The sequence below is a fragment of the Somniosus microcephalus genome, chromosome 9, assembly GCF_052327205.1.
Source record: "Somniosus microcephalus isolate GS21.2 chromosome 9, FLI_Smic_1.0, whole genome shotgun sequence".
Taxonomy (NCBI): Eukaryota; Metazoa; Chordata; class Chondrichthyes; order Squaliformes; family Somniosidae; genus Somniosus; species Somniosus microcephalus.
Window position 1 is genome coordinate 199,120,947 of NC_140995.1, and position 71,652 is coordinate 199,192,598.

A 71,652-nucleotide genomic window follows, 5' to 3' on the forward strand; every position below is an offset into this window, starting at 1 on the left:
TCGCCACTTAGCCTCGCAGATAAAGGATAGCCAGTTGGGCGAGGTACCCACAAATAAGGGCAGGCACCTGTGAAGCTACCTTACTATGAAGCACCAGTTTAGCCTCTCTCGTCGTTGTGGAATAAAAGGACGAGTCTGTCGGCACTTCCCTGAAGTACTAAGGGAACGCCTTGGGTACTTCAATGTTAAGAAGTGTGGAGCTGAGCATTTTTTTTCTAACTGAAACTTATATCTTTGACGCATATGAAAGATTTCTAATGAAGTCTCATCACAAGTCTTTTGAAAGAAGTGGCTTTTTTTTTAGAATTGAAGCGCAGGAAGGACTAGCCCTTACCCCTCCCTTTATTTTATATATATACTAGCTGGGGGAGCCCGGCGATATATATATAATATATCAAACTATTGTGATCGATATTGTGCGTGGTTTGTTTTTTTTAAAGTTTTTCTCTCTCTCTAAACCCAGATTTCTGAGCGGTTGTACTCGCGAGAGAATTTTTCTCGCTGTTTGATGGCTTCAAAAAACACATCACAGCCGCGTTGAAACCGCGTGTGGTTTTTAAGCAGAATCTTGTTCTATTACGGCCGGGCTGCCAGCAACAACAACACACACAAAAACAGCAAATTGTTGGCAATGTTAAGTCATCATTTACTGTAGAGCCGACCCGATTTCCAGGAAGTGACTAGCGGAGATATTGTGAATGATGTTACAGGGCTATGTGTGTGTACACATGTGTAAGAAATGCAAGTATAGAAAGGGAGTCCCTCCCCCCCCCCCCCCCCCTTGTCTTTTTAAATACTCTTTCCTGCACACACATGAGCTCTCTTGGAGAGAGCTGAAAGCTAGCGTGTGCTTCGGCAGCTGAAGCTTGGGTGACATCTGTCAGTCGGTGAACGGCACTGTTAGCCAGCAAAGGACCGACTGGGGAATTGCTCCAGCTAACTGTGGCCATGCAGCGATTCCTAAAGCGCTGCAGACTCGGTATAACTGAAATAATAATCGTGTCCTTGAGAACTGCGGATTGGTGAAGCTCATTGAGGTTTTTATTCGAAATGTGGAGGGGCTAGGGAGAGAGAGAGAGAGAGAGAGAGCCTGTTTCAACACTGGCTGACGCGCTGGTCTTTCTGGCCACAGTGTGTTATCAGTGCTGCTGTTGGGGAGGACAGGGGTGGTGAAGGAAGTGAAGTGTCTGGTTTGTTTTGTAAGGAGAAGCAGGAATGCAGGTCCACATTCCCAATAGTAAACAAATGGGGCATTGTGTCCCTTCATCACAGGATGTCCTTCCTACAGCCCAATGACAGAGGCAGATAGGAGGACGAGATTGGCATGGGGCTCAAGCGCAGTGAGTAAAATCACTTCCAACTCGCCACATCCCTCGGGGGCATCTCTGCCGCCAACTGTTTATCCAACCAGGTTAGCACTCTTTACCATTTCTTCTCCAACACCCTCCCTTCCCTTTTTGTTTTCCCTTCTTAGGTAACAAGTACTTTATAATTACATCTCCTTAAATAGTATGTATTCTGGAGGGTTTTTTTTGTGTTGCAATAGCTTCTTGTTAACCCTTTTTAGTCAGGAGGCCAGCCTGAGCCAGGGTTCCGTCTGTGCTGTAATGTATAGGTGACCCAGGACTGTTTACAAGGCGTGTGTGTGTGGGACGATTTCAAAAGCTCGTAATTTTCTTCCTATTTCCAAATCATTTCTGGTAATTCTAAGAAGACACATCTGTTAAGTATGTGCTGGCACCGGCAGGGTTAAGACCAGGAAATTGATCAGAAGGGAAAGGAGTTGCGGGAGTTTAGTTTGGCTGTTTTGTATGTCCCTCGGTCAGGATTGAAATCGTCCAATTGCAGGAACTTATCTGGTTGGTGTGGCGATGTATTTGTGTTTCAAGGGGCAAAGCAGCCTGCTCAGTTTGAATTGCCCGACTGGTCTTTTCAAACACACCTCCAAGTGTTGAGGAAAGGTGCCTTTTAGGTTAGCTTGCTATTTATTGGCTGCTGTTGCTGTGTGTCCAGGTACAGATCCCGCCCCACAGCCGGCAGGCCCGGGCACTGAGCTTTTGGCGAGTGAATCATCAGATTAAGTTATTAATAGGAAACTTGAAAGAGGGAGGAGAAAGGAAGAGTCTGTTTGGTTTGTACTTACTGAAAGTTTCACTGCAACCAACAATCAGACGTTCAGTATTCGCAAGAGGCATGAGCCGGGCACCTGTTGGAGGAGCAGTGCAGTTTGATACCTGCCAGTGTCTCCTAGCACAAAGCTGACAGTACCAGTGAGTACTAATGGTAAACAACTGCCAACATTGTCTGTGTTTAACTCCAGAATGTTCTTTATGTTCTTTCTCCTTTTTAACCTTTTTTTCCTTTTTCTCTCAGTCTCTTATCTGTCTCTCTCTCTCTCTTTCTGTGTCTGTCTATCTGTGTGAGTATGTGTGTATATATTTATACACCTGTGTCTCTTTCTGTCCTTTTCCCCCTCTCTGCCTCTTATCTATTTGAAATACCTATTTTACCACTTTCCTCAAATGTCCATAATTTGATTTCCCCTCGGAGGTACATTAGTAACTTTGTGGAATTTTACCCCAGGCTGTGTGGAGTTTGCACATTCTCCCCGTGTTTGCGTGGGTTTCCTCCGGGTGCTCCGGTTTCCTCCCACAGTCCAAAGATGTGCGGGTTAGGTTGATTGGCTATGATAAATTGACCCTTAGTGTTAGGGGGATTAAATACGTGGGGTTACGGGGATAGGGTGGGATATGTGTCGGTGCAGGCTCGATGGGCCGAAATGGCCTCTATCTGCACTGTGGGGTTTCTGTGATTTCTGTGATATGTAGTAAACACGGTCTGAAATATTTTAAATTTAGCTCAGCTAAAGGAAAGGCTTTTAAAATCTGATCATTTGCATGCATCGTTTACTCCTTGACATTGTGGAGCAGGAGCCTTATTTCCCTTTTTTTTTAAAATAATCATAAATTGGTGTGCTCTACTTTTGTTTAAAATCTGGGACATCGGCGTTGCCCGACGTTTGGTTGTTGCGGCGATTGGGACTAGTGCTGTGCTGAGGCTGCCAAGACCCGGCACTCCTGCCTAACCCAGAGGATGAGGAGACGTCACAGCCAGTTGTTTTTGGGATATTGTTTGCTCCTCTGGATTGTGCTGGGAAAAGTTTGAGCTTCCCCATTTGGAAAGAGCAGCAGGTTCCGCTCCTGCCGTGCACTGATCCATATTTAACTCGCCGACGCAGACGACAGCTCCTTCCTCTTCCTCTGCTTGTTTGTGACACTTTCTGAAGCAGCTTTTCCACAGCACCCCCGCCCCCCCCCCCCCCCGGGTGCTTGGCCATGAACTAAAGTGTACTTGGAATCGCGGAGAAAGACTTCCTGTGATACAGACTGCAAATTTGTTTTTTAAAAGTGTGTGGGGGGTGGGGGGAGAGAGGAGATGAGGTGCTGGAGGCAGGGAGCTACTTGTGTACACATTTTATATTTGAAGTCTTCCCACCCTCTCAACTTTGCCATCAATATCGCTTTAGTGGCTTTGTTCCAGACTAGATTGTAGTATGTGAGACTACCAAACATGTTAGTTATAGACTGCTTTGATGATTACTCAAGTACTTTCAACAACTAGACCTATGGCAAAAGTCTGCTCTATTAGTCACACACTGTCTCAGAGGAAACCACAGAATGTGGACAATCGAAATTAAAACAAAGTTCTTTTTTTCTCTTTCCCAACACCCCCCCCCCCAACCACTGCGCCATCTAGGCTTCCATAGAAAGTAGTTTGGATCGTCGCATCTGAAGCTTGAGAAAAGAAGAGAGAGAGAGAGAGAGAGTGTGTGCGTGTGTGTGGGGAGGATGAAAATGGACGTGGAGAATGGGGACATGACCCAATGGACGGAGGATGAGTTTCAAGAGAACTGTACATACATTGTAAATGACCAGTCCTGGGACCCCACCACCGACAGTGGCCTAACGCACGCTCAAACATCCCTGCCTCGAAACCTGAAGTTCAAGTACGCACGTGACTCAAATGAGGTAAGAGTGATGTTTTTTTTCTTCAAATGCTTCAAACCTTCTCCTCACAGCGGCTGCAGGTAATTGTTAGATGGTGCTGTGTTTCTAATCCCTGCTCTGACGTAAAGTGCTTGTTGATTTTCAGACTCGATTGCATCCATAACCTTCCAATTCTAATTATTAGCCTGGAATCAAAGAGGAAGAAAATAGTCTTAAGTATTTTAGTGGAAAGCGCTGTCAGAAATTGCAGGAAATTCACACATATTCATAAGTACATCTAGCAAAATGGGTATGTGCTTGGACTTCACTCTAAGATGAGGAAACCAAACCACACTGGAGAGGTTTTCAACTTATTTTTAAAAGGTGCCAGCTCCCATCTGCTAGAATATCTCATTAATTTAAAGCGTCACTGTGTTAATTCATTGATATGTTAACACAATGCATTTTTTAAACAGTGCACTCCAGTAGGTTGTGGGTGGTCAGTAAGTGCTTTGTCTCATTAATCTATGACAGGCAGCTAATGTGTGTTTTTATATATATTATATATATATATATATATGTGTGCATGTATGTATGTATATATGTATGTAATATTAGAAATGTTTCTTGTAGTACACCACATAGAACAAAAAACTTTAGCATGGAAGTATCAAATGCAATAATAGTGTGTGTGTGCGCGTGCATTTGAAAGCAGGTCCCGTGGCTGTAGGTAGGTTATTGTAGATTTTGTTCTAAACTTCAAGCTTTATAAGGTGTAGCATTTTACAGCAGATGAAGTCTGTGTGCGTATGTGTGTATATAATGGCATTCAATGCTGGCTAACAGGAGGCAGTTCTGTGTGTGTTTGTATGTGCAACAGTAGATAGTGCTCCGCAGTTGTAACATTGGATAACGCTGTGTATGTATGTTTAACAGTTGTCTGTGTGTAAAACGGTAAATAAAGCTGTGTGTATTTATATGCGGAACAGTAGGCGATGTGAGTGTGTGTGTGTGAAATCGTAGATAATGCCATATGTATGTTTAACAGTAAGCAAAGTTGTATGAGTAACAGATAATGTATCTGTTTCTATCCATAACAGAACATAAAACTCTGTTTGTAAAAGCAGGGTTGAGACACTAATTATGAGGAGAAAGCGGAGATCCTGGACAATATCCACTGAAACAGGGAGGACTGAGGGGATTTAATAGATTTTTTTTTACATTATAAAGGGCTTTGATAGGGTGAATAGGAAAAGGCTATTTCCTCTGGTTGGGAAGTGAGGGCGACAGGGGACCATCAGTTTAAAATAGTCACTGAGAGTGAGGAGAGGGGAGGGGTTAGGAGAAAGGCAGAGAGTTGTTGGAGCTCAGAATGCTTTGCCTCAGTGACTAGTTGAGGCAAAGACTATTGTACCTTTTAAGGAAAGAGTAGATAACATTTGAAGCAGAGGAACATTCAGGGCCATGGGACAAGAGCAGGGCAGTGAGATTAGTTATAGATTGCTCGAGCAAAGAGCTGGCACAGACACACTGGGCTGAATGGCCTCCTTCTGTTCTGTAAGCTTCTATGGTTCAAGCAGTAAGTAAGGCGTGTGTGTAACAGTAGGTAACATTCTGTGTGTATCTAGAGTCCAGGGAGAAATTATCGCTACTATTAATGGCACGTTTCCCAGTTGGTCATAGAAGGCTGAACAACATCCTCGATTCCCACAGTTTACTTGAAGTGCTGTTCAGCTCTTTCAGCACTTGCAGGAAGCGTAAAGACAGCCGAGACATTTAACTGTAGTGATTTATCAGAGAACGCAACGGGTCAGAGCTGCAGTGTGCTCTCTGACCAGCTTTCTTATCAGGTTCACAAGTTTACACTCAAAACAGCCGGGGATCACTTGCTGAAGTGGGTGTGTGCATGTTGTGGGTTCAGCTCGAACTCATTTGACTATTTTTGATTTTTTTTTGATACTACATGCAAAACGGCTCATTTGAAATGGGATTTAGTTGATCCTCTATTTAATATTTGATTGTTGCTTACAGTTACAGATTTATTTTCTGGCATTTTTTCTGGTTCTGTGAAGGAAACCTCAGTGTTAGTCCTTTTTTTTTTAACCAGAATGATTTATCCAGTTACTGTGCCTTAAAGGACATGGCTGCTTGTAACGGGACTGACCGACTTTTAGTGCATTGCCGCATGCGTTTCGGAAATGGCAAAATGAGAACGGCCCTCTGCTCACTTCAGATAGGCCTTGTGGATTTAGATCGAGCTCCAGCTTTATTCTGTGCCCGTGTTTATATTCGGCAAACATTTTGGCATCTTACCAGTAGGATGTGTACGTCTGGAGAGGAAAGTCCACCCCTTTCAGTGTGAGGGTTTTACGCTCCTGTGTCTTGCTCCGTCCCTCAATCTACACTGCAAATGTGAGAGAGAAAAAGAGACACCCGGATGAAAGTTGAAGTGAATCGAGCCATTTTTGTAAACTTCCTTTCAGGTGTGATTTTTGGAAAGGAAGTGCTTTTTCTTTTCTCTGGCCCTTACATGAGGGCCTAAGGATGTCATCCCGTGTAGAGGATAGTGAGTTCCATGCAGAATACCTGCTGCCTCGAACCAGCACACCGGAAGTAAAATAAGTGCCATGAGGTATACTGTGGAGGGCACAAGGCTTTCTCTCTAACACTTTATGTAGCCACCCAGTAAAATACACTCTACCGTTTTTAACTGTCACAGTCTGGTCTTTTTAGAAGAGATGTGTTAGTGTGGCGTTATCTGGGGCGGAGGGAGGGAAGAAACAATGTGTGGTTTCACTGGGCTAGGGGAGGGTGGGGCGAGGGACAAGGTGGTTACCCTGTTGGTTGGAGTTATCTGGGGTGGGGGGAAGGGAAGAGGCAATGTGCAGTTTCACTGGGCTAGGGGAGGGGAGGGTGAAGGGCAAGGTGGTTACCCTGTTGGTTTAAAGGGGAAGGAAAACCCAGCAAAGGGTTGTTTATCCCAGGCCTGCCCTTTCACACTATCTCACAGTTACAAAAATGGGCATTATAACTGACATTTTCTAGCAAGTCATAGGGAGAACTTCTACTCCCTTCCTTTCTCTTTCCTCCCACCCCTCCTCAGCTCTCAAAAGCGTGGGCGGAGTTGTTGCTCTTAAAAAAAAAAAGAGAATAAAAAAGCATTGAGGTTTCTGATCTCTGAATAACGGCAGTGTAATTTAAAAGAGCCCTTTTAAGCAGTCTGCAATTTTTAAGAAAATGTACCTACACATCACTAACTTGTGCACTGTAATCACCATTTACTTTGCAGACATTTAATTAATAACTTGGAAGTTGTTCCCTATGTAAATAATTAAAGTAAATTGAGTTAATGAAGACTTGGCGGAGCTGTTTTTTGTCTGGGAGACAGACTTAGGCAGGATGTCTTCGCTGACCTACCCCACTGACAGAGATAGATGCCCCGCACTGGTAGAGGGGTCAGGGTTACCATAAACCACCGAGAGAAATGGCTTCTGCAGGGGGCGGGGGGGGGATATGAAGCATGAAAGTGTCGAAGTTTTCTACCTGTTATCCACGGCGTGTTTATACTTGGCAGACACCAGCCCTGCCCCGCCGTGATTCATTGGAACCATGGTCAGCAGCACTGGATTTTTCTGGGACCGCTGTTCGGACAGGTCTAATGTGGAGCTGAAAGCTTTGTGCGGTTGATTTTAAACAGCCACCTTTTAGTGTGGCCCGTCAACCGTTCTTCTGTACTGATGTTTAGAAAATGAGGGAGCGCAAATCTGCAGTCCAAGTTGGTGGGGGGCGGGGGAGAAGAACATGTTCTGGGTTCAATTGGTGTATCTACTGACTGACCAGCTTCAGTGGTCGTCGTCGTCATACGTGTCTTCACACTGTTCCCTTCGGGGAACTGTATGAAGTGGTGGAAGGATTTCTGGCCGCGTTAACGCTCCTTCCGTGACCGTAACCATCTTCATACCAGCCATTAGGGTGGTTAGTCCTATGGCGGGAGGGTTTTACGGGCTCCCACAACCCATACGAGGTGGGGGGCCACCCACACCCACGGACGCAAGTATCCCACTGGATGTCAACCCAGAATTTAGAGCCGGAGCTCCGACTCCACTTGCCGGGACTGTCTGGAGCGGGGTTCGAAACCCTACGCCTTCTGGCCCAGCGGCGGGGATGCTACCGTTACGCCAAAGGCCCACTCCCAGCTTCCAGTGGTTAATGGGGATGAGTTTTGCCAATTTTATATTGGAAAAGGAATTTGAAACTGCCCTGGCTCAACTGCATAATAGGGCAGCCTGGTATGTTACTGAATCATAAGTCAGGAAGATCCCAGGTATCAAAAATAACAACAGAAAATGCTGGAAAAACTCAGCAGGCCAGGCAACATCTGTGGAGAGAAAATAGAGTCAACGTTTCGGGTCAAACCCTTTGTCAAGACTGAAGGCCAGGCTGGGAGAGAACAAAAGAGAAGTGAAGAGACATTAAGAGGTATTCAAAACGATGATCCCAGGTATCATCCTGGTTTATGGTAAGCTAGTTGATTTTAGCTAGGGGGCAATGTGCTGCTACAATTGGCCTCAATATTCCCCCACCCTCCCCAGACAGAGCAGGGAAACATTAAACCGAGGTTCCCCACTTCTAGTGATTGCTGATCAGTGGCGCCTGCTGGAAAGGAGATGGTCACATCCAGCTGTGATGCCCCTCACGTTCAAATAGCCAGCTGACACTCACCATCTAGATTCAGTCATGAAAAACAGACATCGGGGTGATGTGTCAGAGGCCTGCTGGGGCCTGCAGAGAGGCTCAACACGAGGAAGCGCATTCCTCAGAGAGGAAGGGGAAAGTTAGGGATCTTTCCAGGTTCTTTTTCCAAGCCCAGGCACAGCTGCACAGAGAGCGAGAGAGAGGCCTGTGCCTGTTCTGCTGTGAAACAAGTCCTCACTGAGGCAGAGCCGGGCTACGTTTGGCGCTGACGTGACAAGAATGCTTCTTTTTCTTTTTTTTTAATAACCAAAATTACATAAGTGTGTTGCGCAAAAAATGATCGGCTGGTCTAAATTGAGTTTACCTCTACATGACCCGCACCAAGCAGTTGGTTTCAGGCTCTGTTTCTGAAGTGATTTTTAGAATCTGTCTTTCTCACAACTATCTCTTGCATGGACAGGTGTCAACAACCAAAAAAACCCACAAATATGTGGCAAGAAGTAAGACAGGATGATTCGTAAAACTTTTTTAAAAAGTCACTAGTATTTTTCATATTGCCTTTCTAAAGGGAGGCAAATATAAGTTGCTGTTTCATCTGTTTTCGTGACATTCTCAATCTGTGTTTCTGCAAAGAAGGAAGGTTGACTAAGCATTTTGCGTAGAATTTAGGAAAGTGTTTGCGTCAGGATGAGTTGTGACGATGATGATGATGGTGCACAGATGTACAGACGAGAACCCACAATGTGGAAGTAAAACTTCAGCTGGCTGGCTAATTTCAGTAACGCTTAACACTAAGAAATGGGCTGGGATGTGTCACAAGCTTTTTATGTTTGAAACGAAAGTGCACAACAATAATGTAAAAGCTCTCGAGCTGAGTAGAGGCGAGCAGCAGAACTGCAGGTGTGTGTCCTCTGCACATAGGGGGCATGGTGTTACGACCCTGAGCAAGTGCCCTTGTTTACACTGGCAATTGGAGGTCAGAGAAGCCCAGTGTCTGCTTAAATCTAATCAGCAAGTGTAAATGCACAAAAAAAAACCGTGCCTGGAGCAGAGGAGAACCCGTCTCTCCCCGGCTCCTCCAGCCCATCGAGTAGGTGTCACACTTTGTGCAGGTAGCAAAATGTCTTACTTTTTTTTACTAAGTAGCCCCCAGGAGAGGGCAAAGGTCAAGACCAGTTACTTGTGGTAAAACGCACACACTCTGAAAACGGGTGCATGTGTATTCAGCGTAAGAGCGTGCACGTGCATATCCCCTCCCCAGTTTTCCTTCCTACCTCTCCTGAAGGTACTAACTCATGTCGGAGTGCAGTCCCATGGGTTGCTTGACAATCTCCTGGTGCTCACTCAAGTGGCCATTTCTCGCGCGGGAACTTAAGGCGGCGAGCGCCAGCAAGGGAATTTGGATCTTATGTAAATGGGGGCACTAGCACTCCATTTCACATTGGACTCTGAGCTCCACAGAAGAACACGCGTCCACATTGCTGATCTGACCGCTGTGTTTCCACACTGGTCTAGAAACACTGTAGCAGGGTTAGTACTGCAACAACTCGTACTGCAGTCCAGCACACTTTTTGAAATTCATTCTTGGGGATGTGGGTGTCACTGGCAAGGATAACATTTATTGCCCATCCCTAGTTGCCCGGAGGAGGTGGTGGTGAGCCTCCGCCTTCTTGAAACGCTCTGGAAAAAATGAAGGCTACGCCTGTGTGTGTTGCTGGGTTTTTTTTCTGACTGTGGCCATATCGGATCACCTAGGGGCAGCACATGTTTGGAAAACCGGGTGCAGAGGAGCTCATGCCCGTAAGGGAGCCAGCCCGATTTTTGCATACATTTGGCAGGCTTCCTCATGCATGTGCATTCTGTGCACACCGCTTTCCTCCCATGTGCTGGCCCCAATACGCCCAGATGCAGGAACAGGAAAATCTACCCCAGTATCTTCCTTTTACTACAGTACCTCTGCACAGTGTAAGCAAGCACTGCTTGAGGTCATAATACCATCCCTTTAATAGTTTAGATTAGTAACTGCCTTCCTGATGCATGACTCATGATAAAACATGCAGTGAGTAAAAGAAGAAACCAATTTTTTTTAATATCAAATTCTATCTATTCAATGTTTTCTGCTTCGCTGGGTTTGTTTCTCCCTCCCTCTCCCCTTATTTCCTAGTTATTTGAAATCTCTGAGCTGTTTAACACAATATTGTTTAATTTGCCTTAAAAATCTGAGGTAGGCCCAGTGTCGACAGCCGTACAGTTTTAAAGAGTGTGCAGGGACAGCAGGACCTGGGAGTTAATGTGCATAGGTCCCTGAAGGAGGCAGGACATATTGAGAGAGTGGTTAGCAAAGCATATGGGATCTTGGGCTTCATAATTAGATATATTGAGTACAAAAGTAGAGAAGTTATGCTGAACCTTTATAAAATGCTGGTTAGGCCACAACTGGAGGATGTGATGGCCCTTGAGAGGGTGCAGAGGAGATTTACCAGAATGGTTCCAGGATGGGGGATCTTAGCTACAAGGACAGGTTGGAGAAGCTGGATTTGTTTTCATTAGAGCAAAGGAGGTTGAGGGGTGATTTGATAGAGGTGTACAAGATTATGACGGGTTTGGATAGGCTAGACGGGGAAAGGCTGTTCCCACCTGTTGATGGTACAAGGACTAGGGGGCACAGATTTAAGGGTTCGGGCAAGAGATACAGGGGGGACGTGAGAAAAAACTTCTTTACGCAGCGAGTGGTGATGACCTGCCGAATTCGCTGCCGACGGAAGTGGTGGAAGCAGAGACACTCGGGGAAAAATTTGGTTTGTTAGCGCCTCCCATTAGCGCCTCCAGAGGTGCTAACAGGACGCTAGGAACTTAGCACCCGAGCGCGGCGATTTTAGCGCCGCTCGCAAAATTGACCAGTCGTTTTGCAGCGGCGCTAAACACTACCGCCACAATGTCCTGCGCCCGCAGATAGTGACGTCAGTCAAGCGTGCAACACCCCGGTAGCGCCCCAGACCGGATATTGAGTCACGCCCCCTGCTTTAGCACCTGCCGCTAGGAACGACAAGCAAAGGGGAACGTTTTCAAGTCGGGAAGGTGCTGGGGGAGTGCTATTTAAAGACTGGTGCTTCCTGCCTTTTCTTGTCAGCAAAATTTTTGGTTTTAATGCTCTCCTAAGGAGTTTTGGCCCTCAGCACCACTTTTGAGGTTCCTAAGTGCTGAGCTCTTTCCCTGGGCCTATCCATTAGTGCTTCCAACACAATTGCTTTTGAGGTCTCTCCAGGCTGAGATTCAAGGCTGCAATGAGCAGGGAGTGGCTGGCCAGCAAGATGGCCCCTCCCCTTTAAGAACTGGACGGCACCAGTGTGTCTGACTTCCATGGTAATTGGCATCGCCTGAGCTTCACCAGCGCTCTGATGTAGCGCCTCGCTCCCTGATGTTTGCGCCTTAAGAGAGGTGTGTAGCGCCTGATTTAATGCTCAAATCACCTCCAGGGGCGATAGAGGCAAATTTTGCAGTTGAAGGCAATAATTAGTGCCGGGCACTAAACTTTGCGCCCAGCCGATATTAGCTCCCCAAAATGGGCGATAACAAATTTTTCCCCCTCAGTGTTTTCAAGGGGAGACTGGATAGGCACTTGAGGGAAATAAACTTGCAGGGCTACGGGGATAGAGCGGGGGAATGGGACTGACTGGATTGCTCTACAGAAAGCCGGTACGGACTCGATGGGCCGAATGGCCTCCTTCTGTGCCGCTATGACTCTATGACTATGACATCGTACGTTCCCATCTAGATTATCAGCTTTCAAATAACAACAGAAAACACTGGAAAAACTCAGCAGGCCAGGCAGCATCCGTGGAGAGAGCAACAGAGTTAACGGCCCAGAAATTCGGGTCGGAGGCTTCCCGCGGGTGCAAGCCTCCGACCTGCACTTACCTAGCGCGCCGGCCGTTGAGCTGTGGGCCCGCGTGGGATTCCGATCCTGGGCCTCCTCCAACTGCTGGCGCGCAGTACTTGTGTATCCCGGGGCGCAGTTAGTTCGCTGCGTCCCCTGGGATCACGTGGGCCATGGAGAGCCAATGGTAGCAGGGAAATGCCCATTCATAAAATTGACAGGAAGAGCTGTCAAAACTATAAATGCTATAAGCCCCAAAACATCACTAAAACTTCAAATAATTTTTTTTTAAATCACATTTTTAAAATAACTATAAATTGCATAAAATAACTATTTTAAACAATAATTTAAATTTTTGAAAAAATAATTTTATTTTCTAACGGGGCTAAAAATAAACTTACCTTTCTTTAAAGTATTTAAAAATAATAAACCTGTGGAAAAATGTTTTAATTTTAATTAATTCACCACTTACCTTGTTAAAAGCAGGCCTTGCGACTGCTTTTCAGAAGTGTAGCTCCTGGAGACTTACCCTCCCGGAGAAACCTGCAAAAAAAACGTATGTTCCATGCGCACGCACTGCCTCTCCGGCGCACGCATTCGACCTCTGAACCACTTTAAGGGAACGGAAGTTCCAGTTTCCCGCGCATGTGCAGTGCATGCACAAAACCGGCACTTCCGTTGGGCCTGCAGGTGAGTACCCCGTGCGTACTCACCCGTGGAGACCCGAATTTCTGGGCCAACGTTTCAGGTCGAAGACCTTTCGTCTGCTTCGACCTGAAACATTAACACTGTTTCTCTCTCTACGGATGCTGCCTGGCCTGCTGAGCTTTTTGAGCGTATTCTGTTGTTATTTCAGATTTCCAGCATCCGCAGTATTTTGCTATTGTATCAGCTTTTAAATCTCTGGGCTGAGCTGCCACTTTCACTCTGGAGAGGCACGTTTCACCAATCTTGCTGGGTTTGCTCAAGGAAGAATTCAGAGGTTGGAGGCGGGGTGGGGGGTGGTGGGATTGAAATGTTATTGTAATAAGTTTATTTTGACTTAAATTAACACGTTGGTAAGTTATACGGTGACTAGGATTGTGCTGTGCTGGTACTGGGGTGTTGGTTGGTGCAGTGCTGGGGCTGTGAATCGGGCGATACAGTTCCATTGCGTTGGGTTGTGCGCTGGATCGCGACTGTCAGTTGGCGCTCCAATATAAATAGATCCCTCATATCTGATATGAGTCCACGTTTTGATCTGTCTTCGGGGTGCTCATATAGCAACTTGCTGGCTGCACATCATAACAATTAGAAAAGCTTGCGGGGAACAGTAATACTGCAAACACCAGGGCGGCCTGGAGCAGACTGTGCCAATTTGCTCAGAGTAACTGTGATCTCGTATCATTTTTTGCCGGTAACTCCATTTAGAAACCACAATATATTTGCGTGGCGGAACAGGCTCGAGGGGCTGAGTGGCCTACTCCTGTTCTTCACCCTCCCCCGCCATTCTTTTCATTGTAACAACATTAGTATTGGGGAGCTCTTTCACATGAAAGGAAAAAGAATATATAATGGCAAGATTTAGGTAATGTCTTTTTAAAATCAAAATATATGTTGTTGTGGTAAAATATGGAACGCATGTTGGGATAATCTGTGTGTGGGGACCTGATTCCAAAATGGTAGATGTGCTATTATTGGGAGGACGTCAGATATAATCTTTTAAGAAAAAAAAATCAGCACCAAATAAACAAAAGCGTTGTTTATTTTAATTAAGAGGTGAACTATTTGAGCCAGTGTCCTCTCACTCACTGAGTTATGGCACTGTGTCCACAGGTGCTCGGAGTTATGAGCGCAGAATACATCCCCAAAGGGACCCGATTCGGACCACTTGTGGGCGAAATCTACACCAGTGACACTGTCCCAAAGAATGCAAACAGAAAATACTTTTGGAGGGTAAGTCGGAAAAAAAAAAAAATTTGTGTTGATGCAATTGTAAGGTCACTAAATGAATACTGCTGAAAAAGTTTGTCACTTCCTGTTTTACATCTGTGCCTATGTGTCTGTGCGTGTGTGTGCAGCGAAGAAGTTCCTGTGAAACACCATATATGTACCAAGTAGGAGTTAACGCAGTTAATTAGCTAAGTAAGTGTCTAGGTCTCCGAGGTTAGGAATGCTGAGGGTGAAAGCTTGTTAGTAATGAACCGATTTCAACTATTCTTGGCCCCGACTGTTAGAACATAGAGTTTCTTATGGAAAAGGAAACGATTCAGCTCTTGCTTGAAGGCAAATCAAATTTGCATTTTGACCGAGAACTAATTAGAACCAGTTGAGGCAAAAATGCTAGTTTTTTCTTCTTCTACTCACTTCCCTCCCTCCCTCTCAGCTATCAGTAAGGACAGGGTGACTTAAAAAGGTCAACAAGGACGTGAAGTGTGTTCAGCTCCTCCCCAGTCTTGTGTGTGTGTGTGTGTGTGTGCTCCTTTGTATACTGTAGCATCTTTTTCACTGAGAGACTGGAGTGAATATTTCTGGGGGACTGATTTTTGCCATCCTGCCGGCAGCAGTCCCCGCAGCTCCTCTGGGTCCAGAGGCCGTGGGCACCTCCAGAGGCAGCTGCACAGACCACAGGTGCATTCGCTCACCTGTATAGACCCCCCACCCCAACAATGGGGAAAGTACAGTAGCCAGTTATAAAACTGACCCGCAGTATGCATGGGGTAATCTCTACAGCGCCCAAGGCCCAAGCCTGTATTTCAAAATTGTTTGCTAGCATCCTTCTGTAACATAAATGTGCCATCAGAAACGTAGGGGATTTCAGTTACTGTCCTCTTCCACTCTCCTTATCTTGCCTCTCATGGCCCTGTTATGTTCATTAATGCTCTTTTTGTTTGACATCTGTTGTTGTCCATTTTATGTCCGTTGACACTTAGAAATGAGGTTTAACGCAATTTTCTTACATATGTACCAAGTAGTAAAAACCTCAACAAAAACCCCAATAAATGTATGTTCTCTGTGTCATTCGCTGCCCTTATGTAAGCCTAGACTTCAGCTCTCAGGTCACTGGCTGGGATGCCCATCATTGCAGTTGCAAACCCGAGATTAATATAAATACACTCTGCTCCCGACCTCATTACAGCCTGGGTCCAAACATGGACAAAGGAGCTGAATTCCAGAGGTGAGGTGAGAGTGACTGCCCTTGACATCAAGGCAGCATTTGACCAAGTGTGGCATCAAGGAGCCCTAGTAAAACTGAAGTCAATGGGAATCGGGGGGAACGCTCCTCTGGCTGGAATCATACCTAGCACAAAGGAAGATAGCTGTGGTGGTTGGAGGTCAATCATCACAGCCCCAGGACATCGCTGCAGGAGTTCCTCAGGGCAGTGTCCTAGGCCCAACCATCTTTAGCTGCTTCATCAATGACTTTCCCTCCAACATAAGGTCAGAAATGGGGATGTTCACTGATGACTGCACAGTGTTCAGTGCCATTCATAACTCCTCAGATAATGAAGCAGTCCATGCCCGCATGCAACAAGACCTGGACGACGTTCAGGCTTGGGCTAATAAGTGGCAGGTAACATTTGCGTCACACAAGTGCCAGGCAATGATTATCTCCAACAAGCGAGAGTCTAACCACCACCCCTTGACATTCAACGGCATTGCCATCGCCGAATCCCCCACCATCAACATCCTGGGGGGGTCACCATTGACCAGAAACTTAACTGGACCCGCCACATAAATACTGTGGCAACAAGAGCAGGTCAGAGGCTAGGTATTCTGCAGTAAGTGTCTCACCTCCTGACTCCCCAAAGTCTTTCCACCATCTACAAGGCACAAGTCAGGAGTGTGATGGAATACTCTCCACTTGCCTGGATGAGTGCAGCTCCAACAACACTCAAGAAGCTTGACACCATCCAGGACAAAGCAGCCCGCTTGATTGGCACCCCATCCACCACTTTAAACATTCACTCCCTCCACCACCGGCGTACTGTGGCTGCAGTGTGTACCATCTATAAGATGCACTGCAGCAACTCGCCAAGGCTTCCTCAGCAGCACCTCCCAAACCCGCGACTTCTTCCACCTAGAAGGACAAGGGAAGCAGGCGCATGGGAACACCACCACCTCCTGCTTCCCCTCCAAGTCACACACCATCCTGACTTAGAAGTATATCGCTGATCCTTCATTGTCGCTGGGTCAAAATCCTGGCACTCCCTACCTAACAGCACTGTGGGAGTACCCTCACCACACAGACTGCAGCGGTTCAAGAAGGTGGCTCACCACCACCTTCTCAAGGGCAATTAGGGATGGGCAATAAATGCTGGCCTTACCAGCGACGCCCACATCCCACAAACAAATTTAAAAAACTGGTACACCATGAACATTGTTTGCTATTGGTGTGATGTATTGTGACCATCACAGCAGTAATGATTGGTACAACAAACAGAATCCTTTCTCCGTCCTTTTTCAGCTCCATAAGTGTTTTGGAACTTGCTGTGGTTGAAGCCAGTTTATAAGTTTTTCTTGTTGGGATTGTGAGTCACCACTGCTACAGCTCATGTCACTCATTGTTGTGAGAACCACTACTGACTAAAGGAAAAGGCAGATTCCATCCCAAAACCTCCTCCCCACCAGCCCCCCCCCAGTCTGTTATAAAGGCCTTCACATATTCTACAGGATAGCTGAATCTGAAACTTGGCCTGCAGTAAGTACTGTTTAATGGTGGAGCGCCTTTTTACAGGAAACTCTCGTTTAAACGGCACCTAAATATCCAGAAATCTCTATTAACCGGCAAAATTCTCACTCTGAAAACAACACCTCAATAACCAGCAATGTTGCCGAGTCCGAGTCTCCCGTGATGGCCGAGTTAGTCAGTGGGGGTAGTTCTCCAAACTGCCACTACTCAGCTTCTTGGCGCTGTCGGAAGTCGGAATACCTCAATAACAGGAGTCTGACTCTCCCGCCCTGCCAGTAGTCTCTTCCGATCCGCCATTTTACAGGGGTACTGTGTGTCTCCCACGCTGCTGGGAGACACACAGTACCCCTGTAAAATTACCCTCAACTGGCAGTACTGTACTTAATCAAGCATCTTCCACCATCCATTTAACACAACATTCTGTAGGTGAGTACCCAATTACTGTATACTGCACATTTCTTGATTTTTTTATTTTTCTTTGTTAAAAATAGCCTCGGTAGATAACCCTCTCCGTCATCCGGAATTTTTGATCAACTGGCACCATCCCGGTCCCGTCGGTGCCGGATACCAAAGAGTTTCCTGTAATATGTTCAGACACAAGATGGAATGGAATACTAGGTTCTACAGCGAGCGGTCTAGAATATACATGTCGAGATGTAATGGTGAACCTATCTAAAACCTAAAATAAGACTACAGATGGAGTACTCTGAGCAGTTTTGGGCTTCACACTATTGTAAGGATATTTAAGTAATAGATGGTGGGGTGGGGGGGTGGAATACAGCATAGAATCACTAGGATGCTGCCTGCTATGAGTAAATACAAATATGAAGACTTGACAAAGTTGGACTATTTTCGTTAGAGCAGAGGAGATAATGGGCGATTTGATAGAGGTGTTCAAAATTATGAAGGGATGGGACAGGATAGATAGAAACAGACTGTTTCCAGTGCTTGATGGGTCGAGGACAAGGGGACACAGATATGAAATTAAATGCAAGAGATTTAGGACAAGAGAGCAGGAGATGCTTTTTTTAACAACAAGGGTTGTGAGGTTGTGGAATGCATTACCAGAGTTAGTAACTGGGCCAAACAGCCCTGTTTCCCTGTTGTAATTTCTATGTAACTCCATATAAGAAAGTGGGGGCGGTTTAGCACAGTTTGCCAGGTTTTACAAATGAGCTTTCATCTGCAATATGATACCATCTTGTCCCTTTTAAAGGCAGCTTTGGGAGCAAGGCAGAGAACTCCAGGTCAGGCCAAACTCTGCAGGCTCACATTGTACAACAGTAGCTGATGAAAATGGTTGTCACAGAGCTCAGTTGTTCTTTTTGAAGAAATAAACTGCAGTCATTTATGAAGTATTGTAGTACTCTCTAAATGAAACCAATTAAATCTAATTGAACTTCATTCAAGCTGTTTATAGCCCATGTTCAGATATAAATTTTTATATTTAGTCATTTGGGTCTTGGGGTTTGGCCTTAATTCTAAAATTGTGATGTGCATAACTGCAGGTTGGCCAGGATTGCAAAATACATTACTAATTACCAGAAATAGGTTCAGTCAAAAGATGTAAATGTTACTTTATTTTTTTTTCTCTTCTTCCTGTGTCATCACTCTATGGAAATAAGATTTGAAACAGGGCTGCGCTGATGACATCGGAGCCTATGTCTCAGTTATATTTCTGAAAAGTGTACAGTAAATGATACTGTGGAAAAATCAGTCGGAAGTTAATCAAGATTTCAAACACACTCAAAGTGCCTCGTAATGGAAGCAGCAGAGTCATTCATTCCTGGAAGTTTGAAAAAGCTCTTCACACTAAACAAAAACCTGAAAACCTACTCGTTCGCGCAGCACTCCGCACTCCTGCTGCTGTTCCAATTTCTCATAACAAACACGCCACAAGATGTCAAACTTTGAAGGACCCACATGTGGTTCTGCTGCCCCCCGCTACCCCTCCCCTCCCTCCCCATCGATTTTACAGGAAGTATATGTTTATATTTAAACAAGATAAATATGAAAAAAGAAACAACCAGTATTTCAAAAGACGGCAAGCAAAATCTGCAGCAGCAAAGCGCAGGGTAATTGTAGTTGGGGGAAAAGAGCCTGCCGCTGAGGTCAGGGCTTTGATTTGCTTCCAAGCAGCTGCCGATCCTGCGGTGGCAGGTGATGCCTGTGCGGGTCCCCTCCCCAGATCATCTGCAGGAACTCAGCTTTGGAAGCAAATGTCTCGCAGCGAAACCAAAAGAGTTGTGCATAGCCGTAGCACTCGGGGGAGGGGGCGGCAGGAAAAAAATGGAGGCTACAGAATCAGTTTGAGTAGCCTTTGACGTCAGGGCTTCAGGTGACTCAACACAGTGTGTGTACATATAAGCACTGTCAGAGCGGGAGCAGTGATGATAGCGTCCACCTGTCCCTCCAGGTTATTTGCACATGAGAGGTCTGCGCTGGATCAGGCAGCAGCACAGGGCTTGTTGCCAGGTTGACGGCAGAATACACCATTTTAGAAAAATTAAAATAAATTAATTTATAAAAAGATATAAAACAAAACATTGTGCAAACAAATGGAAAAGGTAACAGTATCCCTGTCTACTCTGGAGGCTAGATTGAAATCCATTTGCAATTTTTCTTTATATAGAGCTTGATAGATTATTGATCATTTGTTCCACTTTAACCGGTTAAATGGGTCCAGGGATGGGACAGTTTTGAAGTTGTATATTTAATATTAATTTCTCTCTTTTTTTTCTCAATATCCATTTTAGGTGTATTCAAATGGTGATTTACATCATTTTATTGATGGGTTCGATGAGAGCAAAAGTAACTGGATGCGATACGTGAACCCAACCCGTTCAAAGCAGGAGCAGTGCCTGGCAGCTTGTCAGAATGGGATGGACATCTACTTCTACACCGTGAAGCCCATCCCGGCGAACGAGGAGTTACTGGTCTGGTACAGCAGCGAGTTTGCAGAACGCCTTCACTACCCAGCCTCAGGTGATCTTATGATGATTAAGCTAAGTAAGTGCGTCAAACTGAATGCTGCTTTGATCATCATTTCACCCCCGAGCATGCCCACTTATCAAAACATCATGGATGTATTTGTATGAAACTGCGGAATATTTTGACTGTAGAATTTTATTATAACATCAGCAGCACAAGCCATTGCCAGCACGATTAACGGCAGACTCCGTGGAAGCCAGGTAGTGTGCGTGTGGTAGCACGCGGTCGTCTACTTTATTGCTTCATCCCATCAAGCAGCAGAAAGCGTCGCACAAAGTGACCAGAATTGGAGGAGCGCTGAGATCTCGGAGGATTGTAGGGCTGGAGGAGGTTACAGGGATAGAGAGGGGTGAGATCATGGAGGGAATTGAACACGAGAATGTGAATTTTAAAATCGAGGTGTTGCCGGATCGGGAGGCCAATGTGGGTCAGTGAGCTCAGGGGGTGATGGGTGAATGGGCCTTAGTGCGAGTTAGGACACAGGCAGCAGAGATTTGGATGAGCTGAAGTTTATGGAAGGTGCAAGGTGGGAGGCCTACCAGGAGAGTATTGGAATGGAATGGAGGTAACAAAGGCTTGGATGAGCTCAGAGTAGGGGTCTAATGGTTTTATTACAGTCATGCTACGCTTGGGAGCTTATATAAGGAGGGTAGATTTTTTTTTAAATGTCGGCAGCAAGCTCTTTATTAATTACTTTTTTAAAAGGATATTATGGGGTACATTATCCGGGTCCATGCTGAATGCGAGCAAGCTTGTCCATCGCCAGCACTTATCGAAAAATGTCGGTGGTGTTGTGTTGTAATTATGCAGGAATGGCAGCCTAGATTAAGGTTGTGAGTTCAGAACCCACCAGGGCAAGTTGTGAAATTGTTTTTTTTTTAATCTGGTAAATTTGTGGACGAGCACCAGGGGGGAAAAAAAGGACCACAGAAGCTGCAGATTGTTACTAATGTCCCTCAGGGAAGGGAAACTACATATGATTCCAGCTCCACACTGCATGGCTGACCCTTAATGTCCTCGGGGCCGCTGGGGATGGGTAATAAATGCTGTCTTGCTGATGTCACCAACTTCCATAGAACAAGTTGTTTAAAATGCACCGGCAGTTGGGCTGCCAGCACATATTTGGAAAGTGTAGGATTATGTTCTGTTGTAAAGTGTTAATAGCTGTGCATGCGTGTGGACTCTCTCTCTAGAGAGAGGGAGCTTTAAAAGTGCTGGCATGGCTTGTGGCTGGTGGAATATGCTGTTGCGGTTGGATTTTTTTTTGTTTTTAAAAACTCCCAGGTTTCTCATTTCTCCCTTAAAGTGGTGTCTGTGGCTGGAGTTATGGCCCCACAAACTCTGGCGACCTTCCGACACCTTGCCCTGGTAGCCATTCTTTGTGCGTGAACCTCAACACTGCAAGTGCCGGTTGGCTATCCCGCTGCAGAGGGCATCGCGTCTAAGCCGGCAGCTATCCTAACCAAGGAACCAAAGTTTCCGGCCGTTCAATAGCGATCAGAAATTTTCCCCTCCCCTCTCCCCTCACCCGCCCACCCCAGCTCCCAATTCTGAAAATCCCCCCCCCCCCCCCCCCCCCTGCTGCTCTCACCGAGTGTCGTCTCACTACGCACTGACCAGCAGTCAAAGCCGGGCAAATGCCAGCTGCAAACAAATGCATTTACCCACTGAATCAACAGGGGCACCTCAGCAGATGTTGACCCTCCACCAGCTTTGCCAGCATAAAGCATCCAATCGGATGAAAGAACCCCCATAAGGATAGAGGATTAATGGCGCAATCCTTTTAAATGTAGTAGAAGCAATAGGTGCCCGGGTCAGCTACACACAATACATACAAAGGGCACTTTTTATCTGTTTGCCCAAACTTCATCCAGTCAAATAAGTCACTGTCTATTATGGAGGTTATTTTTAATAATTTAATTCCACTCACTCTTATTTTTTTATTCTGAGGTAAGAAATGATGATTCAACAAATGTGCGAATACAACATAAATGTGATGTAGGAGGGTGTAAGAAGGTTTTTCTGTTATTGCATGAATATGCTCCATCCAGATGGAGGCAGTTTCAAAGTGAAAGTAATCCCTAGGAAGAGGAGTGAAAAAAATAATTAAATACATGGTTTGAACTAAAAAATTCAAGAATGACATTCCTAGAGACCACAATTTTGCACCTTTCATTTTTTTTGCTTTTGTTCTTTAAGGTTTTTTTAAAAAAATTTGCTTGGGTGGGCGGGTGACCTGTTTCCTGGGACCTGTCTGATTCTGCTCTACGACAGACAGGCCTGTGGGAGGTGAGCGAGAGCTTCATGGGGTGGCTTTCGATGGCCCCCACCCCCCAATTCATACTACGCACATCGAAGCAGCTAACCACTAATTGCGATGACACGGCTGGCCAGTAAGTCACTGTGCCACAGAGTGTTGGGGTGTTTGCTAATTGCTTTGGGGGTACTTCACACAGTTTGTTTTATCTCACAGGGGCCTAGCAGAAGAAGCTTGTCTGCTGCTCAGTGTGCTGGATCTGGTTTCCATAGCAACATCTCAACCAGAGGGATCCATGCTGGGTTGGGGTGGGGAATCGGGCTAAATTTATCAATTACTAACGTACGAAGAGGAACTAAGCTTTATCTTTTGTAAGGACTGGAATACATAGGTTGCAGTAAATATTTATTTTTCCGAAGATTTACTTGAAATCTTTTTTTTATTCCAAACCTCCAGAGTGCGTCAGCCTGCCTAGAGGTGAGGAACTGCAGGGAAAATGGCAGCACAGATCAGGAGGCCAGCCTGATGGTAAGGAAAAGTTATATGTGGTTTAGAGGAAGGCAAAAATTACAGGGCAGTTAAAAAAAATATATTAAAAGTACTTCAGGATAAGCATATTGTAGAACCTTCTCTTACAGTATTCCATTAATGCGTACACAATTTTTGGAGGGGATTGAGGGTAATTTTAATGAATACCTAATTTTATTAGTTTGCATGGAGACCTATTCTGTTAAAATGTTTAATCATTTTTTATCTGTTCAATACTTCCATTTTCACTATTGTAATCTGTATCAGCATATACACCATGCCCAGGGCACCTAAAGGAGGTGTAAATTACCCTAATGATGCCAATATATGAAATGGGATTGTTTCCTCGTTTTTTTAATCCGGCAGCACCCTTCGTATCTCTCTAGATCTCTAAGCAATTATAATTTGTGGACATTTAGTTACAGCACTTAACGGCAGTGTAGTGTGTTTGTACTTTTAAGAACATTGCCGGATTCCATTTCTTTGGTTCAATGCGTATTTTAGTTGAAGCTGGCTGGGGGTTACAGATTGATCAGTGAGAGTTGTAAAGCCACCTTTTGGGCGGGAAAAAAAAGTCACAATCATTTTGAACAAACTAAGTTAAGATGGCGATTTTTAAAAGCGTGCAACGTTTTTAAAGTAACATTCAAACTCTAGTATCTAGCCAGGTATTATCACGAAGGTACAGTCTTCATGGTAATCTCCCAATGGCAGAACAGACACATGCCAATGAATTGGAAATATCTTCAGCTACTCAGAATTTATCTTTCAGACCCGTTGCAGGGAGAGTTTCTGTATTTGCATTAACCCCTATCTATGTAGCCATTGCGAAGCAGCTCATTTAATGTGATTCTGGTTTCACTGACTGACTAATCCTTTGAACGACGCAATGCACTGGCAGTGTGCAGCTGACTCGCAGTTTGTCCACCGGGAGTGCGGAATTTATCAGTAGAATTCTTTGGAAAAAACAATTGTTGGGAGATTTTTCAACCAAAAGCCTGCTTAATGATGCGCCGTTTCAAGTTGTGCTTCAGCGATTAGTTTCCGATTTGGCAGATAATGTTTCAGAGGCGTCGGCAATGTTTGATTTCAACCCCCTCCACTTTCTGGCTTTGTATTTACATGACCAGACAATGTAAGGGATTGGTCAAGATTCGTCAGACCAAATCTAGATGGCAAAATAAGATGACTTTGGTTTTTATGTAAATGGAACATTGGAAACTTTTATTTGTTGCCTCTTTTGGGGGTAAAAGTACCAAATGTACAGTAATTGCACTCTGATCGTAGCTTTAAGAGTAGCCTGGTGGGGAGGGGGCATCTAACTGGGGTGTAAATACCCTTGAGAAAGCCAGTGTTTAACTGCAGATAACAGGATTGCATCAGTCCTATTTGCTATTTACTTGTACTTTTATTACTGTTCCATTCAGTGCTTGTTTGTCAAACAAGCTGGAATAATCTGCGAGGCTGGCGTCTAATCTCCTGAGGCTGTTCTAGTTCTGAATATTTGCCTTTTTATTCTGCTCTTCAGAAGTGAGTGTGGGGCCCACCCTGGCATTCCTTAATTTAGTATCAAAAGTGATTCAGCAGAATTAAGAGACATGGTGCGATGTGTGCAGCAGTCATACATCCGTGTCAAGAGGCATTCCCCGCCCACAGACGCTGTGCCTTTTACTAGAATTGTAGTTTTAACCCTTTGCGTACTGCATTTCTCTTGCACTGCAGCCTTTTATTTCCCCTAAAGCACACCAAAAGGCGAATGACCTAATATCCTGGAGAGAGAGAGACTATAAAGTGTGGTGGGGTGGAGGAGTTGGGGGGCGGGCGGCGGGGGGAGGAGAGAAATGAGCTAGTTTTGGTATCGAAGAACAGCAATCATCTAGAACAGATGCTGTGTTTGAAATGAGGAGCACTCTAAAAGGCGACACTGACCACAGGGGGAGGTCTGTTAAGAATATTCCCAACCTCTTCTGTCTGACCTTTTGTATTTAGATGCAGTAGGTTGCTCTGAAAACTGATGGCCCAGGGACTCCAGCATTTATTCTTATTCTCCAATTTGGTCTGGTTTTCTTCCTCTTTAAAGAATGGAAACTGCTGTTTGAAACAGCTGAAGAGATTTAACTTTCACGTCCTTTATTGTGGCTTTTTTTTGATGCCAGATTTCTCAAAGAAGCTGCGCCTTTCAGGACAGTTGCAGAAAGTCTCCATCTTGCTGGCGTGGTATTTTAGGTGAAGGAGCTGACAAAAAAAGCACGCCACGATCCTCTCGATCTCATTGAAGCATACAAAATTATTACAGGGCTTGATAGGGTGGATGCTGGGAGAATGTTTCCCTAGGCTGGGGAGCCTAGAACCTGGGGCCACAGCTTCAGAATAAAGGGTAGGCCATTCAGGACTGAGATGAGAAGAAATTTCTTCACACAGAGGGTGGTGAATCTTTGGAACTCTCTACCCCAGAGAGCTGTGGAGGCTCAGTCATTGGGTATATTCAAAACAGAAGTCGATAGATTTCTGACTAGTAAGGGCATCAAGAGATATGGCGATAGGGCCGGTGAATGGAGTTGAGGCAGTAGATCAGCCATAACCTCCTTGAATGGCGGAGCAGGCTCGAAGGGCTGAATGGCCGACCCCTGCTCCTATTTCTTATGTTCTTACTCCATCTTGCCACAGAGAGCTCATTTTTTCACTGCCCTCTTTCCCCCCCCCGCCCTTCCTTCAACTGCGTCACTATGGGGTTCACTGACAGTTTATTTTCCGGTGCAGTGACTGAGAAAAGTTCACTGACTACTTGAACTTCCTGCCTGCCAAGCCCTATTTGAGAGATAGGTATCTCCCTGATAACCTTCTATTTATTTTTGTCTAGTGGCCCAAGGAAGCCAGATCATGCTATCTGTGCTTACTATCAGCACCTTGCCTATAGTGTCCACTCACTCCTGTTTGTTTAGCACTGCCAGTGCAGAGAGGCATTGATTGCTACAGCGCAGCAGTCGTCCATCAGTATGCCTGAAATTTAAGCACACTCATCCCTGGCTTCCAAAAGCACTTTGTCTGACAGCTCCAGGATGTCAAGTTAAATGGCAGCTGGGACATGCGTCCTTACTTAAACAGGTGATTGTGACAGGTTTGGTATTGATGGAAGTGGACTGCAAGGACTGTAAACACTATACAGAAAGAAAACACCGAGGAAATGAGCTGCTTGTTTTCCATCCCGATGTAGGAATTTATCCAACAAAAAAAAATTGAGTGCGTAAGGCTAATCTAGTCAAACTGGTTAGTGAAGGCACATTAACAGTGTGGTCGCGGGGGCAATAGACCTGTCCAGCAATATTAAGACCTCTTGCATGGAGTGCACATCTTGGCTGCTGCAGTTGCCTACTTAACAGTGACTTCAAAACATTAATCCATTGATTGTAGAGCACTTTGAGATGTCTTGAGGGTGTAGCGAGGTGGTAAATGAATCTTTCTATCTTCCTTTTTCTGAATGGCTGAGTTACTCATTGCATGAATTCGCGGAGTTATCGGGAGAGCTACCCTGCCCCCCCAGGAATGCTGGCTTTATCAGACACTGGAACAGCCCTGCTCGCTTTTTGATCTATGAAAAAGAGGCAGACTTGCTGGTCCTAATGGCCTGTGGTAGCATTCCCCCTCCTCTTGAGCCAGTAGGCCGTAGTTTCCAAAAACCCCACTCAAGGATTTAAGCACATAATCCAGGTTGATCTCTCCAGTGAGGTACCGAGGGAGTGCTGCATTGTTAGAGGTGCCATCTTTTAGATGAGGCCCATCTGTCTCTTCGGGTGGGTCAGCTGGACATTAAAAATCCCACGACCATATTTAAGGAAAGGCAGGGAATTCTCTCCAAACCAACACCACCAAAACCAGATTAAGTCATCATTCACTCCCGTTGTATTTGTATGATCTTGTGCATAAAATGGCTGTTGCTACTGTCAACATTACTGAATGCACTTCAAACAAGTTCATTGCTTAGAGTCACAGAAGAAGGCCATTCAGCTCCTCACGCCTGTGCCAGCCATATTAGTTTTACTCCAATCCTATTTCACCATATCATTTTATATTCATCCTTTTTCATATACTTACCCAAGTCTTTTTTAAATGATCAAAGTCTCTGCCTCAATAGTTACTTATGGTATGTTCTAATAACCCTCTGTGTAAAAAAAAATCTTTTAATTCCCCCCTCATTCTTCTGGTGATAATCGTCACTCTGTATCACCTTCTGGTGATAATCGTCACTCTGTATCACCTTCCGGTGATAATCGTCACTCTGTATCACCTTATTACCAATTTGCTAACTAGTGGAAATAATCATTCACTATTTACCCTGTCAAAACCTTTCATAATTTTAAAAGTCTTGTAGAGCTCCCTTAGCCTTCACTGTTCCAGTGAAAAGACCCAGTTTATCAAACCTTTCTTAATATTTATAATCTCTCAGTCCTGGTATCATTTTAGTGAATCTTTTCTGTGTCTGTTCCATGGTTCTGATCACTTTCCTGAAAAAAAGGTACACAGAATTGCATGCAGTACTCCCAATTGTGGCCTCACCAATGTTTTATACAAATTCAATATTATGTCCTTGCTTTTATATTCCGTGCCACTTTGTATAAAGCCTAGAATGCCACAGGTTTTTCTACCCACACTCCCATCTAGAAAGAACTTTGTATCTGCCTCCCTGGACCTCCTTGTTCCTCCGCTGTGTTAATGAACTTACCATTTAGAGTAGTAGAAATGCTCTGGGTGTTTTTAAGGTATTCTATAAATGCAAGTCCTTTTCTTTTTTCTTGTAAACTCAATTATAGTGTCAGTTCATCAGTGTAGGTCTATACACTGGCTTTACATTTTGCTAGGCAGTTTGCCATATTAGTTAATGTAACAAAAAGAAAAGAAAGACTTGCATTTATATAGCGCCGTTCACAACCACTGGATGTCTCAAAGCGCTTTACAGCCAACAAAGTACGATTTGAAGTGGAGTCACTATTGTAATGTGGGAAACGCGGCAGCCAATTTGCGCACAGCAAGGTCCCACAAACAGCAATGTGATCATGACCAGTTAATCTGTTTTTGTTGTGTTGGTTGAGGGATAAATATTGGCCAGGACACCGGGATAACTCCCCTGCTCTTCTTCAAAATAGTGCCATGGGATCTTTTACGTCCACCTGAGAGAGCAGACGGGGCCTCGGTTTAACGTCTCATCCGAAAGACGGCACCTCCAACAGTGCAGCACTCCCTCAGCACTACACTGGAGTGTCAGCCTAGCTTTATGTGCTCAAGTCCCTGGAGTGGGACTTGAACAAAAAATCTAGTTATTTAAGGGAGGAGGAGTGGGAGAGAATAAAATGTTACATTCTGAGAATGACCTCTGTTATAAATCTTACCTGCTCCCCACTTCAAAATTACTTATTGGAATCTATTGTGTCCAAATTATATTGCAATAATGTTGCAGTAAAGGGGTTGCAATCATCAGTTCTTCACAATGCAAGTCATTGTATATCAACAGGGTAAAGTATTCTGGCTATTGATCTGGTACCAGGCCACACAAAAAACCCCAAAAACTGCACAGTGCTTTTATTAAAAAATACCCTCGGGTAGCGTGACGGCTGCAGTGCAATCTCAGGGCTCAGTGGATGGCTGTAGACGAACTGAGCTCTGCTGCTGCTGCAGCTCGGTGTTATCTGAGCCCGTCGATTTTAGATTACTGCTCAGGATCTGTCCTTCACTTCACGGCGAGGAAGTTTGTACCACTCCCAGTCATCAGTCTTTGGAAAGTGGCTCAGCCTCAAAAAAATGTTCAGCTGACTCTTGTGGTTTGGCACAGGTTGCCCCATCATGCTGCTGCCTTTAAAGTTAGTACATGGTTGAGGGCAGAGCTTTGCATTTGTCTCCGGCATCTAGGAGAGTGAAAGTGCAGCGACGATGATGTTGCACAACATCAGTAAGAAGCACCATCACTTCCTGATAATGCAGTTTGCCAAGTCAGAGTGCTGCTCAAATCCCGATTCCTTTAATAGATTCTTTATAAACTTCCCTTTTATGTAAATGCAGTGAAGCGAACATGATGAGGAAATGCTGCGCAATGATGCTTTTTAACGATTCGTTTCCTGATATATTTTTTTTGTTCTCTTTCCCTCGTCCTTCTACAGAACAAAGACTGAAGGAAAGAAGATACGTGACCGAACTGGACGGCAAAGTGAAGAATGACAACGTGACTCACGCAAATCACGCCGGTGAGGAAAATATGATGAAGGAAAAGAACCAAATACAGACAATCCAATCATTGATGGCTCCAGGAAAAGAAATGGAGGACATCAGCAAAAAGCACAGTCCAGAACGGACCTTCTTCCCTCGTGTGGTGTACCCAGTCAGACCTCAGATTCCAGATTCACGCCTGAAGCCCAGTTCTGTTTACGGGATTGAGAGGCACAGTTACATCAAGCACTCTCCAATCCAGTCTTCGGTCGCCTCCAGCCCGTCATCTAGAAGCAGCCCAGACCAAAGCTTGAAAAGCTCAACGCCTCACAGCAGCCCGGACTCCCATGTTTCCCCTCTGACACCTTCAACTCAGGAACACAAACAAGCTTTTCCTTACTTGAGTGGACCCTACAACCGAGAAGGATTGAGCTCTCTTCCAGCCTACCCGCCTCCTAGCCACCTGCCTCCGGCCTTCTTGCATTCCTACAACCCAGTTAATACCCAGTATTCCAGGTTCTTGTTACCTCATTACTCAGTTGGCTGCAATGGCTTGAATAACTTCACTGGCCTCAGTGGCATAAATGGCATGAGCAACTTCAGCTTTCTTCCCAAAATGTACCCATTATACAGCGGCCTTCTGGGAAACGGCGGCCTCTCCCAGCACATGTTCAACCAGACGGTTCTGCCCAATGCGTTGCCCCCCGAAGGAACCCGAAGGCTTCTGCTCCCCGAGCAGCAGAAAGACTTTCTCATTCCAACGCGGAACAGTGCCTTCTCCATCGCCAGCTCCGCCGCCAGTCTTAAAGACAGGCCTTCAAGCCCCGGCAACGGTTCCCCGACGGCCGGCACAGCTGCCTCCTATTCTGAACTTTTAATGCAACCCAAACCTACCTCGGCTGGCCTGGTCAGCAGCAGTGAAGAAGCCATGAATCTCATCAAACCAAAGCGAAACCTCACCGGTTACAAAACGCTCCCGTATCCGCTAAAGAAGCAGAATGGGAAGATCAAGTATGAGTGCAACGTCTGCTACAAGACCTTTGGACAGTTATCAAACCTTAAGGTATGTTTTTTAAAAAGATTACTCAGCCAACAAAAAGTTTGAGTAAAAAGTATTGAGCCGGTTTCTATCTCAAAAGTAAAAAGTCATACTACGGTGTCCTGGACAATATTTATCCCTCGAGCAATATCACTAAAAACAGATTATTTGGCCATTGTCTCACTGCTGTTTGTGGGAGCTTGCTGTGCACAAATTGACTGCCGTGTTTCCTACCTTACAACAGCGACTTCAAAAGTACTTAATTAGCTGTGAAGCGCTTTAGGATGTCCTGAGGTCGTGAAAACTCTTTTCTTTTTCTCTTTTTATAATTGCCAGCTGTGCCTCAGTGGGTAGCACCCTCGCCTCTGAGTCAGAAGGTTGTGGGTTCATAGTCTCACTCCAGAGACTTGAGCACAGAAACCTAGGCTGACACTCCAGTGCAGTGCTGAGGGAGTGCTGCACAGTCGGAGGGGCCGTCTTTCGGATGAGATGTTAAACCGAGGCCCCATCTGCTTTCTCAGGTGGCTGTGAAAGATCCCATGGCACTATTTCGAAGAAGAGTAGGGGAGGTATCCCTGGTGTCCTGGCCAATACTTCTCCTTCAACCAACATAACAAAAAAACAGAATATCTGGTCATTTTCACATTGCTGTGTGTGGGAGCTTGCTGTGTGCAGATTGGTTCCGCATTTCCCACATTACAAAAGTTGGTGTGAAAAGCGCTATATAAATGCAAGTTTTTCTTTCTTTTTAATAGTTATGTTAAGGCACAATACAATGGTACTACAAATATAGTTTTAATGTTTCCTTGAATAATTTCTACCAGACTACACCTTCTCTAAAGATTTTTTTTTTCAAAATCTGTGATGGCTAAAGTGTTAAATGAGCATTGTGATATAAAATAGTGAAAGGAGCTGTAAACAGAAGACTTGTCCTTTCTTTCCAGGTCCACTTGAGGGTACACAGCGGGGAAAGACCCTTTAAGTGTCAGACCTGCAATAAAGGCTTCACGCAGCTGGCACACCTACAGAAGCACTATCTAGTTCATACTGGGGAAAAGCCACACGAATGTCAGGTAGGAAAAGGGTTTTATTAATGTACTTTTAAAAAACTTTTTAAAAGTCTAAAATATTGATTTTGCTGAAATGTTTAGGATTATTATACAGTAAATTGATGCCCATCTTTCTAGAACTCTACTAATTTGATTCAGTACGCACAGCGCAAAAATGCAATGTTGGGAAGTTGCTGAAGTTTATTTTTAGTTCACACCACTGGTAGGTCATTGATGTGTCAGAAGCGATGGTGTCTTAGTTGCACTTCACACTTTTTGATATTCTGTACTGTTTTAATTTGTTACCTTGCAATTTCAGTCACTTTCATAATGCACTGAGGTTGTTGCGATTCGCACTGTTCTTGACAATAAGATCTGTGACTCTTTAAGGACACTAAAGGGTCATCCCACTCTCTTGGTTGCACTCCTGTTCTTAGTAATAATTAAACTGCAAGTCACCCACAGAAGGTCATTTCATGGGAACAGATACAGGCTTCAGCAGCTAACAGGTGAACAGCGAATAAAACTGAAGGCTTGTAACAGTACAGGATTGAATCATTGTACTCAATGGTTTTTGTTTCTGATCCACTTTGTGTCTCATCTTGCCCCTGACCAAGATGTGATTAAGCAATAATGAACACATAGTAGGTAGCAGTGGGTTGTGCCTGTGAGAAAGCAGCATGATTGAATAAGAACAGTACAGTCTTTCAATTAAGCCAATATCCTGAGGTATAGCGAGGCTGCTGGTCTTTCAGGATTAAGTCTCTCTCTCTCTTAGGCAGTCCCTCGGAACCGAGGATGACTTGCTTCCACATTAAAAATGAGTTCTCAGGTGACTGATGAGTCCAATGCGGGACCTACAGTCTCTGTCACAGCTGCGGCAGACGATGGTTGAAGGGGCGGATGGGTGGGGTGCTTGGGTTGGCATGCGTTCCTTCCACTGTTTGCACTTGGCTTCCGCTTGCTCCTGGCAAAGAGACTCGAGGTGTTCGGCGCCTTCCCGGATGCTTCTCCTCCACTTTGTGCGGTCTTGGGCCAGGGATTCCATGGTGTCGGTGGGGATGTTGCACTTTTTCAAGGAGGCTTTGAGGGTGTCCTTGAAGTGTTTCCTCTGCCCACCTGGGGCTCTCTTGCCATGTCGGAGCTGCGAGTAGAGCGCTTGTTTTGGGAGTCTCGTATCGGGCATGTGGACGATGTGACCCGTCCATCAGAGCTGATTGAGCGTGGTCAACAGGATTAAGTAGCCTTGGGGAGAAATGAGTCTTCTATGTGAACATGAAATTTGTTTTGTTTTAAACAAAAGCTGTTTGTGGGGTACTGTTTCTCAGGAGCGAGCAGCCCTCTGCTATCTCACCCCAATGCCCATTTATAACACGTGAGCCTAGTTAGTCAGCAGGCCGCTTGATCATGGGAGACAATATACACACACGCATGCACACACTACACGTGTATATATATGTGAGTGTGTGTGTGTATATATATATATATATATTATAGTGTGTGTATATATTATATAGTGTGTATATATATTATATTGTGTGTGTGTCTATACACATACACTCACATATGCACATGTACACATACACACACATACACACACACACACACACACACACACACACACATATATATACTTTCCAGAGAGGGTCACTGGATAGGAATCTGGAGTAGGAACCCTTTGCCCACGCCAGAGAACCATAGACCAGTTGCTTCTACTGCCACTCCCAACTGTGAACAGCTACCTGTTGGAGGGACTAACAAGGCAAGGGAATACACAATGAATGGTAAGACCCGAGGAAAGACAGAGGATCAGAGGGACCTTGGTGTGCATGTACATAGATCCCTGAAGGCAGCAGAACAGGTGGATAAGGTGGTTAAAAAGGCATATGAGATACTTGCCTTCATTAGCCGAGACATAGAATATAAGAGCAGGGAGGTTATGATGGAGCTGTACAAAATGCTGGTAAGGCCACAGCTGGAGTACTGTGTGCAGTTCTGGTCGCCACACTATAGGAAGGATGTGATTGCTTTGGAGAGGGTGCAGAGGAGATTTACCAGGATGTTACCTGGGCTGGAGCGCTTCAGCTATGAAGAAAGACTGGACAGGCTGGGGTTGTTTTCCTTGGAGCAGAGAAGGCTGAGCGGGGACCTGATTGAGGTGTACAAAATGATGAGGGGCATAGATAGGGTAGATAGAAAGGAACTTTTCCCCTTAGTAGAGGGGTCAATAACAAGGGGGCATAGATTCAAGGTAAGGGGCAGGAGGTTTAGAGGGGATTTGAGGAAGAACTTTTTCACCCAGAGGGTGGTTGGAATCTGGAACTCACTGCCTGAAAGGGTGGTAGAGGCAGGAACCCTCACAACATTCAAGAAGCATTTGGATGAGCACTTGAAATGCCATAGCATACAAGGCTATGGACCAAATGCTGGAAAATGGGATTAGATTTGACCGGCGCGGACGCGATGGGCCGAAGGGCCTCTTTCTGTGCTGTATAACTCTATGACTCTACCTCCGCACAGGCTGGGAATTGAACCTGGGACCTTCCTGTTCTGCATCGCTCAGCTATTGGCTAGATAAATGTTAGATCCGTGTGTTAATGGAGACACGGAATGCAGGAGTTGATTTAACAAGTGTTTACTGAACAAAGTCTGGAGGTGAACTAACAACACAAGACGCTACACAGGCTTATATACCCGAGTGGTCATTACTGGTACTGCAGTATACAAGGGCTTCAAAAACATAGTTTCTCTTAAAGGTACATACACTACAATTCCTCCCCTTTTAGATAAATAGTACATAACATTTTAAGTAATCATTAAATAACATTTTTACAAGAACAATAATATACACATTTGCTGAAGTTAATCAATTACAAATTCAGTCTCTCTGGAGGCTTCCTGACTCGGTCCGGATAACGCCTCGGTGGTGTAGTAGGTTCTTTTGGCAAGGTCAATTCGGCTTCAATGCTAGTGTCAGGTTCATCTGGTTCCAGTATCACCGGATCGGAGGTAGATACTATGGGTATCTCTGCTTCATCACTAGGCGTATAGAGTTGTGGTGTAGGTTGTCCTTTTTCGGATGACTCTATGATCTGGTCAGCATGGCGCCTTATTATGCTTTCTCCAATGTCCACGGTATACATCAGCAGTCCTAGTCGTGTGCAAATAGTTCCAGGCTGCCATTTCTCGGTACGGTAGTCCCGGGCCAAAACTGTGTGACCTATCTGGAAGGTTCTAGTTGGCCTTTCATTCATGCTTTGAAATTGCCGGTTCTCTACTTCCCTTCTGACGTTTGGCTTGACCAAATCCAGCCGGCATCTTAGTCTTCTATTGAAAAACATCATGGCGGGGGTTTGGTTTGTAACCACATGTGTTGCATTCCTGTACGCAAACAAGAAGTTATCTACCTTATGTTGTAGATTTATGTCTTCATTACCCATGGCCTTTATGGCCTTCTTGAAGGTCTGGACAAACCTTTCAGCCAATCCATTGATGGCGGGATGGTATGGGGCGGACGTGTAGTGCTTAACCCCATTGTTTTTTAAGAACTTCCTGAATTCTTTGGATACAAATTGCGGTCCATTATCAGAACAGATCTGTTCAGGCAGCCCATTCCTGGCGAATATGGTCCTTAATACTGTGATGGTTTTTTCCGTGGTGGTGGAGGACATCTTTATTACCTCCGGCCACTTGGAGTGTGCATCCACCGCGATTAAGAACATTGAGTCCATAAATGGACCAGCAAAGTCGATATGTACCCTTTGCCATGGAGATGAGGGCCACTCCCATGGATGTAGAGGGGCTTGTGGTGGGGCGTTTTGGACCTTCTGGCATCCTAGACAGCTCTTGGTCATTTCTTCGATGTCTCCATCGATACCTGGCCACCACACAAACGCTCTGGCGAAGTTCTTCATTTTCACTCCACCCAGATGCGCCTCATGAAGCTCCTTTAGCACTTTATCCTTGAGTTTGGGTGGAATCACCACTCTGGATCCACACATCAAGGTTCCTCGGCACACTGACAGCTGTTCTCTTCTTTGCGAGAATGCTGGTAACAGTGGTTCGCCATGTGCTGGCCATCCCTTCACCGTTAAATCGTAGACTCGTGAGAGAGTCGGGTCATTTCGCGTTTCCTTTTCAATGGTAGAATTTGTCACCGGTAGACATTCCACTATGGTCGAGTGGAATATCTCCACTGGGTCCACTGTAGGCGCCTCTTCCACCGTTGGCAACGGTAGGCGCGATAACCCGTCAGCATTCCCATGCTGTTTTGTTCCTTTGTACTCTATGTCATATTGGTGTGCCCCTAGGAAAAGGGACCACCTCTGTAGCCTTTGTGCTGTCATAATGGGAACGCCCTTTTTAGGGTTGAATATGGAGACGAGGGGTTGATGGTCAGTCAACAAAGTAAACTTTTGTCCGAGTAGGTAATGGTTGAATTTCTTCACCCCCCACACCAGGCTGAGTGCCTCTCTGTCGATCTGGGCATAGTTACGCTCAGCTGAGTTCAATGAGCGTGACGCAAAAGCTATTGGCCGCTCCGAGCCATCGGGGAATCTATGCGATAATACCGCTCCCACGCCATAAGGGGATGCATCGCACGCCAGTCTGATTGGCAGTGATGGGTTGTAATGAGCCAACACTTCCCTGGACGTGATCAAGCCTTTGCATTTATGGAAGGCACGTTTACAGTCTTCACTCCATTTCCAAACTACTCCCGTTTGTAGCAGTGCGTTAAGTGGGTGCAGAACCGTCGACAAGTTTGGTAAAAATTTATGATAGTAATTTACTAATCCCAGGAACGACCTTAATTGTGAGACATTTTCAGGCGCTGGGGCCTTTACGACTGCTTCAATTTTTTCAGGTGACTTATGCAACCCTTCTTCGTTAATGACATGGCCACAATATGATATTTGTTTCTGGAAAAATTCGCATTTGGGGCGATTTGCTCATAGGCCCCGTTCTCTCAGCCTCGTGAGCACCTGCTCCAAGTTGGCAAGGTGCTCGTTGTCGTTTTCTCCTGTTACAAGGATGTCGTCTAGGTAGCATTGAGTCCCCAGAATCCCTTGCAGGACTTGCTCCATAGCTCTTTGCCAGATAGCCGGAGCTGATGCCACTCCGAAAACCAGTCGATTGTACTGGCACAGGCCTTTGTGTGCGTTTATCATGAGATACTTTTTAGAGGCCTCCTCAACCTCCATCTGTAGATATGCCTGTGCTAAGTCAATTTTGGTGAAACGTTTCTCTCCGGATAGTGAGGTGAAAATATCTTCTATCCTCGGAAGAGGATACTGTACCGTGTGAAGAACCGGGTTTACAGTCACCTTGAAGTCCCCACAGATGCGAACTTTTCTCTGTTCTTCAGATTTATCATTATTCAACGTTTTCTTCATGACCGGGACGATGGGTGTTGCCCACTCGCTCCAATCTACCTTGGATAACACACCTGCTTTTTCCAAATTCTCCAGCTCTGCCTCGATGGCTGGACGAATTGCGTATGGCACCGGCCTTGCCTTAAAAAACTTGGGAATTGCCGCATCTTCCACTTTTATTGAGGCGGTGGCGCCTTTCAGGGTTCCTAGTTCCTGTTGAAACACTTCTTTGGCGTTAGCCAAGATTTATTTTAATCGTCCAGTATGACGTGATCATCGTTTTTTTTCTTACTGGTCACCGTCAGTGCCTGAATGGAGTGCCAGTTTAAACGTATCTTTCTGATCCATTCACATCCCAACAACGGTGGACCACCATCTTGCAGAACGTATAAATACAACTTCTGTATTTCCTTGCCGTTGTATACAACAGGCACCCTTATTTTCCCTCTGGGGTATACTTTCTGCCCCGTATATGTCTTCAAGACAATGGATGTGTCTTTCAAAGGTATATGCGAAAATAGCCGCTCATAATCCCGTCGACTCATGACGGTCAGAGCTGATCCTGTATCTAGCTCCATTTTGACTGGGGACCCCGCTATCGTGAGGGTAACCCAAATGGTCTGGTAATCTTCTTTGGCAATTACATTATGTAATTTGAGACAGCTTAGTCTCTTGTTTCCGGAGTCGCTATCGCTCTTCTGGTCTTCGGAGCTACTGTCCGTCATCATTTGTACCTTTCTGTACTTTTCCTTATTGAACTTTTTACTGTCAGCGGATTTCTTTCCAGATCTGCATACACGTGCAATGTGTCCCATCTTTCCGCATTGCCTGCATGCTTTGTCCTTTAACCAGCAGTCCTTCTGGTCATGGATGGATCTGCCGCAGCGATAACATCTCTCGAAACCCCATGTCATTTCATGGGTGCCGAAGTCCTGTGGCTTTTGCTGTATCTCTGCAGCTCCTCTTGCTGCTGCTTCGTATGATACAGCCACACTGAAAGCCTTGTCCAATGTCAAATTTTTCTCAGAAAGTAGTCTTTTCTGTGTTCCTTTGCTTAGGAGACCACAGACGAATTTGTCTCGTAGAGAATCTGCCAGTCCTGCCCCGAATTGGCAGTGCTTTGACAGCTTTCGTAATTCGGTGAGGTAATCAGCGTTACTTTCATTCTTGTGCTGATTCCTCCTGAAGAATTTGAATCATTCCGCTATCAGCAGCGGTGTTGGGTTTAAGTGCTCCTGTAAGGTATCAACAATCTCCTTAAAATTCTTGTCCACCGGTTTGGCTGGAGTGATCAAGTTTCGTAACAGCCCGTATGTCCTTGCGCCCATCAGATTTAGAAGTACCGATGCCTTTTTATCATCCGCTACTTCATTCGCCTTGCAATATACCTCCACTCTTTCCACATATGTGGTCCAATCTTCTATATCACTATCGAAAGCAGTAATATTGCCAAGTCTTCGGCATCTTGAAAATCTAAAATGGCGCTTCCCGAGCTTTTCTTTCTTCCCCGCCGAGTTAAGATGGCGCCTCCCGCGCTTTCCCGCCGCTGCCGCTGCTGCCAACTCTGTTCTCCGTGGTTCCCGTTGCGACCTGCAGCTTTTTGCGGTATTTCTATTTTTTTTATATATCGCTTCAATAGTTTCTCCGTTACTTGGAGAACCGTTCCCGTCGTGGAGCGGACCCTCTGGGACTTTCCCCTCCCTCTGCTCGGTCCGAACACCGACCTGCTTTGCGGCACCGGCTGCGCCCTGAGTGCTCCACCCTCTCTCTCTCTTTGCTTCTGCTTCCCGACTCGCTGCCCGGCCCCGTTGCAGAGCCACCCGATCGAGCTCTAGCCCGCCGCAGCCCAGGAAGGATCAGTGCACTACCTGCCACCAGCCCGTTTAGCTGGGGAAACCACAGGCTGGAGACCAAGCCTGGCCCTCGTTTTCGAGTTTCTTCGAGTTTTTTTTTCTTGCTTCTGGCTTCGACCTTCGTCTGAGGAATCGATCCCCTTGAGGTGCTGCCGAATTGCAGGTAAGTTCGTTTCTAACTCGTCGCCACTGTTAGATCCGTGTGTTAATGGAGACACGGAATGCAGGAGTTGATTTAACAAGTGTTTACTGAACAAAGTCTGGAGGTGAACTAACAACACAAGACGCTACACAGGCTTATGTACCCGAGTGGTCACTACTGGTACTACAGTATACAAGGGCTTCAAAAACATAGTTCCTCTTAAAGGTACATACACTACAATAAACTTGTTGAGCAAACCAGGAAGTGAACTGCGTCATAATTATTTATGCCCCCCATGCAACGTTCCCGCTAATTTTTTTGGGGTGGGCAGCCCCTTTAACGGGCGGTGCTGCCCATTCAAATTATCGCGCGTGCGCAGTTTTTGCCATTTAAAAGCTGGCGAGCGGCCTGCGCGGGAGCTCCAGACCGCTGCGCAGCTTACCGGGAACATGCCCCCGTGTGTTAAAGCAATCATCCCTGCACAATGAGTTTGGTCTGTAAAGTGACAGTCCGTAGACTGAAAGCAGGCAGATAATCATGTTCAATAATAAACCTGTGTTTTATTTGTTCAGAGGAAATGACTCGCCTCCTAAGAATTCTCTTTTTTTCCCTCCCTTTCTTCTCCCTGCACAGGTTTGCCACAAACGATTCAGCAGCACAAGCAACCTAAAGACCCACCTACGGTTACACTCGGGCGAGAAACCTTACCAGTGCAAGCTGTGCCCGGCCAAGTTCACCCAGTTTGTCCATCTCAAGCTTCACAAGCGCCTGCACACCAGGGAGCGCCCTCACAAATGCCTCCAGTGCCACAAGACCTACATTCACCACTGCAGCCTGAAGGCCCACCTCAAGGGGAACTGCCCCGTCGCCCCCGGTGCCGGCCGGTCCCTGGAGGACCTGCACCGCTTCAACGAGGAAATCAATAAGTTTGACATCAGTGACAGTGCGGACAAGCTTGACGACATGGGGCACAGTGACGAGGTGGACTCAGTCGTCGAGCAGCAGATCTTCAGCGTGCTGAGGAGGGAGGTGGAAGAGGGCGGCTTAAAGAACACTTTTCAAAGGAACCTGGGGAACGGCCTCCTCTCCTCTGGGTGCAATCTGTACCAGAACTTGGAGACTCCAGTCCTGAAAATGTCTCGTGGTAGCCCACTACCTCTTGTGCCCATAAAAGTCAAGCAAGAAACAATTGAACCCATTGACCCTTGAGACTAGACAGATGTGATCTGTTTATGACTTAGGGAGCCGAGGTGCCTGTAGCATTCGAGTGTACATAGATTTCGGCAGTGCTGCAGGGTGGACTGACTGACCTCCCATCAGAGCTGCCCCCCCATGGCAGGGCACCTCTGCATTCAACTCAGGGCATCTTTTAAAAAAAAAAAGAAAGTATTTGGCAGAACTATGAAAAGCCTAAAAAAAAGCTTAAAGACAATCATTTTAAGCAGAATTATTTTTCCAAGAATAGTCAGTAATTTATTACGCAATTTACTTTGTTAAGCAATATCTGAAAATGATGTTTACAATGACCAAGTTAATCATTGTAATCGAATATGGAAATGTTTTATTTTTATCTTCTCTGTTGCCATTCTTTGTAGATACTTTAAACTGCATTTTGTTTTTAAAAAGTTAATGAGATTCTAATAGGGAAAAAGAAACCAGACCTGTCACTTAAATTGGAACATTATAAAATGGTTTTGCAAAATACTGTTGCAATATGGTGTATTGCCAAAGCAGGAAGTTTAACATTTTTAAAAATCATTTGTCTTATTGTAATCTTTTCTCTTGCTTGCCCTCACATTCTCTCTTTCACTTCACTCCTTCCCTCTATTCTTTCTCTCTCTCTCTCTTCCCCCTCACTCTCTCCCCCCCCTCCTTTCCCCCTCTCTCTCTCTCTCTCTCTGCCTTGCCTGTCTCTCTCTCCTTATTCTCTCTCTCTCTCTCTCTTTGAATATGTCCTGTTCCTCAGTATTTCTGGTTTTACTGAATTGTGGATGAGATTGTAAAGCTGAACAACAGCTACCTCATTGTGTGTCCAGTGGTGCAGGGAGCAAAAAGTAAACTGGATAGATTTGTTATTTCTTGCTTACTGGTAATGTAGCAGCAATATTTGTGTATTTTAAAAAAAAATCCAAAAAAAACTCTAAATTATGGACAGGAGGTTCTGGCCAGAGAATCCCCGCAGCTGTAACCAGTGCAGTTTGGGCGAGGTTTAAGGAACCGGACTTAACCTAATTTTTTTTTTGTCGTTGACTGGTTTCATACAAACCGAAGCATCACTACTCTATCACTGGATACACTTTATTCCTTTTTAACTGTAATGCTTCTGTGTTGTGTTTGGTTTTGGGTTTTTTTTTAACCGAGAGCTCTGCAACAGCTGCATGGCACCTCGTGGCAACTGGACTCTGCTGCGGACTCAGTTCCAGTGAATGTAGCAGAATCCTGTCTGGAAACTTTGCTGACAGTGGGATTGATTTTTTTTTAAATTTTGTTTGTATTTTATATTAATTTAAATTTCCTCTTTGACCAAAGCGACCAGGTATTTTGGAGCCTTTGGGCTTTTGCTTATTTCTATTAGGAAAAATTTCATCTTATGTTTACATTCTGGTTTACAATGTTATTTATGTGCAACATGTCAAAGTGTAAATTAAAATATAAATGCTCACTTAATTCAAGTGGCGTTTCTATCTTGCTTTTTAAAACAATATTTGTTTGTGTGACTATGGGGGGGTTGGGAGATTCTGAGGTAATTTTGTGTTGGAGGTCTCTGGTTAACTCCTTAATTTTATGATGCCCACCCCCACAATATTCTGCCCATTGTAAATCATTGAACTTCATTGTAATTCATTGTAAAAGACTCTCTGAGAGAGACACAATTAGTTGCTGTATAGATTCAGGTCTCTTTTCCTGAAGATGCTGGCTTGTGCATGGGTATGGTCATGCCCTCTGCCTCCACTAGAAGATCTCATTTTTGTTCCCAAATCAGCCTCACCCTTCCTTTGACTGTCCTTTTACTCTTTGTGTTCACAAAAGACTTTAGATGTTCCCTTTTATGTTACCTGCTAATTTTTTCTCGTGCACTCTCTTTGCCCCTCTTATTTCCCTTTTCAGTCCTCCTTTGCACTTTCTGTATTTTGCTTAATTTTCTACTGTATTTTGAACCTGATGTTTATCATACGCCTCCATCTCCTTTCCACTGTGGCCTCTTTCTGTGCTATATGGTTCTAGGATTCTACTGCTCCTTCTGCATCAGTCGCCCTTTGGTAGCTTGTCCAGATAGATTCTTCATGTCTTGAGCTTGGGTAGTGCAGGTACGCAGGCTGTTCTACAATGGGGGACGGGCCATCATGGCCGAGCCCAAAGTCCACATGCATGTAGGACCCTAACTGGTTCTCCTGCCCATCCCGCCCCGACCACAGGAATTCTATTGGCTAAAATCAGCTAACTTTAGCCCAGAGTAGGAATCAACCATAGAATCGAACAGCACAGAAGGAGACCTTTCGGCCCATCATGCCTCTGCCAGCCCTTTGAAAGAGCGATCCAATTAAAGCTGGAAACTTCCTGGTTCTTACGCTTCAGTAACACACTGGGCGATGCCTTCACCCACCACGCAATTGGGGGAGTTTATATCCTTTTTAATTAGCAATAATATGTTCATTAAATCATAATGAATGGGTGGAAGCTATCCGCGGGTAATTGCTCCCAGCTGTATATTGCATGAGGCAAATTCCAGCGTGATCTGGGGTTCCGCTTCCACCTTTACTCCTGGGTTGTGTGGAAATCCACCCTGTTTATTCTGACTCACTACGAGTCGTCTTCAAGGTTCCACCGGGGTTATCACCAGCTCACAAGGTTTCCTATTTTGTGACCTACCTGTAGGTAGGTGAGGCGCTCATTTCCAACACACGGCCTTGATACCTGGTTCTGCTGTCTTATTTCCCGGGGTTCCGTCTGCCCTCCTAGTTGGATGTGGAAGATCCCAGGGCACTATTCAAAGAAGAGCAGAGGAGTTCTCCCTGGTGTCCTGGCCAACATTTATCCCTCAACCAACATCATTAAAAAAACAATTATCTGCTCATGACTTGGACTTGAGGGGAACAGGGCACAATTTCGAAATTTGCAGATGGCATGAAACCTGGAAGTGTAGTAAACAGTGATGAGGATAGTAACAGACTTCAAAAGAACAGGCTGGTGGAATGGGCAGCCACATGGCAGATGAAATTTAATGCAGAAATGTATGAGGTGATACATTTTGGTAGGAAGAATGAGGAGACACAATCCAAGCTAAATGGTACAATTTTAAAGAGGGTGCAAGAACAGATAGAGCTTGGGGGTGTTTGTGCACGAATCTTTGAAAGTGGCAGGACAGGCTAACAAAGCAGTTAATAAAGCATATGGGATCCTGGGCTTTTTAAATAGAGGCATAGAGTACAAAAGCCAGGAAGTTATGCTAAGCTTATATAAAACACTAGTTCGGCCCCAGCTGGCGTATTGTGTCCAATTCTGGGCACCGCACTTTAGGAAGGACGTGAAGGCTTTGGCGAGGGTACAGAAGAGATTTACTGGAATGGTTCCAGGGATGAGGGATTACAGTAATGTGGATAGACTGGAGAAGCTGGGGTTGTTCTTAGAACAGACAATGCTAAGAGGAGATTTGATAGAGGTGTTTAAGATAATGAAATGTTCAGAGTAAATAAAGAGAAGTTGTTTCCAATGACTGAAGGGTCGATAACGAGAGGGCACAGATTTAAGGTGATTGGCAAAAGAACCAGAGACGACACGAGGAAAAACTTTTTACACAACGAGTGGTTAGGATTTGGAATGCGCTGCCTGATAGGGTGTTGGATACAGATTCAATAGTGGCCTTCAAAAGGGAATTGGATAAATACTTGAAGGAGAAAAACATTTCGGGAATATGGGGCAAGGGCAGGGGAGTGGGACTAACTAGACTGCTCTTCAAAAGAGCAGGCGGAGACTCGACGGGCCGAATGGCCTCCTTCTGTGCTGTACTATTCTATGGTTCTATGATTATCTCATTGCTGTTTGTGGGACCTTGCCGTGCGCAAGTTGGCATTTCCCTACATTACAACAGTGACTACACTTCAAGAAAGTACCTCATTGGCTGTAGAGCGCGTTGTGACGTCTTGAGGTCCTGAAACAGTGCAATACAAATGCAAGTCTTTCTTTTAGTCTTAATGCCCTTAGTTCATTTTTTGTGGTGCCAGGGCAGTGGCCAGATCAACAGACTAAACAGCTAAAAACTGCTAAGGGTGCTGAAAAATTGTTGACGTGTGTGTGTGTGCATGTGTGTGCATGTGCGTCAAAATGATCCACTACTGAGAAATATGGGATTGGTTTTCCAATTAGCTGTTACATTATTTATATACTTCTAAGAAACTTAACATCACAATGGAGATTTCTGAGCTTATTAGTGTGGGCAATCTTCCAGCTCCCCCGCACCCCACCCGACTTCCCAACAACTGCAGATTTGCTTTCGTCAGCCTGTGGACTAAGTTGTGGTAAACGTACAGCGAGCCAAGAGCTTTAAGTGAAGGGTCTTTTAAGCTTGATGCAGCTTATTTTTTTGTTGCTCTACAGCAGAAATGACGGGATTTGCGCTATCCCTTTTTAATGCCAGCTGGGCGTACATTCCTTGGTTTCCAGTCCCCTTTAAGCACCTCTACCACCAGATGCCACTGCCCTTTGCTTCACGCACTGTGCGCCACCGAGCACTGCCATATTATGTAAAGGGAGCTGAGCACACATTACGCTGCAATTCAGCTCATAGTGAGCACAGGCAGCATCCCCAGCATTGCCACAGTGCCGGGATCCTAGGTTTATTGGAGAACATCAGTTTGTGGAAGGTGGATGAGATTTTTTGCGAGGGAGGCGTCATCAGCAGCAACGCCTACTTCCTCCTCCTTAACATCGCCCGACTCCGCCCCTGCCTCAGCTCATCAGCTGCTGAAACCCTCATCCACGCCTTTTTTACCTCTAGACTTGACTATTCCAACGCTCTCCTGGCCGGCCTTCCATCTTCCACCCTGCATAAACTTAAGTTCATCCAAAACTCACTACTTAAAGGAGAGATCCATTGATGCTGCAGCACCTCAATCTCAGCATTGTTGGGTGTACAGCTGCCTCAGCAACCATAAGAAGAAGGACAAAAAAGAAGGAGCACTATTTACAAATGCTGATGGCAGATCGCCGCCCCCCCCCACCCCACTCCACCCCCCCCCCCCCCCCCCGCCCAGGGAGAGCCCGGGGCATTTCCAAGGAAGCTTTGGAGGCATTGGTTTTAGCGCTGGAGATAAGGTGGGCAGTCCTGCACCAACTGGCAGGAGGCCCTCACCACAAGTTTGCCGGACTATGGAGGGAGGTGGCTCACCAGGTCACGGGCAGCACTGTAGTCCCCAGGTCCCACACCCAGTGCAGGAGGAAGTTTAATGAGCTCACACAGGTGGTCAGGGTGAGTGAAGGTTTCAACAAATGCTACATACCACAATCTTCACACACTGCTCAATGTACCACAATCCCAGCACTCGCCCACCAACAATCTCTACCTCACAACACTCACACCCACATCTGACACCTTGCACACAATGACAGCTATTCAACTATGGCAGACAAAGGGGTCATTCATTATTAGAATTCATGTCATATGTGTGACATGTTTATATAGATACATATATTAATGGTCTTTGGAATATTTTGTGGTCTCTCTCATTTCACCTTTGTGCCCAGGAGGACACTATGATACGCCATGAGACAGGGATGGTATGATGGGGATGTGGTGAGCTACAGGGATCTGGGGTTTCATTCATGTGTATCGGAGTCTGATGAGCCAGTGACAGACAGCCTGTCCAGAAGGCCGATTGTCTCGCTGCCTCCGCCCTCCCTCCTATTCCTCCTCCTCCTTGTCCTCTTCCTCCTCGTCCTCCTCCTCTTTTGTCTTCATCCTCCTGAGGTAATCCCGCAGCCCCCATGACTGTGAGGAATTGTTGTGAGCAGAAGCCTTTAACAAATAATGAATGACTTCTGCACTTGAATTAAAACTCACCGCCACCAAAAAAACTTGAAATAACTAAAGAGAGCTGTTTCAGTTGCAGAAAGTAGCAAACAGGCGCTGAAACTGCAAAACCCTGTCAGATACAGCTGACTGGAGATGGTGCCTTTAAATATCACTGCTGCAGCCTGCTTCCTGCTGGTAGATAACAGCTCTCCCTGTCGTTATTCTGCGCTGCCATTAAGGTAAGTGGCTAAATCCAATGTTGGAGATCAGGCGTCCAGTGAGCGTTGCACACTCACTGACATCATGATGTGAGCTCCCTGGTGATCAAGGTTACCGGCAGTGCAACCAGCACCACCGATATGGTATGCGGCGCTGGAACCAGCATCAGCTGTCATTACAGCGGACAACGGCATTTTAGCACCAACGTGTAACCACACAAATTTCTCCCCCTGTGTTTCCTGTATGAGGACACCTAAATCTCTCTGAACACCTAGATCACAATATATATAAATGATATAGATGAGGGAACTACATGTAATATCTCCAAGTTTGTAGACGACACAAAGCTGGGTTGGTGTGTGTGCTGTGAGGTGGATACAGAGAAACTCCAGTATGATTTGGACAGGTTGGGTGATTGGGCAGATGCATGGCAGATGCAGTGTAATGTGGATAAATGCGAGGTTATCCACTTTGGTGGCAAAAACAGGAAGACAGATTATTATCTAAATGGCAATAGATTGGGAAAAGTGGAAGCGCAACGAGACCTGGGTGTCCTTGTGCACCAGTCGCTGAAGGTAAGCATGCAGGCGCAGCAGGCGGTTAAGAAGGCAAATGGTATGTTGGCCTTCATAGCGAGAGGATTCGAGTACAGGAGCAAGGATGTCTTGCTGCAGTTGTACAGGTCCTTGGTGAGACCACACCTTGAGTATTGTGTGCAGTTTTGGTCGCCTTATCTGAGGAAGGATGTTCCTGCCATGGAGAAAGTGCAGTGAAGATTCACCAGACTGATACCTGGGATGGCAGGAATGATGTATGAGGAGAGATTGGGTCGATTAGGCTTATATTCGCTGGAGTTTAGAAGAATGAGAGGGGATCTCATTGAAACTTATAAAATTCTAACAGGACTAGACAGACTAGATGCAGGAAGGATGTTCCCGATGGCGGGGGAGTCCAGAACCAGGGGTCACAGTCTAACGATAAGGGGTAAGCCATTTAGGTCTGAGATGAGGAAGAATTTCTTCACCCAGAGAGTGGTGAACCTGTGGAATTCTCTACCACAGAAGGCAGTTGAGGCCAGTTCATTAAATATATTCAAGAAGGAGTTAGATATATTTCTTAAGGCTAAAGGGATCAAGGGAGAAAGCAGGGACAGGGTACTGAATTTGGATGATCAGCCATGATCTCATTGAATGGCGGAACAGGCTCGAGGGGCCGAATGGCCGACTCCTGCTCCTATCTTCTATGTTTCTATGTTTCTATGAACACCAACAGTTAATAGTTTCTCACCATTTAAAAAATATGCTGTTTTTTCTATTCTTCCTACCAAAGTGAATAACCTCACATTTCCCCACATTATACTCTATCTGCCACCTTATTGCCCACTCACCTGTCTATATCCCTTTGCAGGCTCTTTGTGTCCTTCTCGCAGCTTACTTTCACACCTAGCTTTGTATTGTCAGCAAACTTAGATACATTGCACTCGGTCCCTTCATCTAAGTCATTAATATAAATTGTAAATTGCTGAGGCCCAAGCACTGATCCTTGCGGCACCCCACTAGCCTGCCAACCGGAAAATGTCCCGTTTATCCCTACTCTCTGTTTTCTGTCCATTAACCAATCCTCTAGCCATGCTAATATATTACCCCCAACACCATGAGCCCTTATCTTGCATAGCAACCTTTTATGTGGCGCCTTAACAAATGCCTTTTGGAAATCCAAATATACTACATCCACTGGTTCCCCTTTATCTACCCTGCTAGTTTTTTTATTTATTCATGGGATATTGGCACCGCTGGCAAGGCCAGCATTTATTGCCCATCCCTACTTGCCCTTGAGAAGGTGGTGGTGAGCTGCCTTCTTGAACCGCTGCAGTCCGTGTATTGAAGGTACTCCCACACTGCCGTTGGACAGGAAGTTCCAGGATTTTGACCCAGAGACGATGAAGGATCGGCGATATATTTCCAAGTCAGGATGGTGTGCGACTTGGAGGGGAACTTGGAGGTGATGGTGTTCCCATGTGCCTGCTGCCCTTGTCCTTTGGTAGCGGTCGTGGGTTTGGGAGTTGCTGTCGAAGAAGCCTTGCCGAGTTGCTGCAGTGCATCTTGTAGATGATACACACTGTAGCCACGGTGCGCCGGTGGTGGAGGGAGTGAATACTTAGGGTGGTGGATGGGGTGCTGATCAAGTGGGCTGCTTTGTCCTGGATGGTGTCGAGCTTCTTGAGTGTTGTTGGAGCTGCACTCATCCAGGCAAGTGGAAAATATTCCATTACACTCCTGACTTTTGGCTTGTAGATGGTGGAAAGCTTTTTGGGGAGTCTGAAGATGAGACACTAGCTGTAGAATACCCAGCCTCTGATCTGCTCTTGTAGCCACAGTATTCATGTGTCTGGTCCAGTTATGTTTCTGGTCAGTGGAGACCCCCAGGATGTTGATGGTGGGGGACTCGGCGATGGTAATGCCGTTGAATTTCAAGGGGCGGTGCTTCGACTCTCTCTTATTGGAGATAGTCATTGCCTGGCACTTGTGTGGCGTGAATGTTACCTGCCACTTATCAGCGCAAACCTGAATATCGTTCAGGTCTTGCTGCATGCGGGCATGGACTGCTTCATTATCTGAGGAGTTGCAAATGGAACTGAACACTGCAATCATCAGTGAACACCCCACTTCTGACCTTATGATGGAGGAAGGTCACTGATGAAGCAGCTGAAGATGGTTGGGCCTAGGATACATCCTCAAAATACTCTAATAAATTTGTTAAACACAATTTCCCTTTCATAAAACTATGTTGACTCTGCCTATCCATATTATGATTTTCTAAGTGCCCTGTTACCACTTCCTTAATAATGGATTCCAGCATGCTCCCGACGACTGATGTCAGGCTAACTGGCCTGTAGTTCTCCATCTCTCTCCCTCCTTTCTTGAGCAGCGGGATATATTTGCTACCTTCCAATCCGCTGGGACCGTTCTAGAGTCTAGGGAATTTTGGAAGATCACAACTAATGCATCCACTATTGTTGCGTCCGTGTATAATAAGACACAGACTGCGGAGAATGGTACAACAGGTGTTTACTCAACGTGGCTCACACTGCAACTGATCTGTACAGATTATTACTCAGTGCTATATACAGGTGTGGCCACTGCCGGTACTGCAGTATACATGAGCTGTAAAACATAGTTCCCCCCCCTTAAAGGTATATACATTACAATTCCTCCCCTTTTAGATTAACAGTACCATAACACTCATTTAACAATTAAATATCAAACTAATTACAATTAACACTTTTAACATGCAACATTAGCTGAAAATAGTCTATTTATATATTCAGTCTTTGGGGAGGCTTCCTGATCCTTTCTGGATAGCGCCTTTCCCAAGTGTCTTGCTCTTGATGCGGAGGCGATTCTGGCCCCCTGTCGTCGGTTGGTTCATCAGCTTCCGATGCTACTGTTTCTGGGGTAGATGCGACCTGTACGTCGGGTTCATCACCAGGTACGTATGGGCGAGGCATGGGGTTGACTTGTTCCTGTGACTCTAGGATCTGGTCAGCATGGCATCTCACGATGCTCTCCCCAATGTCCACTGTGTACATTAGTGGGCACTGCCGTGTGCATATCGTTCCTGGCTGCCATTTTTCTGTTCGGTAGTCGCGGGCCAAGACTGGTTGCCCTACATTGAAACTCCTTGTTGGCTTCTCATGGATGTGCTGGAATTGCTTACTCTCAGCATCTCTTCGTACATTTGGTCTGAGCAAATCCAGGCAAGATCTTAACCTTCGGTTAAAGAACATCGTGGCTGGGGCCTGGTTGGTGACTGCATGTGTTGCATTCCGGTAGGCTAACAGGAAATTGTCCACCTTGTGCTGCAGCGGAATGTTGTCGTTGTACATAGCCTTTATTGCCTTCTTAAAGGTTTGTACGAACCTCTCAGCCAATCCATTTGTGGCTGGATGATACGGGGCGGATGTGTAATGCCTTACCCCGTTCTTTTTCAAGAACCTCCGGAACTCTTCGGACACAAACTGTGGTCCGTTGTCGGAGCAAATCTGTTCTGGCAAGCCATTCCTGGCAAAAATGGTCTGTAGGACTGCAATAGTTTTCTCCGTGGTGGTGGAGGACATTTTGATGACCTCAGGCCATTTCGAATGCGCATCCACGGCTATTAAAAACATTGGCCTAGAAATTCAGTATAGCCACGTTTGGGGCGCTGAAGTCGGGCGGCCGCTAAAGTTTGCGCCCGGCGCAAAGTCGCGCCACCTTCGCCGATATTCAGTCGCATCGCCCCAAGAGGTTGCTGCTGCGCTAAAACAGGCGATGCACGACTATCTTTAGGCGCTAAGCTGGCGGTGCTGAGCGATACCCCCGAGGCCGGGCGCAGCGCAGGTGCGGCGAGTTGTTAATTGACGGCAGACACTCTGGCGCCGGTCAGCTCTTAAAGGGGGAGGGTGGATTTGTTTGCCTGCCACGCCCTGCACACTGCAGCCCTCAACCTAGGCCTGACCACTTCAGCTTCATCTGCACAACGCCCAGAGCTATGGAGAAGGCCAGGGAGAGAGTGCAGCGCTTCAGCGACGGTGACCTGAGGGTGCTGGTTGGCGGAGTGGAGCGCAGGCGCCATGTTCTGTTCCCAGAAGGTGGCAGGAGGCCGCTGCCCAGCGCCTACCGGAAAGCCTGGAGGGAGGTCTCAAACAGGGTGTCTTCCAACAGCGTGGTTGGCAGGACTCCTGTGCAATGCCGGAAAAAGTTCAACGACCTCACTCGGGTTGTCAGGGTGAGTACCCTTTCCAGTGTCCTCCTCATCCCTGCATGTGCACCTCACTTTATGGGCAAAGGGACCTGAAAGCCCTAATGGCCAGCCCTCATCCAGCAGCTATGGGACTGTCATGAAAATCACTTGCACATTCAGCACTTTACACACTGTACAAGCTATTCAACCATGGGAGGCATTGCAGACAAGATCAGGGCTTCACACTGTACTTAGAGGCCGTCCTTTCTCTTGCAGGCCAAGGTGGCGCACAACCGGCGGAAACTAAGTGAGACCGGGGGAGGCCGTCCTGACGTCAAAGAGCTCGCCGACCTCGACCAGCGTGTGGAGCGCATTATGGCAGGCCGGCTGATTGGCCCCATCGCCAGTGGAGATGCCGACCCTGTTCTGGGCACCAATGGTAAGGGCATCTCCTTTTTGACCTCTCTCTTTCCACTTGCGCCTCAGATCAGCATCCTTTGCCACTGTCCGACCAATGCAGTGAATGGCAGCACTCATGCCTCCCTCGCTGCCGCCCTGTCCTCACTCTAAAGCTACTCTTGTGCCTTCCTGCTTTCAGATGGTGAATCGCCAGGTGAGGAGGCGGGCCCTCAAGCTGCCACTGTCAGCGATTCCGAATTCGAGGAGGAGGAAGAGGAAGCCGGCCCATCAGTGCCACCCTCAGCCGCGCCAGCCCATGGCGATGAAGGGGACACGTCTTCCCTGGAGGGGAGCCGGGGGGAAGGGTCGGAGGAGAGTGAAGCTCCGGGGCCCAGCGGGCTGCAGCAACGCGGGAGGGGTGGGGAAGCTCGGCGGACTTCTCCCCAGAAGGTGAGTGCGGCCTCCAGTCCTGCGACGGTGAGCGCAGAGGAGGTGCGGCTCCTGGAGGAAATGGCCGTCCAGGCTGAGCGCAGGCACACTGAGCTCATGGCTGCAGTGGCAAGGATGCCTGACTCCATTGAGTCTTTGTCAAGGAGTGTGCAGCAATTTGGAGCAGCACAGGCCAGGAGTCTACAGTACTTCACGGCAGCACAGGCGGCTTCGAGCCAAGTGCTCATTCGTGCCGTCCATTCACTGGCTGTTGTCATGCGGACACAGACCAGGGCCACACGGGCACTAACTGCTGCCACCCTCGCTGGATCAGCCAGGCATCGCCAGGGCACTCGCCGCACAGCAGCAGCCCAGCAGTCTGTTCTTCAGCTGTTTGCTGCGCATGCTGCAGTGCTGGCCTGTGCGAGTGCCAATGTATCAGGCGACCAGGGAGCACCTGCGATCTGTCAGGTTGGCACCATTCCTGCAGCCGGCACTGCCACTCCGCCATTGCAGCTGCCACGAGCCGCTGGACAGACTGCTGCCGCCCAAGCAGAGTTGGAGCAGTCAGCAGCCGGCCCCTCCAGGGCCAGAGCTGGTGCAGGCCGACCCCCAAGGGCATCTGCCGTCTCGCCATCTGACCCTCAGCAGCCTTCCCCCAGCCTTGCTGCAGCCACTGGGCTCCCATTGAGGAGGAGCTGCAGGGCGGGCAGGGGCCAGGCAAGGATGCGAAAGGCATCACCCTCGCAGGGCAAAAAAGTAGAAGGTCTGCACAAATGCTTTGTGGTTGTTGAAAGGCCGAGACTGGTGTAGTTGTGTTTTTGTAAGGCCGAGACTGGTGTCTTTCTTTGCTTTTGTAAGGCCAAGACTGTTAGTTTTGTGTTTTTGGAGGGGGCTTCTCCACATGAGGTTGTAATGTGGGAAGGGCAGAGGTTTGCAATAAATGAATGTTCTTAAATCGCACTGTGCATGGTTTTTTTGGCAAGTCCTGGTTGCTCTGCTCGGCTGAGGGCTTGTGGAGCGGCTACATTCATCTGCTGACATTGGCACAAGCCATTCCCTGTGAGGGGGCCTAGAACCGACGTTCAATAAGCCGGCGACGGGCGGCCCTTGCACTTTCTGCCTCCCTCCTGTGCTGGTCCTCCTCCTCCTCCTCCTCAGGTGGTCCTCCAATCTCTGGTGGCAGTGGCTGAGTGCTGCGGATAGCCAGTTTGTGCAGCATGCAGCACACGACCACGAAATGGGAGACTCGCTCCGGCGAATATTGTAGGGCTCCACCGGAACAATCCAGACAGCGGAACCGTTGCTTCAGGACGCCGATTGTTTGCTCAATGATGTTCCTGGTCGCTTGATGGCTGTCGGTGTATCCCTCTTCAGCAGGGGTGCTGGGCGCACGGAGCGGGGTCATCAGCCAGGTACACAAAGGATAGCCTTTGTCCCCGATAAGCCATCCTCGTGGGTGAGGCTGGGCCTGGAACATGTCTGCCACAGAAGTCTGGCGCAGGATGAAGGCATCGTGGCTGCTGCCTGGAAAGCGGGCATTGACAGCTAGGATGAGCTGCCTGTGGTCACACACCAGCTGAACGTTGAGCGAATGGTAGCCCTTCCGGTTGCGGTAATCCTTGGAATTCTCCAGAGGTGCCCGCAAAGCCACATGCGTGCAGTCAATGGCGCCCTGCACCATGGGGAAGCCCGCGAATGCTGCAAAGCCCATTGCACGCTGTTGCTGCTTGGCAAGGGCCATGGAGAAGGAGATGAACTGACGTCTCCTTTTGAAAAGGGCATTGGTCACCTGGCGGATGCAGCAATGCACGGCGAACTGGGAGATGTTGGAAAAGTCCCCAGTAGCGGATTGGAAGGAGCCGGTGGCATAGAAGTTGAGAGCCACCGTCACCTTCACTGCCACCGACAGAGACGTCCTGCTCCTCAGAAGTGGCTGCAGATCACCGCCAAGCAGGTGGCAGATCTCTGTGACCACCTCCCTTCGGAATCGCAGCCTCCGAACACACTGCTCGTCAGACATGTTGAGATAGGAGAACTGCTGGCGGTATACCCTGGGTGGGTAAGGCCTCCGTTCCCGACGCCTGTTGCCCCCTCTCCGTCTAGCCAGGACTGCCACTCTCTCACGGCGTCTGTGAGCCCTTTGGATGCAATGGAGAAGGCCAGCGTTTGCACCCATTGCAGCCCCCATTATATGTTAGCAAACAATGATATGTCAATGAAGGCAAAGACAAGTGGAAAGCTGTGGCCTGAAGCCACTAGTACCTGTCCGAGTGTTGAGCCAAAGCAGAAAGCTCTCTACCTTGGTCTCTCTGCAAAGATCCGTCTCTCAAGAAGGAGTGCTGCGAAATGGCAGCCTTTTCTAGTGCAGGAGGAGTGCCCTTTAATTTGCGCCCCCCGCGCCCCGCATCGACTGAGCACCGTTCCACTCTACCAGTCGCTAGGGGCGCCAGGCGCACAATAGGGCGTCGCGACTGAATTTCCGGTTTGGGGCGCACAAAGGGCGTTGCACGAGGAAATGATGTCAGGATCTGCGCGCGCAGCTGAGCGCGCGCAAAGACTTTGCGCCACCGCTAAATCGTGAGTGAAGTTGGGGAGAGGCGCAGATCGCGCTGCGCCCGGCCGCTAGCCGCCTAGCGCCCGACATCTACTCCTCCTAAGGCGCTACCGGCTGGCGCAACCAACTGAATTTCTAGGCCATTGAGTCCATGAATGGACCAGCAAAATCAATATGCACCCGTTGCCATGGAGATGAGGGCCACTCCCATGGGTGTAGAGGGGCCTGTGGTGGTGCATTTTGGACTTTCTGGCATCCTGAGCAGCTCTTGGTCAGGTCCTCGATTTGTTTATCGATTCCCGGCCACCACACATAAGCCCTGGCTAGGCTTTTCATTTTTACCCCTCCCAGATGACCCTCATGAAGCTCATTGAGCACTCTATCCCTTAACTTGGGTGGAATTACCACTCGGGATCCACACATCAAGGTCCCCCGGCACACTGACAGCTGTTCTCTCCTTGTCGAGAATGCTGGCAACAGTGAGTCGCCATGTGCTGGCCATCCCTTCACCGTCAAATCATATACCCGAGACAGTGTCGGGTCATTTCGGGTTTCCTTTTCGATACAAGCGTTAGTTACCGGTAGGTATTCAACTATAGTCGAATGGAATATTTTGACAGGATCCACTGCTGGTGCTTTCTCCACAGTAGGCAGTGGCAGGCGTGATAGCCCATCAGCATTTCCATGCTGTTTCGTGCCCTTATATTCAATCTCATAGTGGTGCGCCCCTAGAAAAAGTGACCATCTTTGTAGTCGTTGCGCAGTCATCACTGGAACGCCCTTCTTCGGATTAAAAATGGAGACAAGAGGCTGGTGATCAGTCAGCAAAGTGAATTTCTGCCCGTGCAGATAGTGATTGAACTTTTTCACTCCCCACACTAGGCTGAGGGCCTCCCTGTCAATCTGGGTGTAGTTACGCTCGGCTGAGGTTAGTGATCGTGACGCGAAGGCTATTGGCCTCTCTGAGCCGTCCGAGAATTTGTGCGACAGCACCGCTCCAATGCTGGAGGGTGACGCATCACATGCCAACTGAATTGGTAATGCTGGGTTGTAATGGGCCAATACCTCTTTCGATGTGATTAGTGTTTTGCTCTTCTGGAAAGCTCGTCTACATTCGTCACTCCACTTCCATGGCACCCCAGTTTGCAGTAGGGTGTTCAGTGGGTGCAGTATTGTAGACAAATTTGGCAAGAACTTATGGTAGTAGTTTACCAGCCCGAGGAACGACCTCGGTTGTGACACATTTTCCGGTGCTGGAGCCTTGACTGCTGCCTCAATCTTCTCTGGGGACTTATGTAACCCCTCTTTATCGATAACGTGGCCACAATACGAGATCTGTTTTCTAAAAAACTCGCATTTGGGACGGTTAGCTAGGAGCCCATATTCCTGCAATCTAGTGAGCACCTGCTCCAGGTTGGCAAGGTGATCACTGTCATTTTCGCCCGTGACCAGGATGTCGTCCAAATAACACTGGGTCCCTGGGATCCCTTGCAGGACTTGTTCCATTGCCCTCTGCCAAATAGCTGGAGCTGATGCTACCCCGAATACCAGCCGGTTGTATTGGTAGAGACCTTTATGGGTGTTGATTGTGAGCTTTTTTTTGATGCTTCTTCTACCTCCATTTGCAGATACGCCTGGGCCAGATCAACCTTAGTGAAGCGTTTCCCTCCAGATAGCGAGGCGAAAATATCTTCAATCAACGTAAGTGCATATTGTACGGTGTGAAGGACCGGGTTCACTGTTACCTTAAAGTCCCCACAGATGCGAACCTTCCTTGGTTCCCCAGGCGTGCTGCTCAATGACTTTTTCATCACAGGGCGATGGGTGTAGCCCACTCGCTCCAGTCTACCTTGGACTGTACACCTGAATGTTCCAGACTCTCCAGCTCTGCTTCGACGGCTGGGCGGATCGCATAAGGTACCGGTCTGGCCTTAAAAAATTTTGCGCTTGCGTTTTCTTCAATTTTAATCGTCGCTGTCATGCCTTTTAGTGTTCCGAGTCCTTGCTGGAACACTTCTTTCACGTCAGTTAGGATCTTTGACAGTCGCCCAGGTGTGACGTCGTCATCCTTTTTGTCAGCCACAGTCAGTGCCTGTATGGAATGCCAATCCAGTTGTATTTTCCGGATCCATTCACGTCCCAGTAATGGTGGTCCTCCATCTTGCAATACATACAGGTCTAGTTTTGGTGTTTCCTTACCGTTATATATAACGGTCACCCTTATTTTTCCTTTGGGGTAGACTTTTTGCCCCGTGTACGTCTTCAAAATAATTTTTGTGTCTCTCAAGGGTATGTGTGAGAATAGCCGCTCGTAGTCCCGTCGGTTTATGACTGTTAGGCTGATCCTGTGTCCAATTCCATCTTTACCTGGACTCCTGCTAACTTGAGAGTGACCCAAATGGTTCGGTGATCCTCCGTTGTGATCACATTATGTAGTTTCAGACAACTCAGTTCTCTGCTTTCGGAGTCATTATCACTCTTTTGTTCTTCTGAACTATTCTCCGTTATCTTATGTACCTTCTTGTACTTTCCTTTGGTAGGTTTCTTATTGCTGGGTTTTTTTCCCGACCTGCAGACTCGTGCTATGTGTCCTACTTTTCCACACTGTCTGCACACTTTGTCTTTGAACCAGCAATCATTCTGGTCGTGTGTTGTTCTGCCGCAGCGATAGCACTTCTCTGTTCCATATGACATTTCGTTTGTGCCATATTCTTGCGGTCTCTGTTGTATCTCTGCAGCGCCCCGTGCTGCTGCTTCATAAGATACCGCAATGCTGAAAGCCTTTTCCAGCGTAAGGTCCTTTTCAGATAAAAGCCGTTTCTGGGTTCCTTCACTTTGAAGCCCACACACAAACTTGTCCCTTAAGGTGTCTGCTAGTCCCGCTCCAAACTGGCAGTGTTTCGATAGTTTGTGCAGTTCTGTTAAATAATCAGCATTGCTTTCATCCTTATGCTGGTTCCGTTTGTGAAACTTGAATCTTTCTGCTATCAGCAGCGGTGTGGGGTTTAAATGTTCCTTTAGTATCGTTACTATGTCTTCAAAACTCTTTTCCATTGGCTTCGTTGGGGTTACTAGATTTCGTAATAAACCATACGTCTTTGCACCCATTAAATTTAACAATACCGACGCTTTCTTGTCATCTGACACCTCATTTGCCTTGCAGTACACCTCTATTCGTTCGACATATGTAGTCCAATCTTCGACTTCATTGTCAAATGCGGTGATACTGCCACTCTTTGGCATTTTGGGTGTGGTTTAAAATGGCGTCTCCTAATGGCTTAAAATGGCATCTCCCGCGCTTTCCTTCCTCCCCCGCTGCTGCCAACGCCGCTCCCGGCGGTTCTTGTGGCAATGGCGGCGCCCTGTAGATTTCGCGCGCTTCTCCTGCGCTGCTGCCAACGCCGCTCTCGGCGGTCCTCATGGCAATGGCGGCGCCTCGCGGGCTTCTGCGCATCTCTCTCTCCCTCTCTTCGACGCTGCTCGGCCCCTGAACACCGGCTGCGCCCCGTGCGCTCTGCCCGCTCTCTCTCTCCCCCATCGACGCTGCTCGGTCCTTTGCTGTGCCGCTCGGTCGGGCTCTAGCCCGCCGCTGTCCAGGAAGGGTCTGCGCACTACCTGTTGCCAGCCCGTTTTGCTGGACCACCTTGACTGGAAAGCCAAGCCTGGCTCTCGACAGCCTCCCCCGCAATTCTCGAGTCTCTGCTGGATGACTGGGCGGTTGCCCGTGGTTGACGCCCGAGTCTCTGGCCTTGACCTCCAATCCACTGAGCTCCAGGAACGAATCCCTGGGAGGTGATGCAGAGTTGCAGGTAGGTTCGAACCTGCCTCATCGCCAATGTTGCGTCCGTGCATAATAAGACACAGACTGCGGAGAACGGTACAACAGGTGTTTACTCAACGTGGCTCACACTGCAACTGATCTGTACAGATTACTACTCAGTGCTATATACAGGTGTGGTCACTGCCAGTACTGCAGTATACATGAGCTGTAAAACATAGTTCCCCCCCTTAAAGGTTGATGGGCCTTCAATAACCACAAAACTAGAAGTTATAGACTTAAACAAGTTGGCTTTTAATCACTAAGATCAGAGCTAACATCTCAACATGCCGACTGGTTCACAGGAATGAGTCATACAGATCCTGGGATCTTTATGTAAGAGAAGTCAGGGGCGGAGCTACGAGCCAAGACCTGGAACCTCCCAGGTTAGTCGGGAAAGAGGAAGTGAAACTATACACAGTGGGGGAGGGTAATATACATGAGTGCAAAACGAATACAGGATCAAGACAAACAGATTTCATTACATTCACCCCTTCTATAGATTTAGTCCATCGGGGTGATGTTTCTTAAAAGTTGGTATAAGTGAGTCTGTCAGGAGGTTTTGCAGTTCTCAGTGATCGGCACAAAGCCGGTTGGGGTGCCTCTAGGGGAGTGGATTCTGGTTCCTCTGCTGTCCGGGCCTCCGCAGTGTCTTCCAGGTTATCTGCAGTGTCCTCCAGGTTAAAGTTGGGTATTGATACCTCTGGGCGTCCTGTGTCTTTGTAGTGTAGGTCTTCATCGGGTAGTCTCCCATCGTTCTCTCCGCTCCCCGAGGGAGCGAGGTCTTTTATGGAGACAGTGTCCTCTCGCCCGTCAGAGTATTCGATATAGGCGTACTGAGGGTTTGCATGGAGGAGCTGTACCTTTTCCACAAGGGGGTCCGTTTTATGGCCTCTCACGTGCTTCCGCAATAGTACTGTCCCCGGAGACGTCAGCCACGCGGGTAGAGGTATGCCCGAGGTGGATTTCCGGGGGAAAACGAACATCTTTTCGTGAGGGGTAGCGTTAGTGGCAGTACATAACAGAGACCTTATGGAGTGGAGCACATCTGGGAGGACTTCCTGCCAGCGGGAGGTCGGAAGGACTTTTGACTTTAAGGCTAATGTGACAGCCTTCCAAACAGTAGCATTCTCCCTTTCCACTTGCCCATTACCCCGGGGGTTGTAGCTAGTGGTTCTGCTTGTGGCTATCCCCTTCGAGAGCAAGAACTGGCGCAGCTCGTCACTCATGAATGACGTCCCCCTATCGCTGTGTATGTAGTTCGGCATGCCAAACATGCAGAATAGATTACAGAGACACTTGATGACCGTAGCACTGGTCATGTCTGGGCAGGGAATGGCGAAGGGGAAGCAGGAATATTCACCAATGATATTGAGGAAGTATACGTTACGGTTGGCAGAGGGAAGGGGTCCCTTGAAGTCCAGACTTAGGCGCTCGAATGGCCGTGTGGCTTTGATAAGGTGTGCATGGTCAGGCCTGTAGAAACGAGGCTTGCATTCCGCACAGATGCGGCAGGCTCTGGTCATTGCCCTGACCTCCTCGATGGAGTGGGGCAGATTGCGGGACTTTATAAAATGGTATAGTCGGGTGACCCCTGGGTGACAGGGGTCGTTGTGGAGACCCTGTAATTTGTCCGTATGAATGCTGGCACACATTTCCCGCGATAGGGCGTCTGGGGGTTCATTAAGGGCTCCCGGCCTGTACATAATATCATAGTCGAACGTGGATAGTTCGATCCTCCACCTGAGTATTTTGTCATTCTTGATTTTCCCCCTTTGTTTGTTATTAAACATGAAAGCCACCGACCGCTGGTCGGTGAGCAGGGTGAAACGTTTGCCGGCTAGGTAGTGTCTCCAGTGCCGCACTGCCTCCACTATAGCCTGTGCCTCCTTCTCGACAGAAGAGTGCCTGATTTCAGGTCCCTGAAGGGTTCGGGAGAAGAAGGCCACAGGTCTCCCAGCCTGATTGAGGGTCGCAGCTAAGGCAAAGTCTGACGCATCGCTTTCGACTTGAAAGGGAATGCATTCGTCCACTGCACACAATAATACAATACAATACAAATCGCTTTATTGGCATGATAAGGTACATCTTATGTTGCCAAAGCATCAAAATACATTTATGGTTGAACACATAAACGCGGTTCCATTCATACAGTGTATAAACAGGTATATCCCTGAGTTTATAAATATATTTTCGCCTTGTTTATATATACTCTTGTCTTAGTTTACTGGTTGTCCCTCTGTTCATGGCAAGCTGTAACATAGTGTGCCGCCAGTGTTACACAGCTTCTCTCCTCCCCCAGTAGGAATGGGAGTTTTTGGTTGTCAGTCAGATTTCTGAATTCAGGGCATATTTGTGAGAATTTTTGATAGAAATTCTCTCTGATGCCCTGATATTTTCCACAGGCTGTGAGGAAGTGCATCTCTGTCTCCACCACTCCCTGACTGCAGTGAGAGCATATCCTGTCTTCTCTTGGCAGCCTGGTCTGCCTGTGTCTGCCTTTTTCGATCGCTAGGCTATGTTCACTAAGTCTGTACCTTGTCAAGGTTCTTCTCAGTTTGTTATCCTTTACCATGGTCAGGTAATCAGCTATGTTGTATTGTCTGTTTAGGGCCAAGTAGCAATTGAGTTTGCTTTGGGTTTTTGTTGTTTCTGCCCAATATGACAGATATTTTTCCTTTTGCTTAGCGACGATTGTGTTGGGTCGAATTCTTTGTGTTACCCTGTCACTGTCCTGGGACTGGTTATTGTTAGTATTGTTATTAGTTACTTTATTGAGTCCCAGGACTAGTTGACTGAGGGTATTCTTCTTTATGGTCAGCTCTTGGCATTTCAGGGCGTCGTAGTGATAGCATTGGGGGTTGCTCATTTGTAGGTGATTCCAAAATTTGGTGGCTCTTTTTTGGATAGTGATTATTAATGGGTATTGGCCTAGTTCCGCCCTGCATGCGTTGTTTACTGTTTTCCTTTGAGTCCGGAGGATACTTTTACAGAATTCCGCATGTAGGATCTCAATTGGGTGTTTGTCCCATTTTGCAAAATCTTGTTGTGTTAGTGGTCCCCAGACCTCACTGCCATAGAGTGCAATTGGTTCAATTACTGATTTGAAAATTTTGAGCCAAATGCTAATTGGGATTTCTATTTGGATTGATTTTTTGATGGCATAGAAAGCCCTTCTTGCTTTCTCTTTCAGTTCATTCACAGCCAGTTTGAAGTTTCCCGTAGAACTGATTTTTAAGCCCAAGTATGTGTAGTGAGTGGTTTGTTCAATTTTGGTTGTTCCTACTGTGAAATTTATTGTGGGTCCATGTTGTTTGGATCTTTGCTGGAACACAAGGACTTTGGTTTTTTGGGGATTTATTGTCAGGGCCCAAGTCTGGCAGTACGACTCCAGCAGGTCCAGGTTCTGCTGTAGACCCTCCTTAGTTGGTGACAGCAGAACCAGGTCGTCGGCATAGAGGAGGAATTTAACCTTGGATTCATATAGGGTGAGGCCGGGTGCTGTAGATTGTTCAAGTAGTTTTGCCAATCCATTAATGTAAATATTAAAGAGTGTCGGTGAGATTGGCGAGCCCTGCGTCACCCCCCGCCCCTGTGGGAAGTATTTTGTTTGTTTGTCTCCAATTTTAACTGCACATTTATTGTTTGTATACATTGATTTAATTACATCATATGTTTTACCTCCTACCCCGCTTTCGATAAGTTTCAGGAATAAACCGTCATGCCAGATGGAGTCGAAAGCCTTCTGGAAATCTACAAAGCATGCGTAGATTTTGCTTTTGTTATGGTGAACGTGTTTGTCAATTAGGGTCTGTAGGGTGAAGATATGATCGGATGTTCTATAGTTTGGCAGGAATCCAATTTGGCTTTTACTCAAGACATTGTGCTCTTCAAGGAAGTTTATAAGTCTTTTGTTTATGATGCTACAGAATACCTTCCCCAGGTTACTGTTTACACAGATGCCTCGATAGTTGTTTGGGTCGATTTTGTCCCCACTTTTGTATATGGGTGTTATGAGTCCTTTGTTCCAGATGTCAGGGAAATAACCGACACTCAGAACCAAGTTGAAGAGTTTTAGGATAGCCAGTTTCAGTTTGTCGTCTGCGTGTTTAATCATCTCATTTAGTATGCCGTCTGTCCCGCAAGCTTTTCCTGGTCGCAGGTCCTTGAGTTTTTCAAGAAGTTCTTTTTCTGTTATTATGGCGTCTAGCGGGTTTTGGTTATCTTTTATGGCCATTTCAAGCTTTTCAAGTTTTTTGCGTATTTGGTGTTGCTCTGGTCCTAGTGTGTTTTTCTGGTATAATTTTTCAAAGTGGTTTACCCATGTGTCCCCATTTTGAATGGACAAATCGTCGTGTTGTTTTTTGTGTAGTGTTTTCAAGTTGTCCCAGAAACAATTCGACTCAATGGATTCCTCCATGGAGCTGAGTGTATTCTTAATAAATTGCTCTTTTTTGGTCCTGAGTGTGTTTCTGTATTGTGTTAGCGTCTGACAATAAGTAAGGCGTAATTCCTCGTTTTCTGGATGTCTGTGTTTTTGGTTTGATAGTTTTCTAAGTTTTTTCCTCATGTTATGGCAATCATGGTCAAACCATTTTTCATAGTTTTTTGTTTTGGGTTTGTTCTTGCGAGCTTTCAAGTTTGCATTTGTTGCCAAATTATCAAAAATATTGTTTAGTTTACTAACTGCCCGGTTTACGCCTTCTTTATTGTGAGTGTATATGTTATCCAGAAAGGTGTCTAAGAGAGCTTGAGTTGATGCATTGCTAATTGTTTTCTGGTATTTTTCCGTGTCGTTTTTGGCCCATCTGTACGATTTTTTGGTGTTGTACAGTTTACTGGGTTGTGTTTCTATGTTGTTTGTTTCTGTCTTTTTGAGAAACATAGTAATTTGACTGTGATCTGATAGTGTTGTTTGTGGTTTGACTGTGAATGCTCTGAAAGAGGATGGGTCCAAGTCTGTAATCATATAGTCTACTGTGCTGCAGCCAAGAGGTGAGCAGTAGGTCGATCTTCCTAGGAGGTCTCCTATGAACCTACCATTGACAATGTACAGACCCAGGTTTCGACAGAGCTGTAGTAGCTGTTTACCGTTGGTATTTGACTGCTTGTCGCAGTTATGCCTGTATGGAAGGGAAGGGATGTCAAAGTGGTTATTCCCGAATACGTAATTGTTTCCCTGATTATTGGTGAAGCCTGGTTCTTCGCCCGTTCTTGAATTGAGGTCCCCACAGATCAACACGTTCCCCTGGGCCTGGTATTGGATAATTTCCCCCTCCATGTTGGAGAAGGTGTCCTCTTTGTAGTACGGGGAATCGATTGGAGGGATATAAAGTGCGCAAATGTAAACATCTTGGGTGTTTGAGATAATCTCCCTCTCAAGTTTGAGCCACATATGGTTTTCGCCCTTTTTTATAAATTTGATGTAATTCTTAAGTTCTGTTTTAAACCAGATCAGTATGCCTCCGGAGTCTCTGCCTTGGGTTACACTTGGTAATTTATTGGAGGGGACCACTAGCTCAGTGTACCCTTGGGGACAGCCGGTGTGTCCTTTTCCTTTATACCAAGTTTCCTGTAAAATGATAATATCTAGATCTTTAGTTTCCTCTATGAACTCTGGGGTCCTACTCTTCACTTCTCGCAGTGAAGAGCGTAGACCTTGGATATTCCAGGTCGAAATATATAAGGATTTCATGTTAAGTTTTATCTTTTTCTATGATAGGTTAAAGAGTGGTACGTGTTTGTCGTGTCTAAGTGTGGGGAAAAAAAAGATCACCCCAGTTGTCTACAAAAGTTAATACAATTTGGTTACAGTTCTTTCTATTAATTAGTCCTTGATCCATAAGGCGGAAGTAGATGCTGCTGCACATCTGCTTATTGTCTCTTAATGGATTGTTTCTGTCTGAGGTATTGCGTACGTCCTGTGCATCTCTCCCTCTGTCTGGCTGGTAGCGGTCCTATTCCCCTGTGGGACAGGAGTGGTGCAGGTCTGATAATGTTGTTTTGCATGGGGATCCTCTCCGGTCTCGGTTGGTGTGGTGGTGGTCTTTGTAGTGTTCCTGATATGTACCCCGCTGATCTCTGGTGGTCGGGGGGGGGGTCCTCTTGGAGTCTGGGTATGGACCCGGTTAAAAGCGACGTCCTTCAGGGCTTTAGCAAAGATCGATATTTTTTGCCTTTGGATGTGGACGTGGTCGTAAAGACATTCTTCATCGAGGGTGGGGTGTTGGGCCAGGTGTACGTTGTGGTTTGATTCGCAGTCTCTTGCTATGCTGGCATTTATCTCATGAATTGTGTTGTTGTTGAAGTCTGTTCTCGGCAATATTGTGGAAACAGTGATTCTAGTGTTTGGAAATGTACTGCTTGCCTTCCTAATCATTGCTCTGAGCGATGTTGCTACCTCTTTCTGTTTGGCCTTTAGGTCATTTGTGCCCATGTGTATTATTATGTGTTGGGGGGAGCCTAATCTGGCTTTGGTCAGCCATCCCATGGCTCTGTCTGTTGTTGGGCACCAAATCTTTTCTACTTTACTTCTAGGGAAGAGCTTTTTCTCCCATAGAAATTTCCCATTTGAGTCTATGAGTATTACGACGTCAGCCTTGTTTGTGTTTACTGTCTGGTGGCTTTCGCCTGGACTCATAGTGTGTGTGCTGGGCTGGGGTGTCTGGTGTGTGCGTACCTCTTGTGAGCGGCTCGCTTGTGGTTCCATGGTGGTGGGGGAAGATTGCGAGTCAGCATGCTGGTCGGTCTGTGTGGCACCCCTTGTATTGTGTGTCTGTTGCTTTTGTTCCGTGTGGGAGTGCAGCCGTTCCGTCCGGCTCTGTCTTGTCTTATCTCTAGTCTCTGGTTGCTGGTCTAATGGTGTTTTCTCTCCTCTATGGCTCTCTTCTTTTTCCTGCAGCTCTTTCACCTGATTCTTAAGTAGATTCACCTGGTTATCAAGTCTATTCAGCTCTCTCTTGTGTCTCTCCCTCTCCTGCTTTTGTTTGTCATTCAATTTGAGGACCTCCTCTCTAAGTTTAACCATCTCTATCTCTAATTGATAAAATTTATCTTTTGGTTGTATCTGGCTGTGTGATCCCGGGGTATGTGTCTGGTCGGCCCTGGAAGGCTCACTCACTTCCTGGCTAAGCTGGTCGGCCCTGGAAGGCTCACTCACTTCCTGGCTATGCTGCTCTTCTCTTGGTGGGCTGGGAATGGTAGGGGAACTATGTGTGGCTTCCTCCGTGGTAGTTATGCTGGGGTTTGTCAGTTGTATCGTGTGGCTGTGGTTCCCCGGGGTTAGTGTCTGGTTTGAACTGTGTGGCTCGTTCATCCCTTGACCATGCAGATTTTCTCCTGGTAAGTTGTCAATGTTGGGGGGAGTGCGGGCCACTCTGGGGCTGTTCATTCCCCTCGTAGTTGATCTTTTCAGTGTCCTGAAGGCCGTTGCAAATTTGTCGAGGTTGCCTTGCACTAATATTGTTCCGGTATTGTATGCGTTGACAGTCGTGATTGAACTGTCTCCTGGTGTGTTAATTTTCATTATGGACCCATTTGCGGTATTTTTTAGCTTTACACTGGTATAGTGTGATTTTATTGCTCTGATCCAAGCCGCTGGCTGATCTGAGTAGAATATGAGGTTACTTTTTGTCCCATTGTTGTAACAGTCAGTAAAGAGAGTTTCTGGTTTTTCTCTCATCTGAGCATGCTTGATCGTTTTTATAGCTTTTTTTGTGGTGTTGGGGGGAATCTGGAAGCGGGGCTGTTGTGGATCTTCTGATTCGCTCATTTTTGGTAAAGTATTGTTGATCTTAGAATAAGCTTTTCTGGGGCCCCGGGTTTGGTGTTACCCTCTCCCTGTTCGCGAACTTTCCCGGTCCCCCTCTCCGACCCCGTGGTCCCTGGGCCTCGGCTCCTGGGTTCACCCTTCTCAGGTCTGAGTCTGTGAGCCACTGTTTCCCGGTGCCTTCGGGCTGTTCCCCTCCCCCTCAGAGGTCTCTGGGCCTCTGTTTCGGCCTGGCTCCTCGGGCCTTTCCCTGGGCCTCCCTCCCTGGGCCCTGTACTCACGGTCTTGGTTGCGAGCCTTCTGGTTGCTCTCCTTCTCCTCAGAGGTCTCTGTGCCTGCTGGCCTGGCTCCTCGGGCCTTTCCCGTGCTGGATTGTTGGGCTGTGGCCCGAGTCCCCTCGGCTGTGCTGATTGCTGGATTTCCGGGCTGCGTTCCGAATCTCCTCGGCTGTGCCGATTTCTGCGATGCGGCCCGAGTCCTCTCCGCTGTGCCGATTGCCGGGCTGCGTTCCGGATCTCCTCGGCTGTGCCGATTTCTGGGATGCGGCCCGAGTCCTCTCCGCTGTGCCCGTTGCCGGGCTGCGTTCCGATTTCTGGGATGCGGCCCGAGTCCCCTCGGCTGTGCCGGTTGCTGGACCGCTGGGCTGCGGCCCGAGTCACCTCGCCTCCTCGAACTCGGTCCCGATGCCGCCGACTCAACCACCGCTGCTGAAGCCCCGTGTGGCTGCCGTTCACTGGTTTGTGTAGTTCTTCTCTTGTTTATTTTATTTATTTTTTTTATTTTTTTTGCTTTGGCTTTTTTTTTCCTCTATTTTCCTCTGGGTTTTTTTTTTTCTTTGGTAGTCTTTCTGGCGGTCTTTTCCTTCTCTACTTTGTCTAGACTAATCTAAACTTAAACTAACCTAAACTAAACTAACTTAACTAGAACTAAATTTAATTTTAAAACCTTTTTAAAAATTGAAATGAAATGAAACTTTTTTCCCCCACTTTAGACACTAAAAACACTAAAATCTCAGCAGCCCATCTTCAGCATGTGTATTCACTCCGTCTGCAATTCTCTCTCACTGCAGCCCTTTCAATGTCCTGTTTAATACTGGTGAAAGCCTCCCGAGCTTCAGCTGATAGTGGGAAGGACGTCGATTTAATGAGGGGTCGGGCCTTATCAGAGTAATTGGGCACACATTGGGCATAATACGAAAAAAATCCCAGGCACCTTTTTAAAGCTTTGGGATTGTGTGGCAGGGGCAGTTCCTTTAGGGGACGTAATCGGTCAGGGTCCGGTCCAATTACCCCATCTTCCACCACACAGCCGAGGATACAGAGACGGGTTGTGTTGAAGACACATTTGTCTTCGTTGTAGGTTAGATTCAGCTTTAGGGCAGTTTTTAAAAATCTCGCAAGATTTAGATCATGGTCTTGCTGGTTGTGCCCGCAGATAGTGACATTGTCCAGATAGTGGTAGGTAGCTTGTAGTTCATTCTCGTCAACCATGCGGTCCATCTCACGTTGGAAGACCGAGACCCCATTTGTTACTCCAAAGGGCACTCTGAGAAAATGGTAGAGGCGCCCGTTCGCCTCGAAGGCGGTGTATGGGTGGTCCTCCGTTCTAATGGGGAGCTGGTGATAAGCGGATTTGAGGTCGATAGTCAAGAAGACTCGGTATTGCGCAATCTGGTTGACCATTTCTGATATGCGGGGTAAAGGGTAGGCGTCCAGCTGGGTATAAATATTAACAGTCTGGCTGTAGTCAATTACCATCCGTTTCTTTTCGCTATTTTTAACTATGACTACTTGGGCACGCCACGGGCTGGTACTGCATTCAATAATGCCTTCCCGCAGGAGTCTGTCCACTTCCACCTTGATAAAGTGTCTGTCTTCCAGACTGTACCTGTAGTGTATGTACCCGTCTACCTTTAAGGGAACTATTGAATGTAACCATTCACCTTTAAGAGGACTACTTTCGGTGTGGCACTATTTGTTTGGCTTCTGTATACTGTAATACCGATAGTGACCACACCAGTATATAAGTGTTGTGGCAGGATTGCTGGGGCAGATTCGCCCGGACCTTCGAATAGTAAAGACCTGTTTGTTTGTTACTTCTGAAGTCTGTGTATTTATTAACTGCACAACCACAGACTTTACAGTGGCGACGAGTCCGATCGTACCCTGCGGCAAGATTTCCAAAGCAAGAAGAGCGTCGAAGAGAGGCAACCGCCCTCGTCGTGCTGCTGGAAGAAAACACGAGGCTGCAGCAGGAGAAAGGTGGAAGACTTTAGCAACAAAAGCTTCCGTCTGCAACAGGCACTGACTACCCTTCTACCACGGTACGGAGTGAGCCGATCAGCAGGGAACAAGGCGGCCGAAGAGACTGTGAGTAGGGGAAGGTGTAGAAGTATCCGGAGGATAAGGGCAGAGCACTCGACCTCGGTCGAGGGGGAGCTGAGCCGGTCAGAAGTCGGGTCCAACGGCGTCGGGTGACAGCCGGACCGCGATCGGCGGGAAAAGCCGGGCAGCGACCGCAGCCACGAAGCGCTGAGACTGGGAGTAGGCGCGGGAAGAGAAACCCAGCGCAGCCGGGGAGGGAAACACCAGTCTGCGAGAGGGCTGGGAGGCGAACAGGAACCGTGCGGGTGAGAGAGAGAGACAGAGCCGAGCAAGGGGAGAGAGACTGCACGAGAGCCAGTCCAACGGCTGAGCTGTTCTCCACCAACGGGGTACCCAGCGCCGGTAGAGCCGTGCGGGCGGGAGGAAAAGACAGAGCCGAGTAAGGGGAGCTGTGCGGAAGCCAGCCCAGCGGCTGAACCTGTCCGCTGTGGGGAAAGCGTACCCCTTCCACCAGGGAAGAAACGCGGGAAGCCGCCATTAGGCGGAGAAGACGATTGAAGTGGGCGGGGCGAGAAGGAAAGAGCGGGAAACCGCCATTTTCGCGGGAAAACCGCCATCTTAGAAATAAACAAATAAATAAGAACACTTGAAGAAATACTTGTGTTGTACCCAAGGAAAGAAAGATGCCTAAGCGGGCGGACACCAACGAGTTCAATTCGGAGATAGAAGACTGGGCCACGTACGTAGAACGTATTGAGATACATTGTAAGGCTAACAAAATAGCTAAGGAGGAAAAAGCTTTAACCTTACTTAACATGATGGGTGCGAAAACATTCGGGTTGTTGAAGCATCTTCTCTCACCAGCTAAACCGGCAGATCAGACCTTCGATGATATTGTAGCAGTGCTGAAGGATCACTTGAACCCCACGCCGTTGATGCTGGCTGAACGATTCAAATTCTACGCAAGAACGCAGAGGAAAGACGAAAGCAATGCGGAATACTTGGTCGAACTGCGTAGGATAGCGAAATACTGCCAGTTTGGAGGGAATCTGACAGAGGCACTGCGGGACAAGTTCGTATGCGGATTGTCCAAAGAAGGAACGCAGAAGCGACTACTGGAAGAAAATGACCTCACACTGGACAGGGCTGTCCTCATAGCTGCATCGCACGAAGCCGCAGCGAAAGGAACGGCGGAAATGCAGCTAAAGGCGGCGGCACTAGGGGTGGACCAAATTACTTCGAGCACAACAAAATGCTACCGTTGTGGGAAGACAACACACGACCAGAATCAATGCTGGGTTAAAAACCAAGAATGCAGGAAATGTGGCAAGATCGGGCACATAGCTAAGGTATGCCGGTCAGGAGCAACGTACAACAATAAGAAGTCACCACAAAAATGGTACGGAAAGGTACAAGAGGTGACTAAGAAGAGTCTGAGGGAACAGAAGTCGGTCTCACACTCCAAATGCAAAGGACTGGACAGTCTGAGAATTCACAACGTGAGCAATGAAGCTGACTGACAAACTATCTGGATAACGCTACAGATTGCAAAGGTCCAAGTAAAAATGGAAGTGGACACCGGATCGGCGTTGACGGTCATGAATAAGCATGACTATAAAAAAAATTTCAAGCATATTCCACTACGGGATACGGAACTAGTACTACAGACATACACGGGGCACAAAGTATTCCCCATCGGAATGATAGAAGTCAAGGTGAGATACAAGGATAAAGACCATCACCGGTTGGACCTGTATGTATTGCCTGAGGGAGGACCACCACTTCTGGGACGGGAGTGGATCCGAAAAATAAAATTGGACTGGCAGTCACTAAACACCATGACGGTGGATTCCGAAAAAGAGGATGTCAAACCTGAACGGTTGTCCAGAATATTGGACGAAGCTAAGGAGGTATTCCAGCAAGGACTGGGAACACTGCGAGGTATTAAAGCAAAGGTTAAGATTGCAGAAAATGCAAGCCCAAAGTTTTTTAAGGCCAGATCGGTACCTTACGCAATACGACCAGCTGTGGAGGCAGAACTGGAAGAACTTGAACGATCAGGGGTTCTGTCAAAAGTGGACTGGAGTGAGTGGGCCACGCCCATTGTTCCCGTCATGAAGTCCTCACCGAGTAATAAGCCAGGGGGACCGGGGAAGGTCCGTATCTGCGGAGATTTCAAGATTACTGTGAATCCGGTGCTTCACACAGTACAATACCCGCTTCCGCGGATTGAAGATATCTTTGCTTCGTTGGCTGGAGGGAAGCATTTCACGAAAATAGATCTGGCTCAAGCATATCTACAGATGGAGGTTGAGGAAGAGTCACGCCAGTACCTCACCATCAACACTCACAGAGGCTTGTATCGCTACAATAGACTGGTCTTTGGGGTAGCTTCGGCGCCAGCAATTTGGCAGAGGGCCATGGAACAGGTGTTACAAGGAATTCCAAGCACGCAGTGCTATTTAGATGACATTTTAATCACGGGAAAAGATGAGGAAGAACACCTCACGAATTTGAAACTGGTACTCACCAGGTTGAAGGAGTATGGCCTTCGGGTTAATCGCAAGAAGTGTGAGTTCTTCCAAAAACGGATCTCATACTGCGGTCATGTCATTGACCGAGAAGGACTGCATAAGTCACCTGAAAAAATAGAAGCGGTCGTGAAGGCCCCCGCTCCAGGAAACGTATCATAGTTAAGATCATTCTTGGGGTTGATTAATTACTATCACAAGTTTCTGCCAAATTTATCCACGGTGCTGCATCCGCTGAATGACCTGTTGCGGAAAGAAACACCATGGAAGTGGAGTGAAGAATGCAAAAAGGCTTTTCGCAGAAGCAAGGAGTTGATTACCTCTGAAGAAGTGTTGGCTCATTTCAACCCAGCATTACCCCTTCGTCTAGCTTGCGATGCTTCCCCGTACGGAATTGGGGCAGTACTCTCGCACAGGCTACCAAATGGCTCAGAAAGGCCAGTGGCTTTCGCGTCCCGATCATTGACACCCGCGGAGCGAAATTACGCCCAAATAGATAGGGAGGCCCTCAGTCTTGTGTGGGGCGTGAAGAAATTCAACCATTACCTACAATGTAAAAAGTTCACATTGCTGACAGACCACCAGCCGTTGGTGTCCATATTCAACCCAAATAAGGCCGTTTCCACCATGACAGCACAAAGGTTACAAAGGTGGTCCGTGTTACTTGGGGCACACCAATACGAAATTGAGTACAAAAGGTCTAAACAGCATGGAAATGCTGATGGGTTGTCACGCTTGCCATTGCCGATGGTAGAAGAAGCGAGTATAGTGGACCCAGTAGAGTTGTTCCACTCATCCATAGTGGAGTGTCTACCGATAACAAACTCAATGATTGAGAATGAGACAAGGAATGACCCGACTCTTTCACGAGTCTATGATGTAACGGTGGAGGGATGGCCAGCACAGAGCGAACCAACACTGCAAGCATTTGCACAGAGGAAAGAACAACTGTCAGTGTGTCGAGGAACCCTGATGTGTGGATCTAGAGTGGTGATTCCACCCAAACTCCAAAAGAAGGTGCTAAAGGAGCTGCACGAAGGACATCTGGGGGGAGTAAAGATGAAGAATCTAGCAAGAGCGTTTGTGTGGTGGCCAGGCATTGATGGAGACATAGAGGAGATCACGAAGAACTGCCTAGGATGTCAGAGGGTTCAGAACGCGCCACCCCAGGCTCCTCTGCATCCATGGGAGTGGCCCTCATCGCCTTGGCAAAGAGTACAC

General features: G+C 46.9%; 1 protein-coding gene across 2 annotated transcripts; it reads left to right on the forward strand.

The window, feature by feature from the left end:
- Positions 1-3,432: 3,432 nt before the first annotated feature.
- prdm1a (PR domain containing 1a, with ZNF domain) lies at positions 3,433-41,317 on the forward strand. Of its 2 annotated transcripts, none has more exons than XM_085997731.1 (7): positions 3,433-4,028; positions 14,374-14,493; positions 19,987-20,239; positions 22,935-23,006; positions 29,156-30,264; positions 31,185-31,313; positions 39,290-41,317. In XM_085997731.1, the coding sequence occupies exons 1-7, from the start codon at positions 3,849-3,851 to the stop codon at positions 39,863-39,865; spliced, it is 2,439 nt and encodes an 812-aa protein (XP_085853857.1). In that variant the 5' UTR covers positions 3,433-3,848; the 3' UTR covers positions 39,866-41,317. The 2 variants fall into 2 exon arrangements, with proteins under 2 accessions (XP_085853857.1, XP_085853859.1); XM_085997733.1 differs by having other exon boundaries at positions 19,987-20,215.
- The last annotated feature ends 30,335 nt before the right edge of the window (positions 41,318-71,652 follow it).

Excerpts from the sequence above, each read along its gene's own strand:
- prdm1a (XM_085997731.1), top strand. The coding sequence starts at position 3,849 with ATGAAAATGGACGTGGAGAATGGGGACATGACCCAATGGACGGAGGAT. Across the intron at positions 23,007-29,155 it reads ATCAGGAGGCCAGCCTGATG|AACAAAGACTGAAGGAAAGA; the intron begins GTAAGGAAAAGT and ends GTCCTTCTACAG. Across the intron at positions 31,314-39,289 it reads AAAAGCCACACGAATGTCAG|GTTTGCCACAAACGATTCAG; the intron begins GTAGGAAAAGGG and ends CTCCCTGCACAG.